At 39.7% G+C, this 72,089-nt stretch overlaps 1 protein-coding gene and 1 pseudogene across 1 annotated transcript; one reads left to right on the top strand and one right to left on the bottom strand.

The window, feature by feature from the left end:
• Positions 1 to 30,719: 30,719 nt before the first annotated feature.
• On the top strand, positions 30,720 to 69,917 carry LOC134384151 (cytochrome P450 2J2). The gene is made up of 10 exons (XM_063105763.1): positions 30,720 to 30,797; positions 31,180 to 31,419; positions 42,697 to 42,859; positions 44,992 to 45,141; positions 45,533 to 45,693; positions 54,089 to 54,265; positions 56,168 to 56,309; positions 58,985 to 59,172; positions 62,079 to 62,217; positions 69,521 to 69,917. Exons 1-10 carry the CDS (start codon positions 30,720 to 30,722, stop codon positions 69,697 to 69,699), a joined length of 1,617 nt encoding a protein of 538 aa, XP_062961833.1. The 3' UTR covers positions 69,700 to 69,917.
• Positions 49,154 to 51,356, bottom strand: LOC134383600 (bromodomain-containing protein 2-like; annotated as a pseudogene).
• Positions 69,918 to 72,089: the final 2,172 nt, after the last annotated feature.

Here is a 72,089-nt window from a genome sequence, read left to right as displayed (position 1 = left end):
TTACTCAGCTTATTGGCTCATGGGAAGCCCTCTGATAAAGCCTGTCCATGTGCTCCTCCCTGGTACAAAGGCAGCCCCACAGCACTTCCTTCTATACTTCTATCATCCACTCTGTCTAAAGCACAGTCTCATTAAGAACCAGGGTGGGCCCAGGTAAGGGCATCAGTTCAGTTCAAGCTATATAATATTTATTGAACTCTGTATTGGGTAGTCAATGGTGAGCAAAACAGAGACTGTCTCTGTTCTCATGGAGATTATAATGGAGTGCTCTAAGCCATGGTTTGGATGACAGAGATGAGAAGTAGGACAGTAGATCCAATCCAAAGTATTTCTCAGAAGGCAATAAGAGTCAAAGCCAACAATGCCAAAACCAACACTTAACAGCTGAACCAAAGCTATGATACCAACCCCAGAGCCAGCAGTTAGCTGGACATGGAATGGGGAAGAACAAGGTCAGGGAGAAGCCAGGAGGGTCCTTGGTGACTAGTAAAAGTACAGCTGAGACTCTCAGAGCTTGCTTTCAGTGACCATGCATTTCCTGGTGTACAGAGAGTTCATAATAGTTTTTAAGTTGGGCTTAAAAGAAAAGATATAACATGTTCTCACTTATTGGTGGGAGCTAAAAATTAATATATTAATTCACACACACACACACACACACACACACACAAACCGGGGGGGGGGGGGGAGAAGATATAACAACCACAACTACTTCAAGTTGATACAACAAGCAAACAGAAAGGACATTGTTGGGGGGGAGGGGGGAGGGAGAAGGGAGGGAGGTTTTGGTGATGGGGAGCAATAATCAGCCACAATGTATATCGACAAAATAAAACTTAAAAAAAAAATAAAATAAAATAAATAAATAAATAAATAAAAAATAAAAATAAAAGATATAAGTTGGGCTCATTTACAAGTCCATTCATTTAGTATTTCTTAACTAATTACTATGCACTAGGTCTTATGCTATATGATCCAAGAGACAGAGAGAGAAATAAAACCCTAGCCCAGTTGCAGGGTTCTTACAGGCTTATATGAAAGATAAGGACCACTAACTAAAAGATTAAGACTCTCAGTGAGAGTCTGTTTTAGTTATCTGATTTTTTGCTTTATTTTTTAATGTAAAGAGCCTTAAGAGAAAAGCTGTGGAAGGTTGAATCGGACTATTTATCTTAAGCTTAGAATGACAGGGAAGGTGGCAGTTTTCCAGGCCTTGAAAACAATATGGGAATTGGACATGCAAACATATAGTCAGGAGAAGCATTAGAGAAAAATAAAAAAGAAATTGTAAAGCAGGATAGTGTAGTGGTAAGGAGCATGAACATGGGAGTTGAAGTGATCAGGTTCAAATCTTGGCCCTGCTACTTAGCAGCTGAGTGACCTTAGGCTAGATACTTAACCTTTCCATGCCTCAGTTTCCTCAGCTGGTGTGGAGATTGTTTTCAAAAGTGGCTGCAACAATCCCTCTCATACTCCTTACAAAGTTACTTTGCCATTCCCCCCTCAGGAGGAGGCATCTAGTCCCCTCCCTTCCATTTGGGCCGGTTACTTACTCTGAGGGTCAAAATGTTGCCGAAGAGACTGTGCCGGTCCAGTATCAGGCCTTAAGAAGACTTGCAGTTTCTGCTTTCACCCTCGTGGAAGCCAAACCACGGAAAGAAATCCAGGCTAGATGACTGAACAGCGGGAGACCACGTGGACAGAGAGGCCACGTGGAGGAGACTTGGGGAGCCCCAGCAGACAGACAGTTTCAAAGCCTCAGACATCGAGGGGGGCCATCTTGCAGCTCCCCAACTCAGCTGAGCCACAGTAGGCAGCACCACGTGGAACTGAGATGAACGTTCTTGCTGAGCTCTGCCCAATGTCCTGGCCAAAGAGCCGGGAGTAATGAAATGGGGATCGTTCTAAGCCACTCAGTTTTGGGGTGTTTTAGATACCTGCAACAGCTGGGAACAACCCAATTATCTAATTCATTCACTCCCACAAGAGGTGGCAGAGTTTGGTTAGCAAAAGAGAAGAAACTCCATGTATTCCAGGTATAAGGGATTTTTACGCATCCGTTGAAAAAACCAGGCGAGCAAATGTCAGGAAAGCCAACACTGAAGACTCAGCCTGAGGAACTGGAATGGGTTCTAAAGAGCTTGCCATAGAGTTGATGAATTATCAAGAGTTCTGGACGCTCTCACCAATTATGTGGCCTGTAGCAGCAAAGCCAATGGTCTCAAGAGCGTGCAGGAAAACTTCTGAGAATTCCTTATCTGCCGTTCCTATGGCTGCCACTGACTGGAGAACAGTGGCTTCTCCTTCCCTCTCACCTTCCAGATCTCCTATTAGTGCTGCTCATTGGCAGGCTCTAACCCAAAACCATGTGGGAAGGGGATTCTGGGACATGGAGTCCATGGCTTCTGAGAGTCCTTAGATGGAGTGCTAGTGATACCAAGTTGACAACAGACCATTCAGCCCAAGGTGCAACTCATTAGTTGTCAGAGAGTCTTGATATTCCATTCAGGTCTTTGAATTGGAAAGTCTACTCAGGTCACATGATACAGAACAACCACAGGGTAAAAAAAAATGAGTATCTGAGACTCTCAGTGGGATATTCCCCTCATCTTCCTTTGAAGTATTCAAAACAGACCACAGCAGCAGTCCCAGGGCGGACTGAGGACATGGAGCACATACCCCCAGGTGACTGGGTTATCGAGAAATGACAATCACTGGCAAGAAGGATCCTGTAAAGGAAGAGCAAAAAAAAAATGCTTCCAGACACAGGCAATCAAGGTCGCCCTCAACAGAGATTAGGACCTGCTCCCACTAGTGCCTAGGGCTGACTGGGGTTGCCTTACGATGGCATCGTTCGGGAGACGTACACAGTCTGCAGACAGTGGCAGGTACTGGCATTCACTTATTCACTCCACAAGCATCTTTTGAACTCCTACCACGAACTGGAAAAGTTGTCAAGCATATACAGTTTCTTCCTTCAAGTCTAGCAGGAACTTGAGACAAATAAACCAAAAATATACAATATACTTTAAAAAATGATAGTTGAGGGGACTGTAAAGATGTTGTCCAAGCACCAGATGAGGAAGAAATTGATTCTAGAGGCCAAGGGTTGGATCTGGGAAAGTGCAAAGACACATGGCTTTTATATCCATACTTTTAAAAGTTAACTAGAAGTCCATAGCAGACAAGGCAAGTCAAGGACGTTACATGCATATGCAAAGTCATAGAAATGTGAAAGTATATGGTGCTTCCATGGGCCCCTAAGTTGGCCAATAGGCCTGAGATCAAGTGTCAGGAATAGAGGACACAATGCTCAGAGATGGGGTAGAAGGGTGAGCTGGGCCAGCCTGTACAGACTGGAATGCCATCCAGAGAGTGTAGAGTCTGCTCTTTAAGTCAGCAGTTTCCAGAGTGGATTTACATTTGTACCAAGGTTTGCACAGGGCTCTCCATCTGGATGCTGAGAACATTTTTGATAATAACAATAATGTTGCTATAACAGCTATTAAAATGAAGTGCTCAAATAAACTGAAAGTAGAAATACAGAGTATTGAACAAAGATTTTCAAAAATAATTGAATACATCCAATCACATTATTCTCACCAAAAAGCTATGATTGTTAGTACAATAAAGGTTTCTTATACCCTTAACAAAATGTTTTAAGTGTTATTTTATTTTCATTTCTTTAATTTTTGTGTATGTTTTATAACATACATAATTTATGACTACAGTAGAACAGGTATATGATTTATAAAGACCTAAATATGTATGCTGTGAGTGCATTTTGAAAAAAGTATTTTACTAAGAGACATGCATAATCAAAACATTCAAAGGCCATTCTGGCAAATGATGGACAGCCACAGAGAGTTTTATGTAAAAAAGTGGCTTATTAATATTGATTTTTGAACACACCACTCTCACAATGCTTGGAGAATGACTGAAGAAGAATGGACACAGGGAAACCGTTTAAGAGGATGTCTCAGTAGTTGAGGGCAGAAATAAGGGTGCCTGAACTAGCTGTTTTCGATTATCTAAAATTCTTGGGATAAAATGCAATTAAAAATATTTGAAATCAAGGGGTACCAGCTTCGAGTGGGGTGCACAGTTTTAGGGTCTGGAAGATACAAGGTCAAAAAAAGCACCACGTTCATCCCAAAATAACTCAGGCTCTTGATGGCAGGGACACAAGGGTCTCACAGAATTTTTTAGCTGGGTTTTCAAAGCTCATAAGGCTTTCTTCTAGTAGAAAAGGATGTAAAGGGCATTTCAGACCACACGACGATACATGCAGAAGCCCAGAGCAATGAGCGTGCCTAGTATGTGCAGGAAACAGAGAGATGACCTTAAATATAGGAAGGTACGGTGGCCCCGGATCAGGAAGGGGTAGGAACGCTGTGCCTTCTAAGGAATTTGCACCTTACTCTGTAGTCAGTTTAGACAATGGATGTTCTCTAGAAATGTACTGCCATGGCCAAAGTCTCGACAATGGCTTAGATCTGGGAGGATAGTGGTTGGAAGGAAACAAGCATACAGCCGAGGTTTCCCAGCAACTAAGGGAGTTGGCTTGTTTCTGTAGTTGTACCTTATGGCCACATGGGGGAGATCGCAGCCCATCGCATACCTGAGGCTCTCTGACTCCAGACCTCCAACCAGATCTCTCCGGAGCTTCCCAAATAAGTCCAGTTTCTGGTGTTGTTCTGTGTTGCCCGTCTTTGGTCGAATGCATTTTTTCAGAACTTACTAGTGCTTTATGCGTTTTCACTAAATAGTACTTGGGATCCCCAGGTCCAATACTAACCTGTTCCTTTAGTTTTCGAACTACACAGATGACATTCCACAGCACTTGGCAGTGTAGCCACCAACAGACCTTGCAAATACCGTTTGCTTTACAAAATTTATCACAGAGTGTAGCCTGACCCCATGCCCTCCATTTTATAGATAAGAAAAATAAATCCCAAGAAAGGACATGGCCATAGAAAGCATACTACACGTGGGAAATAAAAGTAGCTAGAGAGGTAGAATAACATAGTGATCAGGAGATAGACAGCCTGGGTCTATCTTCACCACTTGATGGATGAATAATTTGAAGCAAGGTCTTTCACTTCTGTGCCTTGGTTTTCCCATCTCACCTTCCTATATTAGATTAGTTTCTTTAAAAATGTTTTAAAATAGTTTCAAAAGTTGCCAGTAATAGGTAGGAACTACATGCATTAGATGTAATCATTATAACTTTAAAGAGGATATTTTCATATTTAGAAATTCTATTTGGTGCTATTGTAAATATAAAGGTTATTTCGTTATGTGTAAATTATTCTATTTTTAGCTTATAAAATCTAATCTTCATATTTTCTTTTAAATATTTAACTTATTTACCTTAACCTCTCTTTCAGATTGCTTTATTTTCGGTACCTCTTGGAGTGTAAACTTTTCTTTTTTTTTTTTTCTTTTTTGCAACTGCTGACTCAGTTAAATATTTATTGAGCATTTACTATGTGATAATCATTGGTGATGTAGCAGTAAACAAAACAGACACAAAATTCTGCCCTCATGGAGCTTACATTCTAGTGGGGAGCAGAGGGAGAGAAGAAACTATCAGAAGGCATAGTGTGCTAAATGAGAATTAGTTCTATAGAGGAAAAGTAAAGCAGGAAGGGGAGGAGTTGCAGCTTTACATAGGGTGGTCAGAGAAATCCTCACTGAGAAGATCAGTTCTGAGCAAAGATCAGAGGCGGGTGAAGGAGAGTGCCATACAGATATCTTGGGGAAGAGCTTTGCAGGCAGAGAAAAGAGCAGGTGCAAAGCTCAGAGGCAGGAGTGTGCCTGGCACCGTCAAGGAGGGAGGCATGACTGGAGGAGACTGAAAGAGGGGGAGGGTACTAGATAAGGTCAGATTACAAAAGTCAGATCATAGGGCCTTTCAGGGCATCATAAGGATTGTGGCTGTTACTCTGAGGGAGATGGAAACCATTAGACAGTTATTAGAGCAGTTGAATGACTTGATGTGATGTGATTTTTGCTTTTAAAAAAGTACTCTGGCATGAATGTGCATGAGTGTTCACAGGGAAGCACAGAAGCAGGAAGACCAGGCTTTTGCAATAGTCTAGATGAGAGAGAGGGATGATTGTGAAAGGATGTTAGCAGTGGAGGCAGTGAGAAATGATTGGCTTCTGAACATATTTTGAAGGTAGACTTAACTCAATTTTCTGATTTACATTTGAAGTGCAAGAGGAAATAAGGATGACTCAAAAGTTCTTAGCCTGAGAAACCAGAAGGATGGACTTCTCACTTCTGAGATGCGGAAGACTGTGAGAAAAGCAGGTTTGATATGAAACTAATCTAATGAACAATAGGATTTTTCTTGTAATCGGCTAGACCAGCTGCTTCCTCAGTTTATAATGAAAATCAAAATTAAAAGAAGAGCCAGGAAAATCTGAAACAAACGAAAGTTGGGAGTAGGGGAACTAAGGCTACTAAAGAAAATTATTGAAGAAAATAATTAAGCTCCTGTAGTTTCAAAAAAGGTTTATATTAGCACAAGAGTAGATAGAAACAATGGAGGGCCCAAATATTTGTAATAGATAGATAGATAGATGATAGATAGATGATAGATAGACAGACAGACAGATAGATAGATAGATAGATAGATAGATAGATAGATAGATAGATAGATAGATAGATAGAAAATAGATAATTGGTTGATTGATAGATGACAAAGAGAGAGAAAGAGATTTTATTCTCTGATGAAAGTAGTTTTTCAGGTCACTAGGAAGGAGACAGATTGGTTAGCAAATTGGACAGCCATGTGGGGAAAAAAGAAGTTAGATCTCTGCTTACTTCTTACAGCAAAATAACTGTCAGATGGGTTAAAACCATTAAAGTAAAAATTAAACCACAAAAAAATTCAGAGAAAACATGGGGAAAGCATGTTATTTTGGTAGGCATGGTATATCTAAGCATGACACAAAGCTGTGAAGACTTGAGAAAAGAGATTGATAGTTCTACCACATTTAAAAAGCAAACATTTCTACATGGTAAAAATATTATAATCAAAGCCAAAGGTCAGGAGAAATATGGGGTAAATACTAGCAACATAAATAATAGATAAATGTCTAATTCCCTTAATGAGTTATGGTATATACAAATCAACAGGAAAAGGATCAACTACCCAGAAAAAAAAAAACTAGGTGAAGGTCATGATTTCAGAGAAAAATAAGTGCAAACAAATGGCTTTAAAAAAATAGGTACAATATCCCTTTTGAACTTTATAATAACGCTATTAAAAATAATAAATAATAAAATTGAAATCAAAATGCAATCATTTTTCACTTAATCCAGCTGGCAAATAATCAAAGCCCTGAGTTGGCAAGCCAGGGGAGAAACAGATGTTCTGTACATAGGTGTTAGAGACTCCCTGCAGGGAAATCTGATCATATTTATCAGAATTTAAGTGATATTCCCTTTCACCCAATTGTCCTATATTTGTCCTACAGCCATGCTCACGCAAGAATTTTTTTAAATGTAACTACAAACACCTTCCCTAAAACATTGTTTATAATATAAGACAGTTAGACACAACATCAATATTCATTGTATGAGACAATATATGTAGTCATTTTTTAAAACTGTGTAAATCTACATAAATTAAATTATTGCTGAGACATTTTATTAATTGAAATTTTTAAGGTTTAAGATTATATCTATACACACCAACAATGTGTACATTCAAAGGATGATTAAGAATAAAAATACATATGCATAAGAAGCTACATTCTGAAGTAATTATCCTCAGTTGCTGTCTCCACTTCTCCAGCTCCCATTCCTTCAGCCCACCACAATCAAGCTTTCCTTCCAGCCACCTAACTGGGATACTCTGAGATCACCAGTGACTTCCACACTGACAACTTAAAGTGCTACTTTCCTGTTCTTACCTTGCTTTACCTCCACAAATTCAATACACTGACCAATCCTTCTTTCTTGAAAATCTTTTGTCATATGTCCTTTCTGATGCCCAGACTCTCCTTTTTTCCCTCCTAGTCCTTATAAAGAAAGGCTTTTAAGATCTTCTCTGCAACACCTTTACGAGCTTCTGATCTCCTCTTCCTAAACCCGAAAATCATAGAATGTACTCACGCGAACTTGCTAAAATTGTTTCCTTACTAAGTTTCAACTTCAGAACCTACTCTCCTGGATGTTTTTATTTTAGGCTACCTACTTCTGAGAACTCTTGCTAACCTCTGCTTGCTCCAAATTCTTATTCCTCTCCCTCGATCCCTGTTTAGACATGAGCAATCTGTGTGCCTGTAAAACATCTGCTAATCATCAGGATGAGGACCAGTTGCAGTTTCAGACCCTTCCTCCTGCTAGCAATTAGGAAAGGCTTACTCTTTGTTTCTCCATCTGGCTGGTCTTTATTTCAGGACTCTTGTTGGCTCTTTTTCCTGTCTTCGACTTCTAAGCTTTGGAATATCCAAGACTCTTCTGGTACCTCTTCACTCATTGATACATACTCTTCCTCAGTGATATCATCCAATCCCGTGACTTAAGAATTCTTCTTCCCAATCAACATTGTAAAAATGTTGATTTTTACTATCAAACTACCCAAAATGTCTACAGATTCAATGCAATCCCCATCAAAATATCAATGACATTCTTCACAAAAATAGAAAAAACAATTCTAACATTCATATGGAAAAGAAAAAGACCCTGAATAGCCAAAGAAATCCTAAGAAAAATTAAATAAATAAAGCCAAAGGCATTACACTACCTGACCTCAAATTATATTACAAAGCTATAGTAACCAAAACAGTATGGTACTGGCATAAAAATAGACACTGAGACAAATGAAGCAGAATTGAGAACCCAGAAATCAATCCACCAACTTACAGCCAACTGATATTTGACAAAGGCAACAAGAATACATAGGGGAAAAGACAACTTCTTCAATAAATGGTGCTGGAAAACTGGACATCCATATGTAGGAGAATGAAACTAGACTCATACCTCTTGCCATACATCAAAATCAACTCAAAAGCTATTAAAGACTTAAATATAAAACCTGAAACTATAAAACTGTTAAAAGAAAACTTAAGGGAAACACTTCAGGAAGCAGGACTGGACAAAGACTTTATGAATAAGACCCCCAAAACACTGGCAATACAAGAAAAAACAAACAAATGGGATTGTGTCAAACTAAAAATCATCTGCATAGCAAAAGAAACAATTAACAGAGCAAAAAGACAGCTTACAGAATGGGAGAAAATATTTGCAAACTATGCATCTGACAGGGCATTAATATCCAGACTATACAAGGAACTCAAACAATTTAACAGTAAAAACTCACGTAATCCAATTAAAAAATGGCCAAAGGAGACAAGTAGGCATTTCTCAAAGGAAGATAAACAAATGGCCAACAGACATATTAAAAAATGCTCGACGTCACTAAGCATCAGGGAAGTGCAAACCAAAACCACATTGGGATATTATCTCACCCCGTTTAGACTGGCTATTACCAAAAAGACAAAGAATAACAAATGCTGGTGAGGATGCAGAGAAAGGGGAACACTCCTACACTGTTGGTGGGACTGTACATTAGTGCAGCCATTGTGCAAACAGTATGTAGATTTCTGAAACAGCTACAGATAGAACTGCCATATGATCCAGCTATCCCACTACTGGGTATATACCCAAGGGAATGGAAATCGTCATGTCAAAAGGATACCTGCACTCCGATGTTTATCACAGCTCTGTTTACAATAGCCAAGAGTTGGAACTAACCTAAATGTCCATTGATGGATGACTGGATAAGGAAAATGTGGTATATATACACAATGGAATACTACTCGGCCATAAAAAGGAATGAAATTCTGCCATTTGCAGAAACAGGGATGAACTTAGAGAAAATTATGTTAAGTGAAATAAGCCAGGTGCAGAAAAATACTGCATGCCCTCACTCATAAGTTGGAGCTAAAAAAAAGAAAAAGCAAAGAAACAAAAATGAAAGAAAGATACAACAATCACAATAATTGGTTGAACTTTTAAAAGGAGAGAATGGCACTGAGGCCACCAGAGGTGGGAAAGGGGGAGGATAAGGGAGGGTTAGGAAAAACTTGGTAAAGGGCCACAAAAATGATCGCATGGTGTAATGTTGAATATACTAATTATCCTGATTTGAGCATCACATGTTGCATACAGGTATAGATATTCAACACGGCACCCCACAGATATGTACAAGCCATTAAATTTCAATAAAAGAAAATTTTTTAAAAAGAAACAAAAATTTCTTCCCAAAACACCAGATCTGAATATTCAGCTGTCCACTTGACATGTCCACTTGGATATCTAATAAAAATATCAAATTTAACACAGCCAAAACAGAATTCTTTATTTTCTTACCAAAACCTGTTCTTCCTTCATTTTTCTTCATCTCAACAAATAGCACCACTCCTCAAAATTGAAACATTAACCTATTTTTACTTAGTCTTTAAAAACTGGGCTGGCTGGTTAGTTCGGGTGGTTAAAGCATAGTAGATTCGATAAAACTGAGGTCCAGGATTCGATCCCTGGACAAGCCAGCTGCCAAAAAGAAAAAAAAAAAAGATGCCTTACCTTTCAGTCTGTGCACTGTAAAATGGTGTTCATAATAGTAACTACTTCAGAGTGTGTTAATGCAGATTGAGTTACCACATGCCCAGCACGTCATGAATTCTCAAAAGATTATCATCACCCACACCAGCCAACCACCAAAAAAAAAAAGAAAAAAGAAAGAGATTCAGAGAAAAAAATCTTTGAAGGGCACCTCTTTAATAATGTAAAAAAGACTGCATTGACCTGGTTAAATTCCCAGGACACTCAGTTCTTCAAGGATGAACTAAGTGGCTGGTATCATCATTTACAAAAGTGTCTCGAACTTGATGGAGCTGATGGTGAGAAACGAAGTTTATATTTTTTATTTCATGGTTAATTCCATTTTCCACAAGCTTTCGGAAGTCCCCTCATATGTGTGTGTATGCACGTATAATAATATGTATACATATATAGTACATGTGTGTGTAGAGTAACGTGTGTGTGTTTGTGTGTGTGTATATGTACCTTTTATATATACTACATATATAGTAATGTGTATATATGAGGGGTTCTTCAAAAAGTTCGTAGAAAGATTCATATTGTCTTTTTATTCTATATCTCCATGAACTTTTTGCAGTGCCCTCATATGTATGTGTGTATATACATATACATATCAGTATATATACACTTTTTGACCATTTAGCATTCTTTCTCACTCACATCTTAACAGCACCCCGATTTTCTTTTGGGAAATTACAGCTTCTCCCCTGTATGATATCTTGATGGGATTATAAATCAAAACACCTGAATCTCCTAGTAGAGGAGCAAGCACATGAGATCAACCAGGCCAATGGGATTCTCTCTCCTCAGACTTTGGAGTCCTGAAATATTGGCGGGAAAGTGAGTTAGGATTCGTTCTTTCAAGCTGCAGCACCAGATGAGATAGTGGAATGGTTCTGTAGCCTACATACCTCAAGATGTCCCTAATCCAGTCCTGGATCTTGTCCTGTTTCTAAACCTGCTCCGAGTTTCCAGTTAGTCTTGCATCGTTTTATGTTATCTAGAGTTGGGTTTTTTTTGTTTTTTTTTTTTTTTTGGCTTACATGCTTTGATCTTTATTCTTAAGAATCAAATCTTTCCTCCTATTTATATGTACAATGAACATCATTTTCCCATCACTTTCAAATTTTAGCATCTCAAATGGCCATGATAATAACACCTTTATTTTACTTGTGCTTCCATCACTCTTGCTGCTTCTTGTATTTATCAAATACATTGGAATAATAATATTTGTTGATCATGTCAAAAATAAACTGAACAAAACAAAAGAACTTTAAAATAATAAAACAAAAGTAGGCAAGAATTTAAATTTATAAGCAATCAATAATACTATTTTGTGCATGTGTGTGTGTATGTATTATGCCCTGAGTTGATAACAGTTGTTCTGGAGCATAGCATTATTTGAATTTATAAAAGTTATTAAGTCAAAAGTTTGCAAATAAAATAATTTTAGTGTTATAGAATTCTAAATAAGTAATACAGAGAGTAATGCTAAAAAGAAATTTCTTAAGGAAACAAATCTACTTCAAAAAATTTGTGGAAAGATTCATATTATCTTTTAATTCTATTTTTCCATGAACTTTTTGAAGAACCTTCATAAAAGAGATAATAGAAGCACTTTACAAATCATTCTCACAGTCATTATCTTGTTGGAATACTCTGCAATTTTGAGGAAGACAAATAATTACTGTTGGTCTCCAGTTTAGTGCTAAAGAAAGTGAAGTTCAGAAAGGCTAGATGATTCCATTGTATGGATGTACCACAAGCTGTTTATCCATTCACCCTTTGAAGGACAGCTTGGTTACTTCCAGTTTTTGGCGATTATGAATGGAGCTGCTATAAACATTTGTGTGCAGGAATTTGTGTGGGCATACGTTTTCAACTCATTTGAATAAATACCAAGGAATGTGATTGCTGGATCATGTGGTAGAACTATTTTTAACTTTGTAAGAAACTGCCAAACTGTCTTCCAAAGTGACTGTACTATTTTGCATTTCCACCAGCAATGCATGAGAGTTCCTGTTCCACATCCTTGCCAGGATTTGGTATTGTCAGTATTTTTTATTTTTAGCCTTGTTATTGATTTGTAGTGGTGCCTTGTTTAAATTTGCAATTGCATAATGGCATATGATGCTAAGGATCTTTTCAAATACTTTTTAGCCTTCTGTATAACTTCTTTAGTGAGGTGCTTGTTCAGATCTTTTGCCCATTTTGTAATTGGGTTGTACTGTTAAGTTTTATGAGTTTTTTGTATATCTTGGTTACAAGTAATTTATGAGGTATGTGTTTTCCAAATATTTTCTTTATGCCTGTGGTTTCCCATGTTCTTAAAAATGTCTGTCACAGAGCAGTTTTGATATTCAGCAAAATCCAACTTAATCAATTTTTTTCTTTCATGGATCATGAAAGATAATGTTTTTGGTGTTGTATCTAAAAAGTCATTGTCAAACCCAAAGTCATCTACATTTTTATCGCATTTTCACCTAGGAGCTTTATTGCTTTGACTTTTAGGTCTATGATCCATTTTGAGTTAACTTTTGTGAAAGGAGTAAGATCTGTCTCTAGATTCATGTTTTTGCATGGGCATGCCTAGTTGTTCCAGCAACATTTCTTGAAAAGACTATCCTTTCTCCATTAAATTGCACCTGCTCCTTTGTCAAAGATCACTTGACTGTATTCGTGTGGGTCTATTTCTGGGATCTATATTTTGTCCCATTGCTCTATTTGTCTATTCTTTCACAAACACCTCACTGTCTTGATTACTTTGTAGCAAGTCTTGAAGTTGGGTAGTGTCAGTCTTCTCATCATGTTCTTCTTCAGTATTATGTTTGCTATTCTGAGTCTTTTGCCTTTCCATATAAACTTTGGAATCAGTTTGTAAATATCCATAAAATAACTGTGAGATTTTGATTGAGATTATAAAGATTAAGTTGGAAAGAACTGACAACTTAACAATATTGTCCTCCTATTCATGACCATAGAATACCGTATTAGTCTGTTTCAGTGCTTATAATAGATAATAATACCTGAAACTGGTGACTTGTGAAGAAACAATGTTTATTGCTCACAGTTTTGGAAGCTGGGAAGTCCAAAGACCAGGGAATACATCAGTTAGGGCCTTCTTTGGTGGTGACTTCAGCAACACAGGGTATCACATTGTGAGATGGCAGATGGCTTGAGCTGAGACAGCAAACCTCATTGGCTCTCCTTTTAAAGCCCTCAGAACCACACCCATGACCACCATTAAACCATCAATGGATTCACTAGGGCATGATCCTCACAATCCAATCACCTCTACAAGGCTCCACCTTTAAATTACCATAATAGGATTTGCCACCCTCTTAACACTGTCACAGTGGGGGTTAAGTTTCTATTATATGGACTTTGGGGGCCAAAATTCAATCCATAGCAAATACCTCTCCATGTATTTAGATCTTTGGTTTCTTTCACTAGAGTTTTGTAGTTTTCTTCATACAGATATTGCACATATTTTATTAGAATTATTTCTAAAAATTTCACTTTTATGGAACTGGGATATTGTGTTTTTAATTTCAAGTTTCAATTGTTCATTGCTGGCATATAGGAAATCAATTGACATTTGCTTACTAACCTTGTATACTACAGTTTTTCTGTAACTACTTATTACTTCCAGGAGGTTTTTTTAGGTCAATTCTTTGGAATTTCCTACATATATAATCATGTCACCTGTGAACAAAAACAGTTTTATTTCTTCATTCCCAATCTACATACTTTTATTTCCACTTTTTGTCTTACTGCATTAGCTAAGACTTTTATTATTTATTTTTCCATATTTAATGTTTCTATTATTTATTTATTTATTTTTGATTGAAACATAATAGATTGTACATATCTGTGGGGTACAACATTGAATGTCAATACCTATGTGTAATATATGACCCTCAAATCAGGATAATTACTACATTTATCATTATACAATGTAATCATTTTTGTGGCTCTTTACCAATTTCTCACTCCTGTGGATTGATTGAATTAAGTCCCCAAAGTTCATATATTAGAAGCTTAATTCCCACTGTAACTATGAGGGTGGAAAATCCTATTAAGGTAATTGAAAGGTGGGGCCTTGAAGAGGTGATTAGATTGCAGAACCATGCTGTAGTGAATGGATTAATAATGTTGGTTGGGGGATGGTTCTGAGGGCTTTAAAAGAACAGCACATGAGAGCTTAGTCCCTCTCTGCTCTGCTATTTTCTGCCAGGTGAGACCCCTGAGTCACTGTCACCACCATCAAGAGCTCAACAGATTTGTTCCCTGGACTTTGGACTTCACAACCTCCAAAACTGTAAGCAATAAATTATATATTCTTAGAAATTGCCCAGTTCTGAGTATTTTGTTTTGAGCAACAGAAATGGACTAAAACATTAGCTAATGCTCCACCCCCTCCCCCTTTCCCACCTCTGATGACCTCAGTTCCATTCTCTCCTTTTAAAAGTTCAGTGAATTATTGTGATTGTTGTCTTTCTTTCTTTCTTTCTTTCTTTCTTTCTTTCTTTCTTTCTTTCTTTCTTTCTTTCTTTCTTTCTTTCTTTTTTTTCTTTTTTTTTTTTAAGCTCCCACTTATGAGTGAGGACATGAGGTCTTTCCCTTTCTGTGCCTGGCTTATTTCACTTTACATAATTTTTTCTTAGTTTATCCCTGTTGCTGCAAATCACAGAATTTCATTACTTTTTATAGCAAACTAGTATTCCATTGTATATATATACATTTTCCTTATCCAGTCATCCATTGATGGACATTTGGATTGGTTCCAACTGTTAGCTATTGTAAATAGAGCTGCAATAAACATGGGAGTGCAGGTATCCCTCTGACATAATGATTTCCATTCCTCTGGGTTTACACCCTGCAGTGGGATTGCTGGACAGTTCTGTCTGTAGTTGTTTGAGAAATCTCCATACAGTTTTCCATTGTGGCTGTACTATTTTACAGTCCCACAAACAGTGTAGGAGAGTTCCCTTTCTCTGCACCCTTGCCAGCATTTGTTACTCTCTGTCTTTTTTATAATGGCCAGTCTAACTAGAGTGAGAAAATATCTCAATGTGATTTTGATTTGCATTTCCCTGATGCTTAGTAATGTTGAGTGTTTTTTAATGTGTCTGTTGACCACTTGTATATCTTCCTTTGAGAAATGCCTATTCAGCTCCTTTGCCCATTTTTTAACCAGATTGCTTGATTTTTTTACTGTTAAGTTGTTTGAGTTACTTGAATATTCTGAATATTAATCCCTTGTCAGATGTATAATTTACGAATATTTTCTCCCATACTGTAGGTTGTCTTTTCATTCTGTTAATTGTTTCCTTTGCTGTGTAGAAGATTTTTAGTTTCATATAATCCCATTTGTTTATTTTTTTCTTTTGTTGTCTGTGATTTTGGGGTCTTATTCATACATTTTTTGCCCAGCCCTCCTACCTAAAGTGTTTCCCCTATGTTTTAGTAGTTTTATAGTTTGGGGGTCTTACATATAAGTCTTTAACCTATTTTGAGTTGATTTTGGTATGTGGCAAGAGGTACAGGTTTAGTTTTGTTCTTCTACATATGGATGTCCCAGTTTTCCCAGCACTACTTACTGAAGAGGCAGTCCTTCCCTAATGTATGCTCCTGTTGCCCTTGTCAAATATGAGTTGGCTTTAAGTCTGTGGGTTAATTTCTGGGTTCTCTATTCTGTTCTATTGTTCGAAGCGTCTGTTTTTATTTCAGTACCATGCTCTTTTGTTTACTATAGCCTTGTAGTATAATTGGAAGCTAGGTGGTGTAAATGCCTTCAGCTTTATTTTTATTTTTATTTTTTATTATTTGCTCAGGATTTCTTTAGCTATTCAGGGTCTTTTGCTTTTCCCTATGAATGTTAGTATTGTTTTTTCTATTTTTGTGAAGAATGTCTTTGATATTTTGATGGGGATTGCATTGAATGTGTAGATTGCTTTGGGTAGCATGGACATTTTCACAATGTTAATACTCCCAATCCAAGAGAATGGAATTTCTTTCCATATTTTTGTGTCCTCTTTAATTTCTACCAGCAGTGATTTGCAGTTCTTACTGTAGATATCTTTCACCTTCTTGATTAAATTGATTCATTCCTAGGTATTTTATTTTCTTGGTGACTATTGCAAATGGGCTTGCTTTCTTGATTTCTTTTTCTGCTAGTTCGTTGCTGGAGTATAAGAAAGCTACTGACTTTTGCATATTGATTTTGTTTCCTGCAACTTTAGTGAAATCATTTATCTGCTCTAAGAGTCTTTTCACAGAGTCTTTAGGTTTTTCTATATATAGGATCATGTCATCTGCAAACAGCGACAGTTTAATTCCATCTTTTCCAATCTTGATGCCCTTTATTTCTTTCTCTTGCCTGATTGCTCTGGCTAGCACTTCCAATACTATACTAAATAGGAGTGGTGAGAGTGGGCTTCCTTGTCTTGCTCTCACTCAGGATGATATTGGCAGTGGATTTGTCATAAATGGCTTTTATTGTGTTGAGATAATTTCCTTTTACTAATTTGCTGAGAGTCTTTATCGTGAAATTATCGCATGTTGAATTTTGTCAAATGCTTTTTCTGCATCTATTGAGATAGTGATGTGGTTCTTGTCCTTGATTTTGTTGATGTGGTATATCACATTTATTGACTTACATATGTTGAACCATCCTTGCATCTCTGGGATGAATCCCACTTGATCATGGCTCATAATTTTTTTGATATCTTGCTATATTCTGATTGCTAATATTTTGTTGAGGATTTTTGCATCTTTGTTTATCAGAGCTGTTGGCCTGTAGTTTTCTTTTTTTGTTTTGTCTTTTTCTGTTTTTGGTATCAAGGTAATGCTGGAGTCAGAGGATGAGTTTGGAGAATGGCCTTTGTTCAAATTTTTGTGGGTAGCTTAAAGAGAATTGGTATTAATTCTTCTTTAAAGGTTTAGTAGAATTCAGCAGTAAAGCCATCTGGCTTTTCTTTGTTGGGAGACTATTGATTACTGCTTCAATATTGTTGCTTGTTATTGGTCTGTTCAGGTTTTCTATTTCTTCTTGGTTTAGTCTGGGTGGGTCATGTGTGTCCAAAAATTTATCCATTTTCTCCAGGTTTTCAAAATTGTTGGTAAATAGATGCTTATAATAGTCTCTAAAGATACTTTGAATTTCTGTGGTATTGGTTGTAATTTCTCCTTTTTAATTTCTGATTATTGTTTTTTGGGTCTCCTCTCTTTTTTTTTTAGTTTGCCACGCTAATGGTTTGTCTATTTTATCTTCTCAAAAAACCAACTTTTTGTTTCATTGATCTTTTATTTTTTAATCATTTTTTGGCTTTCTATTTCATTTAATTCTGCTCTGATCTGAATTATTTCTTCTGTCTGCTACTTTGGGGATTGGATTGTTCTTGTTTTTCTAATTCTTTGAGGTGTAGCCTTAGCTCATTTATATGAAATCTTTGTGTTCTTTTATTGTAAGCATTTATTGCAATAAACTTATCTCTTAGTACTTCTTTTGCAGTATCCCACAGGTTTTGGTATGATGTGTCTTTATTTTCGTTATTATCAAGAATTTTTTTGACTTTATGTTTACTTTATTGTTGAACCCATAGGTTGTTCAGGGGCATTTTGTTTAACTCCCATGTATTTGTATAGTTTCCAGAGTTTTACTTGTTACTGATTTCTAGTTTTAATCCATTGTGGTCTGAAAAGATACTTGAAATGATTTTAATTTTTAAAAAAATTTGTTGAGATTTGATTTGTGACCTATCATGTGGTTTATTCTGGAGAATATTCCATGTGCTGATGAGAACAATGTATATCCTGTGGTTGTTGGATGAAATGTTCTATAGATCTGCCAGGTCCAATTGGTCTAAAGTAAGTTTAAATCCTGTGTTTCTATGTTGATTTGTGGCCTAGATGATCTGCCCAATGCTGACATAGGGATGTTCAGGTTCCCCACCATTATCATTTTGAGGTCTTTAGGTAATAGTGTTTGCTTTATCTATTTGGGTGTTCCAGTGTTGAGCGCATATGTATTTATGATTGTTATGTCTTCTTGCAGAAGAGATCCCTTTATCATTATACAGTGGCCTTCTTTGTCTCTTTTCATGGTTTGTGGTTTAAAGTCTATTTTGTCCAATATAAGAATAGCTATTCCTGCTCAGTTTTTATTTTCATTTGCATGGTATATATCTTTTTCCATTCCTTCACTATTAGTCTGTGTGTCTTTTCAGGTGAGGTGAGTCTCTTGAATACAGGATATATTTGGGTCCACCTTTTTAATTCAATCAGCCAGTCTATCTTTTGAGTGGGGGAGTTTAATCCATTTACATTTAAGGTTGTTATTGAAAGGCATTTTCTTACTCCTGGAATTTTGTCAATTTTTGTTTGAATGTTTTACATGTCTTTTTTTCCTTTCTTCCCCTTTTATTGTTGTCTTTGTTGTTTGTTGGTTTTTTGAGGTGGTAAAATTTAGTTTCTTTCTCCTTCTTGTTTGCATTTTTGTTTTACCAGTGGGTTTTTTACTTTCTGGTGTATTTGTGGTAGTGATTATCATTTTTCAGAATCCAGATGCAGGACTCCCTTGAACATTTCTTGCAGGGCTGGTCGTGTGGTTGTGAACTCCCACAGGTTTTGTTTGTCTGGGAAATATACCATTTCTCCCTCATTTCTGAAGGATAACTTTGTTGGGTACAGCATTCATGGCGGGCAGTTTTTCTTTCAATATTTTGAATATATCATCACATTTTCTTCTGGCCTGTTGAGTTTCTGCCAAGAAGTCTGCTGTTAGTCTGATGGAGGCTCCATTATAGGTTACTTGATGCTTTTCTTTTGCTGCTTTTAGGATTCTCACTCTGCCTTGCGATTTGCCAGTAAGACTATAATGTGTCTCAAAGAGGATCTTTTTGGATTGAATCTGTTTGGGGATATCTGAGCCTCCTGAAGGTCCATGTCTCTCCCTGTATCTGGGAAGTTTTCCATTATTATTTCATTGAATATGTTTTCAATGCCTTTACTTTTCTCCTCCCTTTCCAGAATGCTCATGATTTGGTTTTTTGTACACATAAGGTTGTCTGCCAGCCATCTTAGATTTTCTTCATTTTTAAAAATTATTTTTTCATTTTTTGTGTGTGTATGCATGGGTTATTTTGAAAAAACTATCTTTGTGATCAGAAATTCTTTCTTCTCTTTGCTCTAATGTGCTACTTAAGCTCTCAATTGTGTTTTTTATTTCATTGAATAGATCTTTCAGTTCTAAGTGTTCTCCTACATTCTTTTCTAAGGTATTAATCTTAAATTTCCTCCTTCACATCCCAGATATTTTTTCTCATGTCATTATGTTGTCTGTGTCTTTTCATAGCTCGTTGAGTTTCCTTCAGATTGCTGCTTGGAATTCCTTAGTTATTTCATGGGTTTCCTTCTCTATGGGGTTTTGGTGCTGTTGTAGTTTCTTGGTTTTTTGCCTTTCTAGTATCTCTGTGTTGGTGTCTGATCATCTAGCAGAGCAGTTGCTTTTTCTATTTCTCTGGAGTGGGCTTTGAGGAGAAGCACTTCTTCTTTTTCTGGTCTCCACTGGTGACTTTCCTTTCGTCAGTGAAGTCAAATGGGTGTTGGACAGACTGCACAGTGTCTGTGGCCACTACTGTGTTGGCAAGCCACACTTACAGCAGCAATGGCTGTGGTGGACCTCCCGTGTGGAAGTGGTGTTTTCAGTGTGCCTTCTGCCTGGCAGGGGGTGCTGCCTATGGCTCCAGCCTAGGTCCCCAGGCATGTTCCTTCCTTCTACTAGGCAGTGTAGGCTGCCTGCAGCTCCTGGCTATGCCCCCAGGTGCATTAGCTAAGACTTTTAGAATGAAGTTGAATAGGAGTGGTGAGAGTAGACATCTTTCCTTCTTTTTTATCTTATGGGGAAAACATCTAGTTTCTCAGTGCTATAGTTTGAATATGTCCCCCAAAGTTTATGTGTTGGAAACTTGATCCACAGTACAGTGCTGCTGGGAAATGAGGCTTAAGGGGAAGTGTTTAGGTCCATTAATCCTTCATGAACGGATTAATGCCATTATTATAAGAATAGGTTGTTATTGTAGGATTGGGTTCCTTATAATAGGATGAGTTCAGCCCCCTCTTATACTCTCTCTCTCTCTCTCTCTCTCTCTCACACACACACACACACACACACACACACACACACACACACACACACACGCACATACACTCTTATCCTTCTGTTTTTCCACCATGGGATGACACAGCAAGATAGCCCTTGCCAAATGCTAGCATCTTGATATTTGACTTCCCTGCCTCCAAAACTGTGAGCCAATAAATTTTCCATTTATTATAAATTATCCAGTCTGTGGCATTCTGTTACATCAGCACAAAATGAACTAAGACACTCACACTAAGTATGATGTCAGCTGTGGAGTTTTGGTGGGTTTTTTTTTTTAAATCAAATTAAGGATATTCCTCTCTATTCCTCATTTGCTGAGAGTATCTGTCATGAATACATGTTTGTACGATAGTTAATTTTAGGTGTCAACCTTACTGGGTCAAGGGGTGCTCAAATATATTTCAAACAATTTTCTGAGTGTATCTGTGAGGGCATTTTTGGATGAGTTTAACATTTATATCAATAGGCTGAGTAAAGCACGTGGCCTTCCCTAAGGTGGATGGGCCTCACCCATTCAGTTGAAGGCCTGAATAGAACAAAAGACTGACTCTCCCCCTAATAAGAGGGAATTTCCTTCTGACTTCCTTGAGCTGGGACGTTGACTTTTTCCTGCCTTCAGACTAAAACTCAGCTTTTCTTAGATCTCAGACTAGAACTACCACACCATTTCTCCTGAGCCTCAGGCCTTTGGACTTGGGCAGGAACTATACCATTGTCAACCTTACTTGTCGGTTAAATTCCACTTGGTCATGGTGTGTAATTATTTTACATATTGTTACATTTGAGAATTTATCAAGTTGTACACTATAAATGTATCAGTTTATTGTATACCAATTATACTTCAAAAATTTTTTTTTAGAAAGACTGCTGAGTTATGTATAAATTGGAAGAGAAAAAAGCCTTAGGGGTCCTTTTTTAGTTCCTGACTGGCCACCTGACTCTAACAGGATTTAAAACCAAGTAAAATATGTTGGTGATGATTTTCCCACACAGATGTCTGCTTTATGTTGGAAATAAAACCCTTGTCAGAAAATGACAGTATAATGAGCAACCTTATAGCATTATTGGGACTAGTGAGCAAAGTGACCAAGCCAGACTGGACTGCCAGCTGTGAGAATCTTAGAGACAGCAGGGACTCTGAGGTCACATGCTACAGTGATACACACACTACAGTGGGCTTCTAAGAGAGAGGTACCATTTAAAATATATAAGGACTAATCTTGGATCTGGGAACTCACGATTTTTGGGGCACAGCATCTGGACTCAGGCTCTATGAGAACAGGGACTAATCTATTTTTGTTCACCATTGTGCTTCCTTTGCTAGCACAGGATCCACACTGTAGGTACACAGTATCTGTTGATTTAGCAGCCAGCTAACCAAATATTCATGAACTTTAGATACCTTTCTATATCCTGAGTGATATACTCAGGTGCCTCATCATACCTTGCACCTTGTAACAAGAAAGCTACAAAGTGCATCTCTCTCTGTGGCTTCCTGAATAAGTTCGGTTAGGTCCCGTACTCACCAGCTTTCAAAGAGTGAAGGCACAAAGTTCTCAAGAAATAGAGAGTCCAAGGGTGATTCTGTGAGCAAGATCAGAGATCTACTGTCTACACTTACAGACCCTTGACCAGAATGTAAAAAAGTCCAAGAAGGAGCAAACTAAACTAGGTAATGAGCAGGGGACAGTTACTGCCAAAGGAATCCTCCCACCCTACCCTGTGCTAGTATACTTTGAGTTTACTGAAATATTAATCTAAATATTTAAAGGGATCATGGCCCTTAATCCCAACAAAAGAGACATGAAGGTAACCGTTGTTAAATAAATCAAGAAATGTCTCCTGGACATAGGAGGCAGAGGTCAAAGGAAAGGAATCTTGCTGCAAGGTCTGGCCTCAGTGCTGGTGAAACTGGCAGAGACGAAACAGATGCATACCAGTTACACACCATTGACACACACCTGTAGACACAGGCATTGAAATCAATCTTCTTGATTAAGACACAGCAGGTGAGCTAGATGGGGTAAGAGATAAGGATTCCTTGCTGCCACAGATCCCTGAGATTAAGCCACATGGGACACACATAGTCTTGCAACTTTGGCCCAAGGCAACCTACTCAAATTGTGAATCTAGATACCTAATAGTGTTTTCAGGTGGCTCCCAATGAGCCTGGCACACAATCTATGCCTGGCACTAATTGCTCCCTACACTATCTATTTTCCCCTTTTAGTAAGAGAATGCTTCAAGTGTTTAGATAGACACATAGCTGTCATCTAGAAGCTATATTTACCAGCCTCCTTTGCCAACTAGTCATCATCATATTACTAGATTTTAGACAATGAAATATGAGTGGAAGTTATAGGACAATCTCTAGTTCACAACTTTAAAAAATAGCCACTTTCCATCTTCACCTTCTTCCAATAAACAAGAATATGCCTGTAGTGCTGTTGAACCAGGTATGACCTTGGGGACAAAGGCTGTACCAAAAGGATGGTGAAGCAACAAGACAGAAGGAAACTGGGACCCTGTGTCTTCATGGAGAACAGCCATCTACCTGGTGGCTGGACCAGCTGCCTATCTGTGTAATGTTCCATGCGGCAGCGGCAAACTTCAATCTTGTTTGAATCATATATACAAATATTGGAGTCATTGCTACAGCATCTTGTCATATGCCTGGAGATCTAGTGTTTCACATCACTTTTTGAAAATCAGTAAGTAACCCGAGTTACTCTGAGCAGAAATCAATTTGTGGTTATTTACTGTACTGTGACCTTGATAACTGAACATTTACTCCTAAAGTTAATATGTGATCTGCTTGACATCTCACTGGCCAACTGACAATTCCCTTGGGAACTGTTTCTGGACATCACCCTACCAGGGAAGATCTGATCCCATGTCCTGGAACAGCTGGCCTTCAACTGGCCCTTGATATTTGGATAAAATTTCAGTATTTATTCTAAGGAGAGAGATCAGTAAAAGACAATAAATCATCAGGACAGAGCAAGGTACAAAAACATAGAAAGTCATGGAGCAAGTAGGACTTAAATTAGGTCTTGAAGGTTGACAGGATTTGGATGAACAGAAGGACCGTCGAGGGCACCCCGGGCAGAAAGTCCAAGGTAAGCGTGTCTAAAGGTAATAAACATTTATTTATACAGAGGCAGGCGTAGACTCAGGCCTGCCTGCGGCTAAAGTGCATCTTTCAAAATAATTGTATATTCAATCAAATAGGTTAAGCAGGGGAGGGAGAAGGGTGTTATGATTTGGGAGGCTTTGGAGACTTAAGCAGAGGTGTTCACATGTGACATAGGGAAAAGGACTTCACTCCCAATTTTATGATTCACAAAAACAGCACTAATTCTGCTCTCAAGCAGAGGTGGGTTTGATTTTTTGCTTTGCCACTTGCTGGCATTTTGAACTTGAACGAGTGATTTCATATGCATAAACTTCAGTTTCCTAATCTAAAAAAATTAGAACAATAGCACCTATATCTCAAGTCTATTGTAAGAATTAAATCAAATAATAAATGTAAAGTGTCCTAGTACATTGTCTGGTGTGTAGTCAACCAGAGGATTAAAATTCTCATCTCAGGTATGAGATTATATTCTGTTCAGAAGAAGTGGAGTTTCTCCAAGCTGAAGAGTTAAACATGTGAGGGCATGGTGTGTCCTTGCAGTCCAGTCCACAGATGGTAGTCACCATGTTTCTTTTGCAGAGGTGATTAGTATTAGCTCACACCATCCCAGGGAGGAGTGCAGGTGCTGAGCTGAAAAACCAGTCTATGGAGATTATGTGAAAGCTGACACAGGGCAGATGCTGGAGATGCCGAGGTCAGTCACATGGTCAAATATATGAAAAGGACTAGATCTAAAAACAGCTAAATCCTGCCTGGAATTCTGGTTCCTAAGTGAGGCCAGGAGAAATTCAGCTTGATTCAAAGAGCATATATTAGGCAACTCAGGATTTTAAAAACCTGGGTAGAGTTTACCCCTGGATGAGGGATAAGAACTGGAAAGAAGCACAAGACGGGTTGCTGGTAATATTCTATTTCTCTGTTCTGTGTGCTAGTCATACAGGATGTGTTAACTATGCAAATTCATTGAATTGTGCATTCATAATTTGTGCACTTTTTTGTATATATGATATCCTTCAATAGATAGTTTAAAAGCTTTTTATACCATAATCCCAGGAAGAAAGGGCCTATTTGCCATACATTTGCATAGATAAGAGGGATATTTTCACTGCATTTGTTGTCAAAAAAAGATAAGTTTTTCTGGATTTAAAAAACAAAAAACAAAAAACTTCAATCTATTAGAAAGTTTTAGAAAATTAAAGGGCATAATTCGAAATTGGACAACTTCATCCTTAATGAAATAGAACCTACCCATTGCCTGAAAAGAAAAGAAAAGAAGAACAATTTTTAAAAGGATATGTATTATGGATTGTCCTCTATGTACACAACTCTGTGTTTTCTTTGGAGGACACAAAGAATCATAAAATCTCAGGGCTGGAGAATCTGAAAGTGGTTCTCAATCCAGCATTCCTCTTGACATGTAAATTTTCTCTCCAGCAATCCTATTCTATCTCTTTGAATCCCTTCAGTGATAAATAACTTGTAAGTACCCTGTTCCACAGCCAGTATAATGTATTCCCTATAAATTATATTGGAAAAAGAAAGAGCACAGGTCTTTGAATTAAAAGACTAGAGTCTGATTTGACGGTGTCATTTATTCTGCCTTTGTGGGCTTTGGTGAAACACTTCACCTATCTGAACCTGTTGGGCCATCTATAAAACAGGAATAATAATTTCACTTCACACATAGCTTTGTGAAAATTAAATCAGATTCAGGCCAAAAAAAAAAATCATATTCTGAAACAACTGGTACCTACAAGGTTTTCAATAAACATGTGTATTCATCCATCTTGATCGGTCTCCTCTGGACACATTTTCCTTGAAGTTGTTAACTACAATTATCTGAACACCTACTATATGAAAGATGCATTGCATGCATTTTCTCTCACTCTCAAAAGAACCCTTTCAGATAAGTATGAAGTTTTTAATTACAATGAAGTCCAATTATTCTTTCAAGGAATGTGCTTTTGGTGTTGTATATTAAAAGTCATTGCCAAATCCAAGGTCATCTATATTTTTTCTATGTTATCTTCTAGGAGCCTCTTTGTTTTGAGTTTTACATTTAGGTCTATGATACATTTAACTTTTGTTAAAGGTGTAAGATCTGTGGCTAGATTCCTCCCCCCCCACCCGCCTCAGGAATGTCTAGCACCAGCATTTCATTGAAAAGACTATTCTTTCTTAATTAAATTGCATTTGCACTTTTGTCAAAGATCAATTGACTATATTTATGTGGGTCTACTTCTTGGCTCTCTATTCTGTTCCACTGATCTATTTGTCTGTTCTTTTGCCAATACCGCAATGTACTAATTACTCTAGCTTTATAGTAAGTCTCGAAGTTGGATAGAGTCAGTACAACTTTGTTCTTTGTTTGCTATTCTGGATATTTTGCTTTTCCCTATAAACTTTAGAATCAGTTTGTGGATTTGTTTGCAGGTTTACAGAAAAATCTAGTGGAAAGAACAGAGAGTTCCCATATACCCCTTCACTACTCTCTCCCCCAGCACACACACAGTTTCTCCTATTATTAATACCTTGCATTAGTATGACAGTTTCGTTACAATTGATGACCAATATTGACATACTATTATTTAATTGAAGTCCATTGTTTATATTAGGGTTGACTCTGTGTTGTACATTCTGTGGGTCTTTTGCTGTTCTGTGTCTTTTGCCTTTTCATATAATATTTAGAATCACTTTGGCAATATCTATAAAATAACTTCCTGGAATTTTTATTGGGATTTCACATGTACTTAAAACGAACTGACATCTTGATGATATTGAGTCTTTCTGTCCATATACGTGGAATATCTCTCCATTTATTAACACTTTCTTTAATTTCTTTCATCAGAGTTATGTAGTTTTCCTTATACACATTTTTACATGTTTTGCTAGATATATACCTAAGTATTTCTTTTTTTTTCTTTTTGGTGTTTTTTGGGGTTTTTTTTCCAGCTTTATTGGAGTATAATTGGCAAATAAAATTTGTATAAATTTAAGGTATACAATGTGATGTTTTGATATATTAATACATTGTTAAATGATTACTACCATGAAGTTTATTAACATATCCATCATCTCACATAGTTACGTGTGTGTGTGTGTGTGTGCGCGCCCATGTGCATGTGTGTGGTGAGATCTACTCTCTTAGCAAGTGTACAATACATTATTATTAACTATAGTCACAATGCTATACATTAGGTCTCCAAATTTATTCATCTTATAACTGTGAGTTTTTACCCTTTGTTCAACATCTCCCAATTTCCCCCACCCACAACCCCTGGTAAACCATCCTTCTATGCTCTGTTTCTGTGAGTTTGACCAATATTGCCTTTCTGTGTCTGGCTTATTTTGCTTAGGATAATGTCCTTCAAGTTCATCCACATTGTCACAAATGGCAGGATTTCCTTCTTTTTTCTTTTCTTTTTCTTTTTTTAATTATTTGTATGTGAGAATTCTTTTTTTTAAGGCTAAATAATGTTCCATTGTATATATACAAGGGTACTTCAAAAAGTTCATGGAAAGATTTATATTATTTTTTAATTCTATTTTTCCATGAATTTTTTGAAGTACCCTCATATCACATTTTCTGTATCCATTCATCTGTCAATGGGCACTTAGATTGTTTCCATATGTTCGCTATTGTAAATAATGGGGCAATGAACACAGTAGTGCAGATATCTTTTTGAGACAGTGATTTTATTTCCTTTGGATATAGATATCCTCTAAGTGGGATTGCTGGATCATATGGCAGTTCTATTTTTAATTTTTTGAGGAACCTCCATGCTGTTTTCCCTAATGGGTGTACCAATTTACATTCTCACAGTATATAAGGGTGTATAACAGTGTATAAGGGTTCCCTTTTTTTCACATACTAGCCAACACTTAACTTTTGACTTTTTTATAATAACCGTCCTAACATGTATGATGTAATATCTCAATATGGTTATGATTTAGATTTTCTTGGTGATTAGCGATGTTGAGCATTATTTCTTACACCTTTGACCATTTATATATCTTCTTTTGGAAAATGTCTATTCAAGTCATTTTCCCCTTTTTTAATCAGATGATGATGTTGATGCTGCTGATGATGATGATTTGCAGTTGAGTTGTAGGAATTTCTTATATATTTTGTGTATTAACCCCCTATCAGATATATGGTTTGCAAATATTCTCTCACATTCCATAGGTTGCCTTTTCATTCTACCCATTGCTTCCTTTGCTGTGAAGATTTTCAGTTTATTGAGACCCACTTGTCTTTTTTTGCTTTTGTTGCCTGTGCTTTTGGTATCATATCCAAGAAAGCATTGCCAAGACCAATGTTATGAAGCTTTCCCCCTTCATTTAGGATTATTTTTTCTATTTTTGCAAAAAAAAGTGCCATGGGATTTTCTTAAGGATTGCTTTGAATCTGCAGGCAGATTTTTTTTTTTTTTTTTTTAATTTCCAGTTATTGTACTTTTCAATTCTAGAATTCCATCTGGTTATTTTTATAATTTCTATCTCTTTATTAATATTCTCTTTTTGATGAGACATTCTCATCATACCTTCCTTGACCTTCTTCACCATGGTTTTCTTCAGTTCTTTAGACATATCCATAATTAAGTTGCTTTACAGTCTTTGTCTGCTAAGTCTGACATCTAGGCTCTCTTCCAGGCAGTTTCAGTTGCCTGCTTTCTTTCCTCTCTTTGGGTCACACTTTCACGTTTCTTTGCATGTCTCACAATTTTTTGTTGAAAACTGTATATTTTAGATAATGTAGTAATTCTGATCTACACTCTCTCACCAGGATATTCTTGTTTGCATTTTCATTTGTTTAGTGAATTGGCTGGACTGACTGATCCAGTGAAGCCTATTTCCCCCACAGCATAGAACCTCTGATGTCACTCCTCTGAGGGCATAGATGTCAGCGAGCACTCAGTCATATTAGGATGACATTGTTTTTAGCAGGGCTTTTACTGTCTTTTTCCCTGTTCCCTATGAAGCTGTTCTGCCTTGTTGGTATTACACTGAATTGTTAGTCTCCACTAACTTCCATCTGATTGCTTTACTGTTTTCAACAATGCCATGGGGCATAAATTGCTTCACAATATGATCCAATTAAATGTGGGCCTCTTCTCAAGAATAGTCTTTGAGGCCAATCTTTGAGATTTGTTGTGGCCCCAGGAAGGCTCTTAGCTGTCTCTTTCTCTGATTGACCCTGGTTAACTTCTAGCTGACCTATGGTTTAGCTTCTTTTGATGGAGCTACTACCTTCCTCTTAATTGTTTGCCACCAGAATCTCCATTATTTGGGGCATTAGTCTCTGGTCTTTGTGGCTAACCTCTTCCAGCATGGAACCTCTGTCCTATGAGCAAACTGGGGTGAGGGCGAAGGGGCCCAGTTTTCTCAGTCTGCTAGCCTGGGGTAATGTTTCTGCCCTAAAAGTAGGAGCTCAGGGGGAAGGATATCCATGGACCTCTCAGCCAGTCTTGCCTAAAACAGAACTTCTGCAGCATGGCGTTTTGCGGGGAGGGTATGAGAAATGCTAGCAGCCTTTCCCTCTCAGGGAGATACTGTAGGCTTCAACTGAGAGGTAGGGGAAGTGCTTTTGGCTACAATGTGCCTAGAATGGAGCTTCTGTCACACTGGGCCTGGGACTGGTGGAGGGAGTGGGGTATGGCTTAAATGCCACAGACTCTTGCTGTTTTTGTCAAGGTTTAGTATATTTTTCTTGAATAAAGTTTCTTAATTTGCTATATGCCTTTAGAACAATTTTTAGAGACTTTAAATGGTTAGGGTTTTATAAATAATTTTTACCAATTATAGCTGTTTCACTAGGAAGAAAGAAGGTCTGCAGAGCTCATCATCTTACCATTATGGAAGTCACTCCCCTGCAGCATTGTTTTTAATGCAAAAAAAATTAAAAAGGGAAGAAGGGAGATAAACCTAAATATCCATTGCTATAGGAATGAGTGAATAAATTGTGGTGTAGTGATGGAATACTACTAAGCTGTTAAAGTGAATGAATTACAGCCACACATACCCATCAGGATAGATCTCAAACACATAATACTTAGTAAAAAAAAAAAAAAAAAAAGTTGTAGAATAATTGTTTAAAAATAACATATATAAATATTAGAAACACTGTATGGATGCATAACAACTATAGTAAAACAGGAAACTGTGGACTGGAAGGATACAAGCTAAGCTCTGACTAGTGTCTCTTTTTGTACTTTGGAAAAATAGACTTCAATTCTTTTTTATTTTATTTCTTTTTAATAAAAGATTTTAAGCAGAGTGCGTACCTCTACATTGAGTACGTGAGTGTGTGCTATACTATTCCAGAACTATGCTTCATGTCTTGAGTATCTCACAATGGTGAAACACAAGTAGGCCCTACAGAATGGTAAGGAAGGTTGGAACAGGGAGACCTTACACTCCTGGGCTTTAGAGGGGAGCCTCACCAGGCAGACCAAAAAGGACCAGGGCTAAGATATTCCTTCAACAAATGTGAATTAAGTACCTATTATGGACCATGCTCAGTGCTAGGAGCTTTGATGTAATGCTTTTTAATCTTCAAAACACTTTCAAATACAGGGCGTCGTTTAGATGTGTTTCAGATCAGCGGACGCCCTGATTCATCACAATTTTAGTACTTAACCTCTGTTTCCTCAACTGCGAAATGGGACTAACAGAGCATCTCCAGCGTAATTTTGTCAAACTGAAATAATTTATGTAAAGAGGTGAGTGCGCTGCCTAGCATATGGTAAGAACCCAAGAAATGTTAGGTTCCGCTGTCATTACTGTTTACCAGGCATGGTTCCGGTCACTGAGACGGACATGGGAAAACACGAGCTCAAATGTCTGCGGCGCTCTCTGAGATGCTCTGAAACCGTAAACCCAAGAGCCCCAATGGTGGCCGGAAAAGACCGGCTTTCTAAATAGAAAAGAAACCACTCCCAGCCTGGCCTTTCCACGACCGGTGTGGGTCTGCCGGGAATCCAAAGCCTTGCACCTTCGCGGGGCGCGACGCTGCTAAAGGGCGGGGCTGGAGGCGGGGCGCTGCGAAGGGGGCGGGGCGCTGCGAAGGGGTGGGGCTGGAGGCGGGGCGCTGCTAGGAGGGGTCGGGAGGCGGGGCGCTGCTAGAAGAGGGATGCGGCGGGGGGCGTGGAGAGGGGCGTGGCGAAGGGGGGCGGGAAGGAAGGGATGGAGGGGAAGGGGCGGGCGGTGCTGGACTCTCCCCGGTGGGGACAAGCGGAGCCTGTCTCCTGCTCAGATCGCAGAAGAGCGAGTGGACGTCCGATCCTTTCTCGCGGCGATGGGCTCCCTGGCGGCCGCCCTCTGGGCAGGGCTCCATCTCCGGACTCTCCTGCTGGGTGCCGTCGCCTTCCTGTTATTTGCTACCTTTTTCAGAATGCGGCGCCCAAAGAACTACCCGCCGGGGCCCTGGCGCCTGCCTTTGGTCGGCAACCTCTTCCAGCTGGACTTTGAGCGGTCGCACCTGGCGCTGCAGCGGGTAGGAGCGGGCAGAGATGCCCGGCCGCGTCCTGCTCGTCACCCTGATCTGCAGGAAGCTGGGGCGGGAGTTGGGTGGCTCTGCTAATGCTGGTAATCTGGGAAACGTCGCTTTGGGTTTAATTTTCCGTACCCATCAACTGGCATGACTGTACCTGCCCTTTCTAGGGATGAAATATAATTATTAAGTGTTTACTATTCAAGTGTGCTAGGCCTGTTACATTCCTTAACTCATTTAATTGTATGTCACCTTGTTAGATATTGTTGGAACCTCTTTTTTATAACATGATTACTTTGTTCTCTTTTATATTATTATCCTTAAAAATGCTACACTTTCCTTCTCCGAGGCTCCGTTTTCCATAGGTAAAATGGTGATGATAATACCGGAATCCTCATCATTTCTCCCCTGGATTACTCCCACCACCACAGTGAGCCCCTCGGCTTGCTCCTCCTCCTCCTCCTGCAATGGACTCTCACTACAATAATAATTTTAAAATATCATTTCTCTGCTTGAATTTTCTCAATGACTCCTACTGCCTCCCAAACTGTTCAGACTCCCTAGAGAGCCACTTGGAACCCTTCTTGGCCCAGCCTCTTTCCACTTCCTTATAATCATCTCCCGCCAGGGCTCCCCTACTCCTGCAACTCTGAATTCTTTGAAGTTCTCTCAGCATCAAACACTTTCTCAAGAATTCTCTGCGAGTTTCCCTGCCACTGAACACAAGGACCTTGCTGAGAGACAACACTGTGACAAGTGGTTATGAAGATGAAATAAAACAGTGTTAAAAAAGCCATAAACATTAACATGGTGTAAAGTTGGTGTGTGGCAAGTATTAGTTCCCCTTTCCCTACAAATGCTGAAAGTACTTTAAATAAATGCGTGTATACCCAAGTATAGTTACACAGGTTTTATCACTCTATGGGAGAAACACCCAATTGGTAACACTAAGTGGCAGGATTAGTCACAGAATTTTAAAACTAGGCCCCTAAACCTGTGCCCTTGTTTAAGAACTGTTTTGTTTAATTTCCAAGTATTTGTAGATTTTCTAGTTATCCTTCTGTTAATGATTTCCAGTTTGCTTCCATTTATAGTGTAGTATAGTACATACCTTGTATGATTTCAATTCTTTTAAATATATTAAGGTCAATTTAATGACACAAGATAGAGTTTATCTTGATAACTGTGACATACATGCTTGAAAAAACTTATATTCTACTGTTGTTGAGTGGAGTGTTCTTTAAATATCAATTAGATCTTATTGGGTAATAGTCCTGTTTAGTTCTTCTGTATCCTTGCTGACTTCTTATCCACTGATTCTGTCAATTACTGAAAGAGGCATGTTGAAGTCTTCAACTACAGTTGTGAGTTTGTCTGTTTCTCCATTTGGTTCTGATAGTTTTATATTCATATATTTGGAAGCTCTGTTGTTTTATGTATAAACATTTAAGATTGTCATGTCTTCTTGGTGAATTAACCCTTTTATCATGTAACATTCCTCTTTATCCCTGGTAAATTTTTTGCCTGAACTTTATCTGATATAATATAGCTATACCATCTCTCTTTTGATTAGTATGTGCTTAGCATATCCTTCTCTATTCTTTTACTTTTAACCTATTTAAATCATTATTATTTGAAATGAATTTCTTGCAGACAGCATATAGTTGAGTCATATTTTTTTAATTCTACCAATCTGTTTTTTAATTGATGAATGTAGACTGTTTATGTTTAATGTAATTTTGATATATTAGGATTTAAGTTTGCCATTTTATTACTTGTTTTCTGGGGTTTTTCCCTTCTGTTTTTCATTCCTCTGTTTTTCCTTTCCTGTTTTCCTGTGGGTTACTTAATAATTTTATTTTTAATAATTTTATTTTTAATAATTCCATTTTTACTTATCTGTAATATTCTTGAGCATATCTCTATGTATTGTTTTTCAAGTGGTTGCTCTGAAGATTACAGTATGCATATATGACTTATTGCAGTCTACTAGTGTCAACATTTTACCACTTCTAGCAAAATATAGATACCTTACAACCATTTAGTTTCCTTTTCCCTCCCCACTTTATAATTGTCTTAAATATTATCTCTACATACACTGAGAACCACCTCAGACAATATTATAATTTTGCTTTTAAATGTCAAATGTAATTTTGAAAATTCAAGAAGAATAGTGTATTGTATTTACTCATTTATTTACCCTTTCCAATGCTCTTTCTTCATTCCTGATGTTCCAAGTTTATAATTTCCTTTCTGATCTGAAGAACTTTCTTTACCCATTCTTTTAGAGCAGGTCTGCTGGCAAAAAAAAACTCTCTAAGTTTTCCTTCATCTAGGGATGTCTTTTTATTTCACCTTCATTTCTAAAGTATATTATCACCAGATATAGGATTCTAGGTTGAAAGTTTCTTTCACTTAACCTCTTAAAATGTACTACTTCTTTTTGGTCCCTGTGATTTCTGATGAGAAATCTACTGTTATTTGGATTGTTATTCCCCGTATGTAATAGTCTTTTCTCTCTGGCTGATTTCAAGAATTTTATTTGTTTTTAGTTTTCAGAGATTTCATTCTGATAAATCTTGGGCTGTTTTTTTCTGTTTGGATTCATGAATCTGAAGTTTTGTCTTTTGCCAAATTTGGGGAATTTCAGCCATTCTTTCTTCAAAAATTTTTTAACCTTACATACTTTCCCTCTCTTTCTGGGATTTGTGGACACTAATGGCACAAATGTTAGATATCTTATTGTTGTATCATAGGCCCCTAAGGCTCAGTTTTTGTGGTTTATAATCTATTTTGTCTGTGTTGTTCAGACTGGATACTTTCTACTGATTGTCTTCAATTTAACTGATTCTTCTGTCAATACCACTCTGCTATTGAGCTGTTCTATTTAGTTTTTTATTTAGGTTATTGTATTTTTTAGTTCTAAAACTTCCATTTGGTTTTTCTTTATATCGTCTGTTTCTTTGCTAAGATTTTCTGTTTTTTGCTTGTTTCAAGTGCATTCGTGATAGTTTATTGGAATGTTTTTATAACGACTGTTTAAAAATCTTTAACTATCCTATAATTCATCTGTGTCATCTTAGTGTTGGTGTAAACTCATTCAAATTAAGATTCTACCTGTTTTTGATAAGGTGAGTAATTTTGGACTGGAACCTGGACATTTTGTATATTATGTTGTGTGATTTACTCTGGATATTATGTATATCTTTTATTTTAGCAGATAGCTTGCATAGGTTCTGAATGCTTGCTTTTGTGAGCTGTGGTTCAAATGTCAGTTTAGGTATAAAGCCTCTGCAGTGCTATTCTGGTCTACCCCACTTTGTTTTACCCCCACAGGAGTCCACCCCACATTCTCATCAGTGCAAGATGGGGAGAAGGAAGATGGAGTTAGAAGACAGGGCTTCCCCCCCCCCCGCCCCGGGTAGGATAGCCTCTTTCTTACTACAGGGGGATGGAAGTCAGTGATCTTCCCACATCTGCTCCATGGGGAAGAGCACCTCCTTATTATTGTATGAGAAGAGTCTAAATCAGAATTCTGTCCTGATTCCTCCAAGGAGACTCTTTACTGCAATTAAGTGATGGAAGTCACAATTCAGCTCACAAGCTCATTAGGGCAGGGACACTACCTTGTTCCTTTTTAGGTAGGGTGAAAGACAAGGTTCCACCCATGTACTCTACTGCTTCAGCAACCTTTGGGGTTGGGATGTGTCATATCTTTTCCATGGTATTTTCCTCCAGAACAGAGAGGTAAAAAGGCTAAAAGGTTTCTTCCCTGTTGGGCTGCCCTTTTCCTTGTCTTTTGGCTAGAGAGAGTAGGCTTTTCTTAAAGTTATTTTTGTCTCTGTCAATTGGTGTCATGATTGGTAGGAGTAGTAAAATGGAATGCTTTTATTCAGTCTTGTCTGAAACAAGAACTTTGATCCGTGCCCTTGTTTTGCTACTAAGAGATATGTGGCTAGAGAGGTTAGATGACTTGCCTAATGTCACAAAACTGGCTAGTGATGAAACTGATACTAGGATCTTATCCTTGCCCAGTGGTTTTTTATCACATCTTTTATTTTTATTTTATACAAGTTTGCATTTTTATATTTCTAGGTATAAAACAAAGTTAGGTAGTTTAATTTACTTATAATTAAATTATATTCTTTCATTTAGGAAACATTAAGTACTATCTGATAGGTCTTGCATGAGGATTTCTATGTTCATTTTCATTTAGTCTTCACAATAGGCACACAAGTTAGATATTATCTGGTGGTGTTTTCATTTTATCGCTGAGTAAACTCACTAAGAAGAAACGGTAAAGTGATTTGCCTGGGTTATTTAGCTGGATAATGGCAAAACAGGAACTTGAACCCAAGACTGACTTGTACACCAACTTTCTACTTATGCTACCTGGCTTTTTTATAATATAGTTAGAAGATAACTGATTTTTTCATGGGTCCGTTTATTCAACAGTCATTTCTGAAGTGCTCACCATATGCCAGGCACAGTACAAGACAGTGTATGATGAAACGTGTTGTGTAAACTCTTAGTAACTAAAGAGGATATCAGGAGATGGGATCACTGTAAATGGGAAAACCTGAGGATAATCTTTTGTAGAATATTGGAATAAATTGGGCTGAACTTTAAAGGGATGTTTGGCAAGTGGCTAAGTGGAGTACAGGGACAGGAGATTTTAAATGGGGGGAAATGGCATAAGCTAAAACATGGTGATAGGACAGTGAAGAAACTGGCCTGTTTGTATGGCATGATGGTAGCTTTCTTCTGCACCTCCCCCCTTTTCTAAACTTTCCCCACCATAGCTATATGGCTTATTATAGGAGCTGTTATTTAAGTGAGAGAAACTCTTACCAGACCAGAGCAAGAGAATGGTAGGTAAGATCAATAAGTGTATTAGGATACATATTAAGCTGCTTGCAGCAAAGTTACCCCAAAATACAGTGGTGTAAACAAGAGTGAAATCTATTTCCCTCTCCCAAAGGAGTTCATGTGTAGGCAGGAAGTCCAGGATAGGGTGGCTGCTTTGCAATGTCATCCTAAAACTCCAGTTCCTTCTCTCCTGTTGCTCTCGCCCTCCACCCACACCAACAGAACCTTGGGTTCTGGCCCAAGAGAAGGGGAACGGGGAAGTGGTGAGCAAGCAGCTTTTATTTAAGGATGTGACCCAGACGATGCTCAGTAACTACTATTCATATCCCACTGGCCGCACCTAGAGAGGCTGGGAAGTGCGAATTTTGGTTCGGAAGTCAAGTGGCTAGTTAATACTTAGGGAGCTCCGTCAGTCAGAAGAAGAGAAGGAAAATATTATTATTCTTTCATTTAAGGGTGAGACTTACGGAGCATGTTGGAAAGAGCCCAAAGTTTATGCCCCTTAACTAGGTACTCAATCTCTGTGCCTCTTTTTCTGGAAATGGGGAATACTGTATCGGATTAGTATAAGAATAAAATAAATTAATGAATATCAAGTTATGCCTGGATGCCTAGCACAGATTTGAAGCTTATTTTATACTCTTCCCCCTTCTTTAAAAATTTATAGCAACGAATTCAAGAAAAGCCAGTTGTTGGTTGTATGCCAAGCATCATTCGTCTGACCTGGTGCTGAGTGGGTCCCAGCAGCCCACTCTCTGGTCTCTGCCCCTCCCTTCCTTTGTTGATGTCATGATCAGAATCCTCTCTCTAAAATACACTCCCTAAAATAACAGTAACAGTAATAATTTTATTATTAATTTAGTATTATATTTACTTATGACAATGATACTAGAGATGAGAACTAGTCATATCCTCCATATTATAGAGTTGGAAACTAAGATACAGAAAAGCTTAATAATTTTCCCCCAAATCACACAGAAAGTAAGAAGCAGAACCTGGATTCAAACAGGTTTATACGACTCCAAACCTAAAGTCTTACGCGTTCACTTACATCATCTCTCCTACTCAGAGATCTTCAGATTGCTAATTGCAAACCATGCAAGATCCAAAATTCTTCACCTGGCATGAAAACTCCCCTCAATCTTACCTTCCCAGCCTTGTCTCCCATCTCCCCTGTGAACTGAGGAGATACTTTTTCCAGGAGCCTACCCTGGCTTAGTACTATCTGATGTGCTTCCTAACTTTCCCCCATCAAATAATTTATTATACAGAATGGTAATAATAAGAACTGGTTATTTATTTATCTATACATTTATCTATATGCTCCATTAGATGGTGAACTTCATGAAGTTAAGGATTTGTTGAACCCCTCAGCACCTGGCCTTGACCTACCACATGGTCGGTGCTCTTTAGCTAATATACCTTACACTCCAGTCAGACTCGAGGTCTTCCTTGTTCCCCAGCACCCATATTTTCCTGCCTTTGCATATGCATATGCTGTTCTCACAACCTAAAATGTCTTCGCCTTCACACTGCATGTCCTTTTGCTGGCACCCTGAGCTTCACTTAAGATCTGATTCAAATATCATCTCCTCTTAGAAGTTTTCTCCGATACCTGTGATAGAAATTCATATTCTCGCAACAGCTTTATGTACCTGTGTACTAGCATTATAGCACGTCATCTTCTGCTATGCAATATAATTTTTTTCCACACAGTCAGCCACTCCCAAGAGACTTTAACACTGTAAGAAAACACCGTATCATATTGATCTTTGTATTGTCTCCATGTATAACATAGCAATGCCAGACGGTGCCTGGCAACTCTTTAAGCATCTCATAAAAGCCTGTTGAATTGAACTTGAATTTGATTTCCACATACTGTTCTGAGAAACCAGCATAACCCCCAAGAACCGCTTGTGAGACCATTATTCTTAGCAGAAGTTCACGGTCCCCAGGGGACTGGTGAACTCCTGTAACTGCATACAGAACTATATTCATGTGTGCAGGATTTTACTGGCGAGCAGATCCATGCCATACACTAGATTTTCAAAGGATTCTATGACACAGAAAAGGGTAAGAACCACTGTTATAGAGCTTTATTCCTTATTTCCTTAGGTTCCTTTTTTTTCTTTTTTGTTTTATTGAATAGAAATGGTTTTAACTATAAAAGCAACACAAACACATTGAGACAACATTTTAAAATACAGTTTAGTGAGTGAGAGAGAGAGAGAGAGAGAGAGAATCTTACCCCTCCTTATGCCTCCTTTTTTAGGTGCCTTAAAATAATGAATACATTTCCATTAATGATCCCTAGCAATTCTTTAAATTACCATTTTTTTCTTCTACCCCACCCCCCGCATAAAACTATGTTGTTTTCTCCAAACTATTAACCATTTCTACATTTTTCCCAACTGTGTTTCTTGATACATGTAACTCTACCAAGGGCTTCTTATTAATATTTTAAACAATTGAAGTCTGTCTTCAGATTATTAAAGGCTAACTTTAACGTGGAACTGAGGATAAAGTTTTGAATAGAGTTAATCAAAATCAATTAAGACAGTATTTTTAAAAGGAAAGAAAGCCTGTTTAAGGGAAGGAAGTGGAGGGGAAGAGACAGGAATTCTGGAGTAATGGAAGTCTGTATATGTGCCAGGGAGACCAGGTAGACAAAAATGGATTACTTGATTGATGATTAGGTGAGCGTAGAGAAGCAAGCTAAATTGAAGAGCAAGTTTCCATATCTATGAAAAGCTATACAGGATAAGGACTCCCCTTTTTTTCTCAATGCATTGTAAAGAGAATGAAGACTCCTTGGAAAAAAAAATTATATCTAAATTTCCCCAACAAGATTGCTTAACAAATTGTTTTCTCCAAATATGCAATTACTTTAACTATTGTAGAAGAGAAAATGTTCACAGTGTATTTAGTTGAAAACCAGGTGGTAAAACTACATATTGTATAGCTCATTTTAAAAATATGTTGTGTACAAGTATATGTATGCACAGTAAAAATGGGAAATACATCGAGAGAGAGAGAGAGAATCTTACCCCTCCTTTTGCTCACCTGCCACCACCACACACACTTGCACACACACAGAAACACACACACTCACACACTCAGCAGCACCTCTATAGGACTTTGGTATATATCTTTCCAGATTTGCATGTAATGAAAATAAAATTATATTTGTAACTTGTTATTAGAGGTTCTACGTATCAATGAGAAGAAAGTTGAACACCCTAGTACAAAAATATTTGAAAGATGTAAACACGTGATTTAAAAAATACAATATACAGATTGAAGGAAAGATATTAAACCTTAGAGAAATATAGAAATGGCATGCATTTTTGTGACTATTAGGGTCACGCACGCACACAGACACACACACAGCTCAGTGCTGATGAGGGTTCAGGGGAGCAGACCCTCTCACCTACTTCTGGTGGGAGTGTGAATTGGTACACTGCTTACCTTTTTTTCTTTTTCTTTCTTTGTGTCTTTGTTCTGTTGGTTCTTAAATTTAAGAACTTAGATTAAATAGAATCTCTCAACTTTTTATCTTTTGATGGTCATGGTTCAATCTCTTGTCTCACTAATCCTTCACTTCTAATTTTTCCTTATTCTAAACACTTATTTTGCTCTACCTTGTTTTTTTTAAATGCTTGATGCTACATTTGGAATTTTTATTAAAATTTTATTTTAATAAAATTCTTATTTTATTAAATTTTCTGTCTCCTACTGCTTCTGCTTGCCTTTTCTAGCTCCCATTTCAATCCTTTCCTCTTTCTTTTTCTATTTTCATTTGTGATTTTAAGCCTATGTTAGCCTTCTGAGCTATCTTATTTTTAACCCCTCTTTTTCCCTTGCTCTCTGGTTTTTTAATGACTTGTTTAATGTTGTACATTGAAAAGTACATGCTCTGCCTTACCAAGTTTTTTCAGGTGCCCTCTGGGTATCATTTAATCCTTGTAAAGCAATTGGCACAATGACTGGCACAGTGCACTTGAGAAATGCTAGATATCACCATAATTAATTTCAGCGCTTCAGGCGGTCATTTGACCTATGTATATTCACACAGTTGATCATACATAAAAGTGTGTGATTTAGTTCTGTTGAACTAGAAATATACATGGGCAGAGAGCTGGTAGAGATGGAACTCTGAAGAAATCTTTTTCAGTAAATAGTAACGGAGCGCTGAATCCCTCCAAGTGCAAGCTGAAATTCTAGGTTATATACATTGCCAGTTAGTCATTTAACTTAACCTAAGATTTTCAGCTCTTCCAAAAACATCCTTCTTGTAAGGCCTAAAATGTTTATCTAGGCATTCAGCAAGATGAAATTAAAAATTTGCTTGATTTCTATGAATGCTTTACTGTCATTTCTTAGAAGCAAACCCATGTACTTTAGAGGCAGACTGACTTGAGAATGAATCTTGGCTTGGCCCTTACTAGCAGACAGGACATACTGTGCTGGAGATGAAGGGCGATTGATGGGAGACTCTGGTTCAAAAGAACAGTAGTGGGACTAAGTTCGGGCTCAGTCTTTGTGTGGAAGCAGAGTGGTGGGATGAGACTGAATCCATTGTATTTGCTCTGTTGGGGTGCAGAGATCCAGGGCTCCGAGAGTGACATGGTGGAGCATAAATGCAGGGGGGTCAGGAAGGGGAGGAGGGGTCCCAGGCACCTGGAGGAAATGGAGCCCTTCTGTCTGATACCACTGTGTGTAGCTAGACACAGCTCAGGGAGACAAAAGGCAGGGGTGGGGAAGACTTTGTGACAATGCACCGACATTCAAACCACACTTGCACATCCTGCAAACTCATGCATATTCACACGCACATGATCTTCTATTCTCTGCACCCCCACCCCCACCCCGACACTGCTCTCTCGCTCCCACTCTCAATCTCACTTTCACTCTTTCACTACCACTAAACTCTAAGGTCCCAGAGCCATCTCAGGTTCATGTCTTTGTCCTCAAATCTTACACAATCCCTGGCAAAATTCCCTGCACCACTCAATAGCTTTGCCACCTTTGTATGTTATTTCAGTTATGGCTCCTTTTCCTTTTCTGAAAGGCGAGTGGGTAATTTGTAAGTAAATGAAATTTATTGCTTATAGTTCTGGAGGCTGGGAAGTCTGAAGTTCAGGGAACACATCTGGTGAGGGTCTTCCTTGACGGCAAAGCAGGGGTCTCCCATGGCACAATGGCAGAGCAGAGAGAGAACCTCTCATGTACTCTTCTTTTAAAGCCCTCAGAGCCACACCCATGACCACCATTATTAGTTCATTCACAAGGGTACAGTCCTCACAATCTAATCACCTCTTTGAGGCCCTGCCTTTCAATGACCATCATAGAATTCTCACCCTCAACAGTTACAATGGGGATTAAGCTTCAGTGACTGGTGGACCATTCAATCCACTGCAGGGAGGAAAATCATGACCACCCCAGGGTGATTGTGAGATTCAGTGAGATAAGACATGCAAGGTGCTTAGCAGGGCGCCCAGTGAATGTGGCTGTCTGTGACCACAAGCACCTCCCTCCCCTACATCAGTGTGTGCACGTCCTCTGGGGCTCCATGAACGCATCCACATCACTTTGCACACAGAGCTCCTTTGTTCCTTGAAGACTCACTGGGTGGCTGTGTGCCCAGAACCAGAAAACAGAGTGCCTTTCACATTGGTGCTCTCATTCTTCTGCACAGAATTCTTTGAGGGAGAAATAATTTCTCTCTTCCATAGCTGGGGAGCTGAGGCTCAGAAAGTGAAGCAGCTTCCCCAAGAGTCCACAGCTAATGAACTATAGAGCTGAGATTCTCATACAACTCCAGAGCTGGAAGGCTTTTCTCCAAACCTGGCCACCACCCCGTAATGCACTTTCTAATATCTAGTATGAGTTTCTCTTATTTATGTCCTCTCTAGGAAGGGGTCATCCTCTTTTGGTTGAGCAGATATTATAATTTACTAAGAAGTCCATGCTTGCTATGCCAGATTTACGCTAAACGTATCTCAGCCTGTTTTGCAATGTCAGATGTACAAAATTCTCTCCCTAGACTTTCACTAGACTCTAGGATGCTTGAGGTTAGAGACCTTGTTTATTTTATTACAGTTATGTCCTATGCCTCTCTGTAGTGATACTTGGCGGATGCTCTCTCAATTCATGTTGGTTGAATACATGAATGGTTGTTTTATGAGGAAACTTCCACATCCAGAAGTGAATTGAATCTTAGCCTAGTTCAGAGGAGGAGAAAGGAGACAGAAACATACGCATCAGACCAAGGTGTACACACACACACACACACACACGCACACGCACAGAGTCCACTATGTGAGCCCCTCCAGCTACATAAACACACCCTCCATTCCTGGACACACATATATTTGCATGTTCAACTGTAACTATTTTACTATTTTTCAGTTTGTGAAGAAATATGGGAACCTTGTTAGCCTAGAGTTCGGTGACTTGTCTTCAGTTATTATAACTGGATTGCCCCTAATCAAAGAAGCTCTTCTCCATATGGACCAAAACTTTGTGAATCGTCCCATGACCCCTATCAGAAAACACGTCTTTCAGAAAAATGGTAAGTTTCTTGACCAATGTAAGGTGTGAGTTTGATATTCTTATGACCTGTTAAAGGTGCCTCCATGACCATAATTTTCTAACACTCCCAGAAACCAGCCTCATTATAAAATGCCTGCCATTAAAGGAAGCTGGGTGGCCACATTTCCCGATTGAAGGCACCCCCATAGAGGATTTGGCAGGGTCAGCCCTAATAGAGATCTTAGAGAAGACACATGTCTTGAACAAACTTGCTCTGGATGCTTTGATAATGAAGCAGCCACACTGACCAATTATAGCAGAGGAAGAGGCATTGTGTTCTCTCTCCCTTCTTTCCCATTCTAGACCTCTTCCCTTAGGAAGATTGATGTGGGTCTGCTTCCTTCTGCTGCTGCTGCTTCTTGCCTCTAGTTCTTTCTGCTCTGTCACTAAGGCCATGCCACATAGGGTATCTCAAGCCTTCCTGTCTATGTTAGGACAGGTTGGCATAAATACTTAAAATTGTCATTAAATAAACTTCAACTTTTAAAAATTAAAATAAAAATCTCAGAGCTGTTATTTTATCGAAGCTATTGAAGTTGGCCAGGAATAGTTCATGCAAGATCTTAAAGGATTTTGGTTTTTATACTAATAACAATGAAAACTCTTGAATGGTTTTACATAGAAAAATGAATCACATTTACACTGCACATTTTTAAGACTCATTTAGGCTGCTGTGCAGAGAATGGGATGAATGGAGCAAGACAATTTTGTGGCATTTTACATTAGAGTAGGTGGTAGCTTGGACTAGGCAGGTGGCAAGAAATGACAGTAGATTAGACCAGGATAGTGACAGTGAAGATACATGGATTCAAGATATTCAGGAGGTAAACCTAATAAGACAGGATGGCCTAGAGGTAGGGAGAATGAAGTGTTGAGGTGACACCTGAGTAGGTAGAGGATGGAAAGAAGGAACACTGAGAGGAGGACAAGATGTTTGGTTTGGTTTGGCTTGGGAGGGGAGCTGAGTGCAGAAAATCGTGAATTCAATCATGGATATGCTGAGTTTGAAATGCCTTTAAGTCAGCGAAGTCAAGTGAACAGGTAGGTCTGGGGCTCAGGGACAGAAATAGATGGTCATTATCAATAGATGTTATTTAAAATTTGGAGAGTTAATGAGATTTTCCAGAAATGGAGTATAAGGTGAGAAGAGAAGAGGTTTTTAGACCTCATCTTGAAGAACTCCACCACTTCAAGATTTGATAGAAGATGAACCAACAAAAGATATGGGAAGTTGCTAGCAGAGAATTAGGAAGAAAATCTGGAGAGTGTACTATCCTTGTCACCACTGGGAGTGTTTTAAGAAAGGAGTGTTTAATGCTGCTGAAAGATCAAGTAAGATGAGGTTGAATGGTGTCCCTGAATCTGACCACAAGGAGGGCCATTTCACTAGATGATGGAGACCAAAGCCAGATATTCAAAGGAGTGGAGCGTGATCTGGAAGTGAAGAAATGGAAAAGAGCATGGCATTATCTGTGGTATGAGACAAATGATGGTCTGTTGAACACAGCAAGACGTTTCTTTCCTTTCCCTGTGCTGTTCTCTCTGTAGGGCACATTCACTTCTCCTTGCTTTCTTGAGTCATTCTTTCATCTTTTAGGGTCCAGCTGAAATAGGACCTCTCCTAAAAAGCTTTTGTTCGCCTCTGTAAGAGTACGGACTTTGTCTTATCCATGAGTGCACTCCTGGTACTCAGCATAACATAAATACTTAACTACACTTGTGTGACTAATAATCAAGGCAAGGGCTTTGGAATCAGGCAGACCTGAATTTGAATGCCTACTAATTGTGTGACCTTGAGTTTACCCTTTTTCTTCTATTCCTCTATTTTCTCACCAGTAAAATGGGGGAAAGGGTATTAATTGTACCTAGTGCAGCGAGTTTCTGTGACTACTAAATTACATAATGTATAAAAAATACTTACATAAGTGCCTGACATCGTAAGCAATCAGTGTTAACCGTTATGTCCATTGCTTTGGGATCATTTCTCTGGACAGTTTTTAAGTGCCTTAATGCCCTTCTCATTCCCTCCATCTGATACACATCCCCATATCATTTGCCAGATATACACATCATAGAATTGGAATACCATAATGTTGGCTTTCTTTTTCCCAGGATTGATCATGTCCAATGGCCAGGTATGGAAAGAGCAAAGAAGGTTCGCCCTGACAACACTAAAGAACTTTGGTTTAGGAAAGAAGAGCTTAGAAGAACGCATTCAGGAAGAGGCCCACCACCTCACTGAGGAAATAGAAGAGGAGAACGGTGAGCATTTCATAGGACAGGTGCAGGAGATTGTGGCCCATTCATTCATTGAACAGATACTTAAGTGCCTACGTGCTTGTCCTGTGCCAAGCACTGAGCTAGGCACTGGGGATAGGACAGTGAACAAATAACCACGACCCTGCTCTCAAGAAGTTCTAGAATTAAGCACATGAAGATGGGCATTAAACATATTACTGAATTTAAACCCTGGTCAGTGGTTTGACTTCCCTGGCACTGACTGTGTGTGTCAGACTGAGTGTAGGGTGCTGTGGCCAGAGCCTCACATATGGTTCTGTACTAGGTATGCCTTAAGTCACATAGAGTAGACCCTCAGTAGGAAATAGAAGCAAACCAACTGGAAGAATTCATGTTTTTCTTCCTCCACCTCCAGGACAGCCTTTTGACCCTCACTTCAAGATCAACAATGCAGTTTCCAATATCATTTGCTCTATCACCTTTGGGGAGCGCTTTGAGTACCAGGATGGTCAGTTTCAGGAGCTGCTGAGGTTACTGGATGAGGTCACATATTTGGAGGCTTCACTGCGGTGCCAGGTAAGGCAGTTCTCTTTTCATATCTTGGTTAATGATGTTGGGGCTGATGTCAGACACAGACGGTTTCTTCCTTTTTATTTTTTGGGGGGTTTTGAAGCTACATTATAAGCTTTTAAAATGGATTTCAATATGAACTTATTTGAAATCAGTCTGTAGACTTCAGTGTTTTAATAATGTTAAATATTCACTATATGCAAAAAACATTTCTAACATTCATGTAAAGGACAAAATTTAACATGGCATACACCTATTTAAAACAGAACAACAGTATTGCCACTGCCTTTGAATCCTTCCTCTCCATGTCCCTTTCCGGCCCATCCATTGCCCTCTTCCCTTGAGGTACACTTCTGTGTCTGGCTTCCCACTCAGCAGGTTGTTTTAAGATTCATCTCTGTTAGTTGCTCTTCTTTGAATGGCCAACTACTGTTCCACTGTATGAATGTGTCACTGTTTCTTCATCTATTCTCTATTGATGGATATTTGGGTTGTTTCCAGGTTTTGGATGTTATGAATAAAGAATGAACATTCTCCTACCAGTATTCATGTGGACACATCCACTCATTTCTCCTGCATATATAAATGAATACAAAAAAGATATGCATAAAAGATGCCTAAAGATATCTGTATTAGTCTGTTTCTGTTGCTTATAACATAAATACCTGAAACTGGGTGATTTATACAGATAACAAAATTTATTGCTTACAGTTGCAGAGGCTGGGAAGTCCAAAGTCCATGAAAAACATCTGGAGAGGGTCTTGGTGGTGGCGACAGTGACCCAGGGATCTCACAAGGCAGAAATGGCAGAGCAGAAAGAGAGACTCTCATGTGCTCTCCTTTTAAAGCCCTCAGAACCATGCCCATGGCCACCATTATTAATCTTTTCACTATGGCATGGTCCTGCAACCTAATCACCTCTTCAAGGCCCCACCTTTCAATGACCATAAGAGGATTTCCCACCCTCAACAATTATGGTGGGAATTAAGCTTCTAATATATGGACTTTACTGGACACAATTCAATCAATCCACAGCAATATCCAAACTGGCTGTATTATATACATGCCTACCAACACTTGATATTATCAATCTTTTAATTTCATAGGATATAGCCCTTTGGGGTTCAAACCTCACCCTTTCCTTGGTGGGCCCTGTACCCACACCCAATTTTTTTTTCCTCTAGGCCTTTGAGTTTGCCCAAAACTGCTCAGCTTCTTCACCTCTCAGCCACTTCCCTGAATTTGGAAGACACATCTAGGGGAAAATCAACCCCAAGAGTGGAGTTCACCTCCCTGGGCTTCCTTCTTCCCTGAGGTCTTGTCCCTGAAATTACCTCATTACCTTGAAGTGTATGTGTGTGTGTTTATGTGCGTACACACGTGTATTTTTCTAATCTTTACTTGGTGTTCTCAGTAGAAGTGTTGGCCTTGAAATATCCAACCTGCCATTACCAAAAAATGTTAAGAATGCCTCGGTTTTTAAAAAAAGCATTTTATTTTTGAAAATTACAAACATATATAAAAGTAGAGAGAATACAATCATGAATCACTGTGTACCTATCAATCAGATCCAACAGTTATCAACACATGGCCAATCTCATTTCAACTATATCCATGTCACATTACCACCCCCACCCCTGAATTACTTTGGAGCAAATTATAGAAATCAAATTTGATTTATACATGTTTCAGTATATTATAAAATAACCTGTTTTTATGAAAATAAATATTTTTGCACCTGAAAAATATGAACAATAATTATTTAATGCCTTCAAACGCCCAGCCAATGCTCAGATGTCTCCAGATGTCTCCTAAGTATTTTTTGGTGGTTTTCTTTAAATCAGAATCCAAACTAGGCCCATATATTGTGTTTGGTTGCTGTGTCTCTTGAGTCTCATTTAATTTATGGCTTTCTGCCCATCTTCCTTTTTTTCCTTACAATTTATTTAATGACAAAATTGAGTCATTTGTTCTGTAGGGTATACTCCACACTCTTGATTTTGCTGATTGCATTCCTTTGGTATTTAACACATTCTTCTATTCCTGTGTTTTATATTCATTGGTAATTAAATCTAGAGGATTGATCAGAATCAGGTTTTCTTTTTTGGAAGGACTACTTTTTAGCAGGTACTTCATGTTTGGTTGTCTCTTATATTAAGATTGATCACTTATCAGCCTGATCCATCTATTATATCATAACCCATCTGCTTTTTACCTAATGATCAGAAAAATTATTGATGATGATTATCTAGATCCATTATTTCTTTGGAGGATTTAAACTGGTGATATTCTAATTCTTTTATTCCCTCTTTGCAATTGACTTTTTGTTATTGATTTTGTATTGATCGACTTTGGTAAACTCTTATCAATATTATAATTAATCTGTGGATGACTTCATAGGCAATCATATCATACACAAATAATGATAGCTTTGTTTCTTCCTTTTCAATCCCTATCCATTAATTACTTTTTCTTGCTTCATTGTGCTGGCTAGAGTAACCAGTGTGCTAAAATGTCCTACTGAGATGGTGGATTTATCTATTTCTTGTATTTCTATCAGTTTTTACTTTACATACTTTACAGCTATACTGTTAGATACATACAAGTTTAAATTGGTACTTCTTCCTAGTGAGTTAAAACTTTTATAAGTACTTAGTAATGTTCTTTATGTCTATTAATATATTTTTCCCTAAAGACTATTTTGTGTCATATGAATATAGCTAATTATTCTTCCTTTGCTCAGCACCTGGTTAGCACTCTTCTTTCCTTTTCCTTTCTGCCTTTCTATACCCTTGTATTTTAGCTGCTTCCTTTTTAAACAACATAAAGCCAGATAAATTTTGTATTCAATTTGGCAATCTTTGTCTTTTTTTTTTTTTTTTTTTTTTTTGGAGCATTCAGTTTCTTGCCTTTCATCAAAATTATTGACAAATTTGAACTAATTTCTGATCATTTTGTGGTTTGTATTTATTTTATTTTATTTTATTTGAATAATATTTTCTTTATTTACAGGTTAGAATCAACAGACAAAGAAAGCCAGTCTGGGGACCAAATAGGGAGATGACTGAAATCTCTAAAGCTCCAAATGGAGTAGAAGGAAAATGGAAAACAGAGTAGAAAAAAAAGTCCACATAAAAAAAGAGCTCCCCTTTCTTCTCTCTCCATGGCCCCACCCCCCAGCCTGACCTAGCTTAAAATAAACTAGAACAACCAACCTCAAAACAGGGCCCTTAGAAGTGAACAGGGCAGCTGTGGCCTCAGGTAACGCGGTTATCAGGGCCCTTGCACAACCCCCACCCTGGGTCCCTGCCCCACCGTAGTCATTTTGAATAGGGGGCTCTGTGCCCTAGAGTCACTGCCAATGGGGTGGAATTCAATCTTATTTTGTCCATGTCCCTCCTTCAGTAAAAGGGTGATCTATGGGCTTGGTCCTGCACAGCCTTCCTGCCCCATCTGGCCTGGCCTCTTAGCCTGAGTCTGAATCACTGGTATGTGAGGAGGAGCTGGAACTGGAAGCACTGAGGCCTGACCCTGCTACTTGCTGAGCAGGGGATGATTCTGTTTTCTCATTCGCTTTTGGGGGGGCTTTTTGATGGAATTAAGGTGCCCGCTGACACCTTGTAACTGCTTTTCTCATTCCCACTTCTTCTCCAAAGCCAGTTCCTCCTTTGTCTTTCCCACAGGTTTCTTAATGGTGTAGGGCTTCCGGGCCTTCTTTTGTAGGCAAGAAAGGACGTAGCGCTGAAGCTATCTAAGCATGGATGGCTTGAGCATTCAAAATCAATCTCAGTCTCTTCTGGGTTTGAGTCACGTAATAAGAGCTCCTTGGCTTGGATCACATACACGAGTCAACCCAGCTTCTCCCCAGGTAATTTGTTCATGTCCAGGCTCAGCTGCCACTTCTCATCAGAGCTCATGGGCCGGCTCTCTGAATCATAACCTGCAGGCTGGGCAGGGGGAGCTGACTTTGTGGCCTTTTTGGAGAGCTTGGTGCCACTTCCTCCAGAAGGTCCAAAGCCTTGAGGGCCTAGTGTAGCTGCACTTCCACCCCCACTGCCACTTGCTTTCTTGGGCCTCTTGGGCTGAGGGGGGCATGGTGCCTGAGGCCTCTTGTCATTTTCATCAACCCCAGCTCGGCCTCGACGCTGCTCTGCCTTCCATTTCTGCTTCTCCTTTTCTCTCTCTCTTCTGCTTGGACTAGCATACTGGACCTGGGGCAGGGCAGCCAGTTATTCATGTACTGCCCTAAGCTGTTCCTGTAATTCTGCCAAGCGATGGGCCCTTTCCTCCTCTGAGTTTGAGCTTTCACTGTCTTCCTCCTCATCCTCCTCCTCCTCCTTTTCCTTAGAGAAGCTCTCACTGCTACTTTCCTCACTGGAGGTCTCTAAAGATGATTTGGCCAGACCAGGATGCAAGGCAGTAGAGACTGGTAAAGGCCTTGGTTCTAATGGCTCATCTGGCACCTTGGCATAGCAGAACTCAAATACAACCTGTAGCTTTCAGGCCATGGCCACGACATCGTGGTCTGGGGGATCATACTTACAGCAGTTGGAAAACATAAGCTGCACATCAGCAGCAAAATCCTGTGCATTCTGGTAGTCACAATTCTCCATCTTCTGCTTGACAGTGCTGAGGTCCATGGGGTGTTTAATGATGTCATGGTGGTCATGCAGGCCAAGAGCAGAAGCATCCACTGGTTTATAGAAAAGCCAGGCATAGGCAGCATGCTTCTTAGGAAGTAACTCCTCCAAAATGCCATTGCAATGCTTTAACTGTCCTGATAGCTTTCCTTTCTTAGAGCTCTGGTGGTGTTGCTGAGAGTCAGGCAAGTCTTGATGGGGCGGCCATTCTCTGTACACATAGGGGGAAGCCATGCTGCCTTAGGCTCAAGACCCCCCTGGAGAGCTAGCTGGGGAACCAGGAGCCAGGATGGCTGCAGATATAGGGGTGGTAGTATCTGCTTTATGCTTTACCCCTTTTTTCTTGGCAAGGGGCTGGGATGGGGGACCTGCAAAAATAGCAAGGAGCTGGGATCCAGCAGAATGCAGAGACTTGAGAAGGGGAGAAGAGATGACCAACAGATAGGGAATGTTGAGGACAGTGGTAGGTATCTCAGGTATACAGGGTGTGTGGGACACAGAAGAAACAGCAGGCACATGATGGGCACTGGTAATACTGCCCTGGGGCACTGTTAACTTGGCCCCTTCTGTGGCTGTTCTTAGGGATGGTCACCACAGGCTCTTGTTCCTCTTGTGGCATTGATGCTACTTTCTGTAGAAAGATCTTTTTCAGTGTTTGTGCCATCAAGACAATATCATCAGTGGGTCTGTTTCAAATTTAACAGTTGGTGAACATGATGTTAAAATCCTACATACACTCTAAGGCAGCCCAGTGGTAATTGTTCTCAAGTCTCCTCTTAATAGTCCCCACGTCCACAGGCTGTTTTATACTTTTGTGGTAATCTGGTAGGTCCAGTTTGACAGCATCCACAGGCTGCCACAATGGCCATGCACACTGACATTTTCACAGAGCCTTCATCACCACCTTGCGCGTGGATTACAGCTGGTGGTAACCCGTGCTGGCTTTTGGGGATTGTACACCTCAGGGGCCAGTGGGTTGGCAGGGCTCAGCTATAAAGTTGGCACTGAAGCCATTGTGGGGCTCTCAAATTCCTCTGCAACATGGAGGGATTTTGAATCCTTCTCCCTGGTGCTGCCACCTCTGGGCCCAGACCCAGTAACCCTGCATTCCCTTCCCCAGGGAGCCTGGATCCTGAATCCTTCCAGGGGCGATCAAATTAAGCCCTTGGCTTGGTGCTGGGGGAGGATGTAATCTGGGGTGTCAATGCCCCCAGAACTGAAGCTGTGTTAGGGGAGGGGGCGTAGCCCCCAGCCCCTCCCTTCCCAACCAGGCTGGTGGGTGGAGAGAGCATCTGAGCCACCTGGCCATGTCAGCAGCACCGAGACTGGCTGACCTGGGTCACATGCCCACCATCACCCACAACCCTCTGCACGAGGACCAGTTTTCCATTCCTGGGGGATCGAGCAAGGGGCCAAGGGAGCCACATGGCCCAGACCTACCTCTAGAGACCCAGAGTTCTCTAATGCTGCTGCTTCTTTGTATCCCTGGCTCGTGGTCTCTTTATTTGTTCTTTTCTGCTTTTTTGACTCATTATGATTAAATGTTCTTTTCATTTTATTTTTCTCTGTACTAGTTTAGAAGATGAACAGGCTTATTTTATTACTTTAGTCTTTCTTTACTGTAAACTTTTAATATGTGTAATTAAACTGTGAACATATAAAATTAATATCTTTATCCTCCTCCATAATAATTCAAGAACTTTAGAACACTACCTCTGATCAATCATCTAGGCTACTAGATAATTTAATAATATACTTTCATTTGTTCCATTTTTAAAATTTGTAAGTACATGATTATTATTGTTTTATGCAGCCAGTGTTTGCCTATATTTACCCACATATTTACAGTTTCTTTTGTTATCATTCCATCTTGTACTTCGTAGCCTCCTCCTGAATTTCCTTTAGTGGGGGTCAGTTCCTGGCAAATTCTTTCAATTTTGGTTCTTCAAAAATATCTTTATTTTGCTCTAATTAAATGTTTTTATTTTGACCATTTTTTTCTCTTTGCACATTGAAAATAGTATTTCACCATCCTCCAGGTTCCCATTGATGCCGTGGAGAGTCAACTCCATGTAATTGCTGTTCAGAAATGTAATTGCTGTTACTTCAAAAATATTTTTTCCTCTCTCTCTGACTACACTTGTCTCCATTGTTTTCAGTTGTTATTAGTTTCCCTATGATGTATCTGGAAGTGGATTTATTTTTATTTATTCCTGACGAGGATTTATTTATTTATTTATTTTTTGAGCTTTATGAGCCCATCATACCAAAACTGATAAAGCGGTTAGCATGATTCCTGGCACGTGAAAAGGGCATAATGAGTGTGAGCTGTTAGTACTACTGTCAGCGTTGTTTTGAATTCCTTGTTTTCACCCTCAGTCACAGTCATCCCCAGTTCAGCAATTCCATTTCTTTCCCTCCTGGTAAGACAGTCTAGGAAGTCATGAGAGTGCAGTGGGTTCCTGGGTGACTTCTGAGTACATGTCTCAGGAAAAAGAAGTTCCTGGGAGGGAATTAAAAGACTGTGGGGTAGGAGTAATAAGCATTTTTTGGAGTCCCAGAATATACCACGTACTTTTCCTATGTTAATTTTTACAACCCCATAAAGATGAAATGAAGCAACATGACATGTGCACACTGGTGTGGGAGTGCGCAGGAAAGTGCAGACCAGTGTGCACCGGCTCTGTGTGAAGGGCTCCATCTTATGTCATCTGTCCTTAGAATCATCCCGGAGCCCACGGGCAGCTAGTTAAACTAAGGCTCAACAAAGTACATTATTATTATTATTATTATTATTATTATTACTATTACCAAATTACATAGCTAGAAAGTAGCAGAGCTGATAGTCACACCCATGTCTGTCTCATTCTACATCTAGGCAATTTTCTATTATGATATGCTGTCTATTTTCCATCAGATACCAGAGAAAGTTTATTCACCAACCACTTTACTTCAGAAAAAAACGTGAAGTCTTACCCATATGGGGATTACATTATAGTGGGGGAGACAAATAAATTCAAATACACACACACTTAGCAATAATTGCCATGAAGGAAAAATCAAAGAGGACAGGGGAATGGACAGAGGATGCCAGGGGTGCTGTCCCTTGTAGGATCACCAGGTAAGACAGCTCCAAGCAGTGCCCTAAAATGAGGGGCTGGGGTAATATGGATTTCAGAGGAAAAGCTTTCTAGACAGAGGGAATAGGGGCTGCAGAGGCCTAAAACAAGAGGTCCTTGATGTGGTCACAGAGGCCGCTGTGGCTGGACTGCAGAGAGCAAGGCTAGGATGGCAGGGAGCAGTAGGCAGGAGGAGACAGGTGTGCAGGGCCCAGCTCTGTGGACTTGTAGGCTTGGCGAATGACACAGGACTTTGTCTGGGTGTATTGGAAAGCCACTGGAGGATCGAGAACCAAGGAGAGAAACGATATGGTTAAACTGTTGAGTGATCCTTCTGAGCATGGGGTTAAGAATGGAATCAGGAAAACTATTGAAAGCTGTTACAGCATCAGGTAAGAAATGGTTTGAACTAGGGTGGCAAGTTGGAGTGGTGAGAAGTGGTCTGAGGCTGGATGTGTTTTGGATGGAAAGCTGAAATGCTTTGCTGCAGGAGTGAGAAGAGAGAGGGGAGAGAAAAGAGGAATTGCGGATGACTCCAAGCCTTACGTGTAAGCAGATAAAAGAGACAGAAAGAGAAGACTGTTCCTGTTGTCTTAAAAAGTGGGACAGTGGCATTGTGACTGTTTTGTGTTTCTCAATTAGCTCTACAATGTCTTTCCATGGATAATGAAATTCCTTCCTGGACCTCACCAGACTCTCTTCAGCAACTGGGAAAAACTGAAATTGTTTGTTTCCCATATGATCGAAAAACACAAGAGAGATTGGAACCCTGCTGAAACAAGAGACTTTATTGATGCTTACCTCAAAGAAATGACAAAGGTGAGGAGGCCAGAGGTGTTTGCTGTATTCTGTTCTGAAAGATCCAATAGGGATATGTTTGATATATTTTCAGTGGCTGCTGTAACAAATTACCACAAACTTTGTGGGTTAAAAGAGCAGAAATGTACTCTCTTACAGTTCTGGGTGTCAGAAGTCTGAAATCAGTTTCAATGGGCTAAAGTCAAGGTGTTGGCCAGGTTGGCTTCTTTCGGAGACTCTGGGGGAGAATCTGTTTCTGTGACTTTTCCAGCTTCTAGAGGCTGCCTAGGTTCCTTGGCTTGTAGCCCCTTCCCACATCTTCAAATTCAGCAGTGCAGCATCTTCTCTCCTCTCTGATTTCTACTTCAGTCCTTATATCTTCTTTCTCTGACTTTGACCCTCTTGCCTCTCTCTTCTTATAAAGACTATTTTCTGATTACCTTGAGCCTATTGGGTTAATCCAAGATAATATTGCCATCTCAAAATTCTTAACTTAATCCCATCTGTGAAATCCATCTGCTGTACAAGGTAACATCCACAGGTTCCAGGGATTAGGGCATGGACATCTTTTGGGTTATTACTCAGCCTACCACAGGGGAGTAAAAGTAGGGGCAATATTTCAGAAAGTGTAGGGCAGCATTAACTCAGACTGATGAGACAATTAGAAATAAAGCTGTGGGCTTAATGGAATTTGATTTGAGGCTCTGCAAATGCCCAAGTACTGCCTTTTTCATCCCCCATCTTCTACTCTCTACCCATATCTGAAGGAGCTATGCAAAAAGGGAAAAACAGCAATTGAGCCTTGAGCAGTTTTACTATTAGTTGGGTCTGGGACCAATTACCTCCACCTTCCATCAGCCTCTGCTGCAGAACATAAGCAACACTGGGTTGGATTCCGGAGTGCAATCTTAATGACTTTGTGGGGCTTTTGCCTTCCCTCTTCCTCTCCGTATCATCCACTTTTCAACATTATAAACCAGAAGTGGGGAAAAAAGTCATAATGGATACATGGCCTTTAACACGGTGACCTCTCTGGTTAATATACATCACTGAATCAGTATCATAATTTTTAACCCATCAGTTACTTGTTATCCTCCTAGAGTGGGCAGAATGGTGGATTTCTTTCTGTCTCCCCTCTTATTTCACCTTTCTGGCATAACATTAAGAAAAGCATTGTTTTCTGCTCAGAGGAGGAGACTTTGCTTGCTCTATGGTTTGCAGGTATGGAACCATTAACATTAAGAGCAACGTTGACTAATTGAAGCTTCAGAAGAGCTTGGTAAAGATAATGGAGAATCATGAGGAGCAGTTGAAAAGATTACTGGGGGTTATGAGAATTCTTGTACATAGGACGAATTCAATTTTTCCTTTATGTTACCAGTACAAACATTTGTTGAGTATTTGCTGCGAGCTCTTGCATCTCACATAATTCATAATGTCATCTTAAAGGATGTATAGTATTTCCTTTTTATAAAACAGGAAACTGAAGCACAGAGAGGTTAAGTAACTTGCCCTAAATCACACAGCTACTAACTGATGTGGTTATATTAGAAGCCAAGTCTGTCTTACTCACATCTCCTACCACTGTACTAGTATGAGGGTACTTCAAAAAGTTCCTGGAAAGGTTCATATTACCTTTTAATTCTATTTTTCCATGAATTTTTTGAAGTACCCTTGGCTTCTCCCAAATTACAAGCATAAGAAAATAGTTGTCTTGATCTTCATCCACCCAAGTGCTGAAAGCTTGGAAGGCAGGAAGATGCTAATGGCATTGCTGTAATAAGCCTCTGCTTCCTGAGGAAGCCAAAGGGAAAGTTCTTTCTCCTAGGGACCTTTCCTTCCAAATTTGCTCATAGGATGAAGTACTGTGTGTTATGGCAACCAGAATCTTCTGAGTAAACCAATAAACATTGTCCTTTCTAGTACACGGGTAATGCTACTTCAAGTTTCAATGAAGTAAACCTCGTCTGCTCCACCCTGGACCTCTTCTTTGCTGGCACCGAGACTACTTCTACGACGCTGCGCTGGGGTCTGCTTTACCTGGCCCTCTACCCAGAAATCCAAGGTGAGCATGGGGGTGAGTGCACCTGGACCAGACAGAAGAATGCCTTCTGGAACATACAGCCCAAACGTGGGGCCAGATGATAGCATAGTAGAATGGAAAGATAGTTAGAACAGTCACAGGGTGATGTGTCAGGACTGTGATGAATCCAGATAAAATAAATATAAGAGTCTGTCTCCTCAAGAATCTAGGGGGGAAACAGTGAAGTCAATCAAAGTTGTGTTAAGTTCCAGGAAAGAGTTGCATCCTCATAGGAAAATCTAGCCATGCCCTTCCCTTCTTTTAAGTAATGCCTTTCCATTTCCCCTTGGGTAATCTCCAAACTCCTTGGTCTAGCACATATTATCCCCTCTGGTGTGCCCCCTTTTTGTCTGTCCCACCCACCCGACATGGTGGCTTCACTAAATTGCATGCCATTTTCTTTGCACTGTCTTCATTTATACCTCTGTTATGACATCTGCTTTTTCCTCTACCAAGAATGCATGTCCCCAATTTCTGTACGTGGTAAATCCCTAGCCCTTCTTGAAGAATCTGCTCAAGTACTAGCTCCCTAAGATGTTTCTGCACTCTTCCAGGGAGTTACTAGCTAGGAAATTATTAGCATTATCTTCCTGCAGAGATGACTTAATGAGTCTCCTTTACTGTGCTTATTGCACATTATTTATATAGCTTCCCCACAGATTGTAGTTCATTCAAGGTCAGTTCTCATTATTTTTCTTCCTTCAGGTTCCAGAACAATTTGAGCACAGGGGGATGAGAACTGTTATGATACAGTTTTTCAGATTGTGGGTAACAGTTTATTAATGAGGCATAAAGTCAATGTAGTGGATCAAGACCCAACTTTTTTCCCTAAGATAAAAGTAGAACAGAAAAGACCAGAGTGCCTCCCGTGTACTAAGTATAAGTTTGCTCATGAAAATTTATTACTTTCATATATAGATGCATAAATGTATGCTTTATATGTGGGTATAATTATATATATGTGTTATGGGTTACAATGTAAAATGTGTTTCTTACTATGGATTACATTAAAAAAAAACAACAAACATTTAAAAGCTACTGAGTTAGAATACAGATTTGACTTCTGGAACAGAGGCTCCCAAATAGCAATGGTTTAAAATGATAGAAGTTACAGGCATGTTCATAGCAGCATTATTCACAATAGCCAAGATGTGGAAACAACCCAGTGTTCATTGACAATGAATGGATAGACAAAATGTTGAATATATGTACAAAAGGCTGAGCATTATTCAGTCTTTTAAAGAAGGGAAATTCTGACACATGCTGCAATATGAATGAACCTTGAAGACATTATATTAAGTTAAATAAGCTAGTCACAAAAACAGAAACACTGTGTGATTCTGCTTATATGAGTAATCTAGAGTAGCCAAATTCATAGAAACAGGAAGTAGAATGGCGGTGGTCAGAGGCTAGAGAAGGGGGAAAGGAGGAGCTGTTTAATGATTGTGGAGTTTAAATATTGCAAGATGAAAAGGTTCTGGAAGTTGGTTGCACAACAGTGTGAATATATTTAACACTAGTGAACTGTACACTTAAAAATGGCTAAGATGGTAAACTTTATGCTATGTGTATTTTATCACAATTAAAATTTTTTGTTAAATGGACAGTTAAAAATGATAGTTTATTTCTTTCTCAGGTAAAAAAATGTTAGTCTTTGCTGGACTCTGCAAAGTCCTTAGGATACCAGACTCCTTCTAACTTGTCTGTCGTATCTAGAATGATGTTCTTGTTGGCACTTCCTAAGATGGCTCACCCCTAGGGATGCCTTTCCACCAACAGCAAGGGAAAAGGGAGAAGAAGCACATATCCTTCCTCTAAGGGCTTGTTCCAAGGATTAAACATCACTTCTGCTTATATTCTATTGGCCAGAATTTAGTCACATGGTCACATTTAGTTGCAAGTTAATCTGGGAAATGTAGTCTTTAGCTGGACAACTAGGTATCCAGCTGGAATCTCTATAACTCCATAAAAAAACTAAAACAGATATTGGGGGGCAACTATAAGTTTCTATCATTTGTTGGGTGCTCACCTAAATCAGTTCATGTAAATCTCAAAATATACTAAGATGAAAGTTGATTTATCCTCACCAATCAGGTGAGGAAACTGAGGCTCAAAGAATTTAAGTAACTTGCAGCAGCAATGTTACAGAGCAAGAGTTTGCAACCAGACTGATCTTACATCATGAGAAATTAGTGTCTCTAAGAGCCCCAGAGAGCTGCCTTGCTCCTTCCATCATGTGAGGACACAGTGAGAAAGTGCCATCTGTGGATCAGAAAGTGGATCCTCACCAAACCACATCAGCTGGTGCCTTGATCTTGGACTTCCCAGGCTCCAGATCTGTGAGCAATAAATTTCTATTGTTTATAAACTACTCAGTTTATGGTATTTTATTATAGCAGCCTGAATAGACTAACACAAGGTCCTTCTATGAGCTTAACCATGTTGAACCTGGTTATTCCATTCCTTAGCCTAACCAGGCTCAAGGAAAGTTAGGGAGTTGGCAGTTTTCTAAGTAAGCCCTTTGAAGGGTTAAGTATCATTTTACTTCTTTGCAACCTAATTGAAATACAACAGGTGAGATCTTGAAGACCACTCCTACATCTTTGGAAGAAAGCTTAAGAGTTTAAAAAATAATAGGAACTCCTCTTCTATTCCAGAAAAAGTACATGCTGAGATTGACAGAGTGATTGGCCAGTGGCAGCGGCCAAGCACGGCCGCCCGAGAGTCCATGCCCTACACCAATGCCGTCATCCATGAGGTGCAGAGGATGGGCAACATCATCCCCCTGAACGTCCCCAGGGAAGCGATAGCTGATACCACTCTGGCTGGCTACCACCTGCCCAAGGTAATAAGGCACTCCCAGCCGCAGATCTTCAAGCCCATCTTTTACATGGAAAGAACCTGAATTTGAAAAGTCACATGTATTCTTGTCCTAAGGGATCACTTAATGGGGAGAGAGATAAATTATACCTGATACAATATTAGATTTTTCTCATGTGTGGTCTCTAGGACATCAGTTTAAATAGATATTAATAGATATGGTGGAGGGTAGAGAAGGGAGATCCTAGGTCAGATACTTAGGCAAAGACTGGCTTTTCTGTACTGTGGGACTTCTCAGTGTTTTTATTGTACATTGTGAATGTGGGCACACAGCAGGCAGTAGTTCTCAGTCAGACTTTGCCACAGAACTCTTTTCTTTGCCTTGGTAGAGCATCTTGCAGGACTAGGGACCTACCAGACTTTGGAAAATTCTGCTTCAGAATCCTGGGTTTATAGAATGTAAAATGTGAAAGGACATTTGAGACCAACTGAGCCAACATTGCATTGATGCTGGTGTTTCTAACGTAATATCCCCACAAGTATTTTTCCAGCTTTTACATACAGCCCTGTGATGGGGAACTGGCACAAGGGGATTTTACTTATAACCCTGTGATGGGGAACTGGCGTGGGGAAATGGCACATGGAAGCCAATCCAAGTATGTGCAATATTAATTATTAGAAAGGGAGGGAAAGGAGCAAACACTTATTAAGCAACGATTATGTGTCATGGACCATCTAGCTTCTTTCAAAATGTCTTTCTCAGTTCTTAGAAGAACTCTGTTATTCCCATTTTATAGATTGGGAAGCCGGGGCTCTAAGAAATTAAGTTTGCATGAGATCTCTCAACTACAACGTGACAGAATTGGGATCCAGAACAAGATCGCTTTAGATTTTTTGTACTATGCCATGCTCCCTCCACAGGAATTGCTTTACTTTGATTTTAAAAGAGTCCCCTCTCAATGTTTGTCAACTGGTCTCTGTTAAGTTCCCTGTCCTCACAAACGTAATCCTGATCTCACACCACCCCCGTTCTTGTGGTCTCTGCGGATAGCTCTCTTTTGTCCCCTAGCGTCCTCCCTCCACACTGCACATTTACAGTCCCTTCCCATTCTTTCTCCCCTCCTTGGTCAGCCTCTGTGGATCTATTCTTGTTTCTATAAATGTGTCCTCCGAATGTGTCCTTCCCAGGGACGATCTCCAGAGGTAAGGCCAGCTTACTCATTGGCCACTGCTTGGTTACCATCCCCGCAGAGCCAGGAATGCAGCTGGTGCATTTACTGTTTTCTTACTGATGGACCATCTTGTGGGTGGAAGCTAAGGTCTAAATTCTCCAGCGCTGTTTGCATTTTTCTAGCAATTCATTTAACTCTGTGGAACCAGCCCAGCTTGGTAGACTTCTTCTGCCACCGATTTTTAACATCACCTTGAATAACCATCCTGGAAACTGAGAAATCTAATACAGAGACTAGGAGCCATGGCTTTGACATCAAATAGACCTCATTCAAATCATGGCTTTACCTCCTCCCACTATGTGACTCTGTGCACGTTATTTAACCTCTCAGAGCTTCAATCTCTTGATCTGTAAAATGCACTTAAACGTACCTCACACAATCCATGTGGAGGTAAAATGAGAACATGCGTGTAGAGCATTTAACCTAGTACTTGCATAGAAAGTGTTCAGAATAGCGGTTATTATTCTTTATTAATTCAACAAATATTCATTAAGTACCAGAAATGCTCAAGTCTGGAAAAACAACCCTGAGCTAAATAATCATACAAGTACATAGTACAAAACTGCCCAAAGGAAAATACTCACTAGTTCTATAAAGATGCAGATGGGCTGGGGGCAGTAGGAGCACGAGTGATCAGGGAAGGCTTCCAAAAGGAAGTGATGTTTGTGCTGAGGATTTGGGGGTGATTAAGAATTAGCTCGGTGACAAAGTGGGGAGGAAGAACATTCCTGGCAAGGACAGCAGCATTTTAAAAGGCATTGAGATGAGTGGGAATGTGGCATGTTTGAGAAATTGGAAGGCGGCCACTGCAGTGGGAGCACAGGCAGAGGTGACAGTGCCCAGACATGGGTGGGGCCATGGATCTTTACCTAAGAGTGATGGGAAGCCACTGAAGGGCATCAAGTTCGAGGTGTTGCTGGTAGAGGGTGTGACATGATTAAGTCATGTTCAAAGCTCACTTTGTCTGTGGAGCCGACTGAAAGGGGCAAGAGAGGAGTGGGGCATAATGGGGAGGCTGCCACAGGAGTCTAGGCAGGCAAGGTGGCAGCCTGGACTAAGGTGGCAGTGGCAGACATGGAATGAAGGTGATCAAAGTTAAACTGACCAGTCTTGTTGATGGGTTGGATGAAGGCTCACTCTGGGGACACCTGAGTTTCCTGTTGTGTACCTGGATGGATAGGGGTCCTTTCACTGGGCTCCCTGATTCTATTATTAAACCTACTGTGGGAAGTGCGGTGCAGTGTACTAGACATTGAAGGGAAGGGAATGGGAGAAACAGAGATGAATGAGAACTGGGTACCTTTGTAGAGCTGCTGTAGTTACCACGTCACTGAGCATCTGGGTTGATTGTGGTACAGAGCGGACTGACCAGCTGTTGCATTTTCTTTCATCAATGCACACGTATCCCCTGCCAAGTCCTACCCTGACCTGTCCCTGTAGAGAAGATCCATTCTGCAGTCAAGAGTAGCCAAACTTCCCTGGTAAAATTCCCAGCAGGCAATTCCAATCCAATTTGTAAGCTGTCTCACAGCAAAGCAGAGGGTCCTGGGGGGTTGGGCACAGGAGTGGGTGGGTTGAGGAGGGTGGAGGAGATCAGGGTGTGGTCAGGCCCTGGCATGCAAGCCCGAGGACCACTGGCCCCCTGTGTAGGCGTGTTGAGTGGGTCAAGCCTTGCCTCAGTCTTTGCTGCCTTCTCTAGGGGACCACGATCCTCACCAACTTGACTGCGCTGCACAGGGACCCCACAGAGTGGGCCACCCCTGACACATTCAACCCCGAGCATTTTCTGGAAAATGGACAGTTTAAGAGAAGAGAAGCCTTTCTGCCTTTCTCAATAGGTGAGTTGTAATAAATAGGACCGTGAGATGTCACATCTCCCTCGGGGTGACGGAGATGGAGACACAAAGGATTACTCAAAGTCCGTTTTTCCTGAGCAGTGAGAGGCCTGAAGGGTTTAAATCCCAGGAGACAACTTCTTCAAGAGAGAAGGAATTCCTGGGAAATGACCCCGAATCAGGGCTTTTCTCGGTTTTTTATTGTGCAGGCAAAAAGTTATAGAAAAGAACCCAGGTGATTAATCAGTCATAGTGAAAACATAAACTGGCTACATAACAATTTTCCTTAAAGCAGGTGCAACTTAAAAATAGTTTAAGCAATTTGCTATCAAAGGAGTCATAAAACTAAGCTATGTGACATACAAAAGAACCAATGAGATAATTGTTATGGCAACACTTAGTTCTCTAGGAAACTTAGAGAAGCAGTTTAAGGTAAAATGTGGAACCAGCCGCTAATTGGCAGAGTAGCCTTGAAGCTTTTAGTACACATATTTTCCCATAATTTGGTTTAGTTGCACCAAGGGCGTCTGCCCTTAGAGCAAGCACTTATGCTGTGTTACAGTTCTCATATTCACACCAGAGACTTTTTAGTCCTGTGAAAGTTTTCTGTTTTTTCCCAAACTTAGCATTTCTATGTGCAATTCTAAAAGGTTAGGTTCTTCCTCAAACTACAAGGCTCTGGCCTTGCTAAAACTAGGGACTGTGGCCCCACTGTGCTACAGCCTAAACTAAAGGGCTCTGGCCCTTCTAATAGCTAAGGACTGTGGTCCTACTAAGATAAAGATCCTACTAAGTTACAGCCTGATCTAAGGACTGTGGTCCTTCTAACAGCTAAGGGCTATGGCCCTACTAAGCTAAAGGTTAAGGCCCTGTGAAATGCATGTGCTTTATTAGTGTAGCACCCTCTACAGTGAGAGTCCAGAGTTCCTCCCTCAGCCTCTCCTGCTCTTCTCCCTGCAGTCCCTTGCTCTAGCTGGAATGTCTCCAGACAGCCCTGCCCAGTGTGACTCCATCTTGCTGTTGGTCGTAGCCCAGGGTTCCCTGGGCTGGGTGTGCCTTACTTCCTAAACCCTCCCTTGCCTTGGATACAGATTCCAGCTTCCCTTTGTTCTGTCCTCCAGCACTCTGGGGACAGAGACCCAGCCCCCACATCTTGGTAGCTGCCATCTTTATAGAGTTTTTAAATGTCCCAAGTTTTTAAGGGCTGCCCACGCGCACAGAAATGGAGCTGATTTATAATAAGGGGATGGGAGGCAGCAGGGGAAAGGGGCTACTTACTTAACCATTACGGGGGCATCAGGCAGTGACTGCAAATGCCACCAGCTTAACTAGGTTGGGTTCTACTCTATAAATACTCCCTAAAGAGAACCTTTTGCCTTTTTAAGTTTTAATTTCCTTCTTAAAATCTAATTAACACATTTATGTGGTATATGACTTGAAAGGTAGGAAAGAAGACACAGTGAAAACTCTCTCTCTTGTGTTTTCGAGCTAGTGAGTTCCAAAAGGTTATTTTAAAATTCATAACAATGTAAAATCAATAACAAAAATTCTTAGTATATTCCAGGTATTGAGTTAGGTATGTTGCATACATTACTTCAAATCATTTCCCAATTCCTTAATTTCATAAATATTTACTGAGCATCTATTATGTGTCAAGCATTCAGCCCTGAGGATATGACAATGAATGAAACAGGAAACAAAAACAAAACTGCCCTCATGGTGCATATGTTCTAGTGTAACCTTACAAGGATCCAATTACTATCACCATTTTAGAGATGAGGAAACCGAGGCTTAACCAAGTATGGAAAGTCGAGTCATAAAACTCATGTGGCAGAGCTAGGACTCAATGTCAACCAGATTCATCAAAAACTAAAGCTGTGTTCATCCTAACGCTATTTCCTGAAAAGAACTAAGTGCTACCCAGAACCAAACCTGTGGAGTGTGTGATAGCTTACTTACGTGGAACCAGTGTGACTCCAAAGCCTAGGCTTTGCCACTGTGCTGGGCTGCCAACGTGTATCTGGGCTGATTCTGAAGATATCCTTTGTTCTTTATCTGGTTCTATGTCACTTTTGCTCACATTGGACAAGTCATTCCAATATGAAAGCAGATATAAAATGCTGGAATACCTTCCAGTCTTCCTGTCTATAGTAGTCTCAAGTTTTGTATTGTAGCACAAAGTTTCAACAGTATACTTCAACTTTCATAATTATTCTTATTCCTTGGCTCTTGTACCAGATCCATGAAATGCTGAAATGCTGGAAATATGACCCTTGATGCATTCCACAGAAATGCTTCACCTAATGCTTACTTCAACTGTGATGAAAGGAATCTTAATAGATGTCTGTGGCTTTAAAAGAAGAAGGCTCCTCTAGGCTAAGTGATGCCTGGATACCTTTCTCTCATATTGCAGAAGCCTCTTCTGCATAGTTGTTCCATGTCTCCCCCAGTTTAAAAAATTCTTTCTTCCGCATTAGCTGTAGTATAAAAAGTACCACACACAGTGACTCACGGGTGCTTTGCTATTGAGAATTGTATTTCACCGTCTTAATTACAGACTTCACTTGCAAGCAAATTATCCTATTTAATCCTTACAGCAACCCAGTGATTAATAGTTAGACAGGAAATGGATTGCTATCTCTTTTCTTAATATTAGGAAACTAAAAATAAGAGAGAGTTGTTTCTTATCCAAGATCATATGCCCAAGGAATTGGCAGAACAGGAACAAAGACTCAAATTTTTGTGCTTCTAGTCTAGTGCTCTCTTCAGTACAACTAGAATGTAACTTACTTCCCCATTTAAAGGCCCCTCCACTTTAAGATTCACTGAGTCCCTCCCATGTGTATCAGTTAGGATATTGCTGCATAACGAATAGTCCAAAACTCTGTGGCTTAAAAGAATAAGCATGTATCATTGCTCACAAGTCTGCAAGTCAGACAGGTGGCTCTGCTGATCTTGGCAGGGCTTTCTTACACATGTGGGAGGTCAGCTGGCTGGAGGCTGATCTAGGATGACCTCAGCTGGGGCAATGGGGCTCTTTTCATGTTATCTTTTATCCTACAGCAAGCTAGCCTGGCTTCTTCATATCATGGTGATAATGTACTGGGAGAGAAGAAAAGTACACAGATCTCTTTAGCACTAGACTGGGAACCAGCACACCATTGCTTCCACTGCATTCTGTTGGCCAATGAAAGTCACAAGGCTAGTCCCAATTCAAGGGGAGGGGAAATTACTACAATGTTTAAAGGGAAGAGCTATGAAGTCACATTGCAAATGATGTGGATCCAAGGAAAGGGGGAAATTGGAACTGTTTTGTTCTCACCATCTCTCTTTCTGACTGAGAAGAATAAAATTCAGAGAAGGTAAGCAATTTGCCTGGGAATTCCCACAGAAGATGTGACAGAATGAAGACCAGTTAAATGGAACAGGAGATAGAAACCTGAAAAATCCAATGGGTTAACAAAATGTTAACACATCTGTCTGGTTTTTCACCACACCCCCATCTTTGGCACACAACTGCTTTTCTTTACTTTCGGTCTAGCACTTTCTAAAGACAGCCTTTCTGGAAGAGTGAGGTGCAGACAGAGGCTTCCCTTCTCTTGGAAAAGATGACCAGGTGTGGAATTACTACATGTGCATAATCAGGGCAGATTGCAAAGCTATTACTGTATGCTCATGTTTTCTTTTCCTCACGTAAGTCCTTCCCCTTTGATCCATCAAAGCAACAGGCAGCTTCATGAAAGGCAAGAGCCCAGTTCCTCATTTTCCAAATAAAATCATGGGATCATAGGAGATAGCACTGGGAAGAACTTTGCCAAAAACCTAGGTCAATTCTCTCATTTTACTAATGAGGTAACTGACTCGGTTGCTTATAGATGTCCAGTTAGTGGATGGTTGGAAGAGGGTCCAGCTATCTTTTAACCCAGGCCAAAGCTTTGAAATCAAACAGTCTTTGCTTTCATGTTTTTAAAAGCAAATTCATACCTGCTGTCTCACTGGGATCCTTGCCCAGGCATTTAACATAGTTAGGAGGGAGATTATTTCACCTATTTGACAAGTGAGAAAAGTTTAGCTGTGTGAGCATGAATCCTCACATTCACACAGCTGGTTACTCATAGAGTAACCCTGGTTTCTGATTTTCTAGGTCCAGTTTTGTTAAGATATAAGGATTCTTCTAGGAGACTCTTGGGTATTTACAATACAGCTGATTTGTTACCATTTTAACAAGTTGCTGTACATTTGTGACAGGGAAAAAGATAAAGATGAAGGGAACAGAGATGAATTAGACACACGCTGGTGAGAAATACAGGCACAAATTAATGCAATAATAACGTACTGTGGGTGTCAAGCATTTTTACATTTACTGAGCACTTTGCATATATGATCTAATTTTACTTCCTCAACAACCTGCTATAGGCAGAGGACAAAGTGGAGGCATGCATACATTAATGATTTCCCCAAATATTTAATTATATGGGAAAATACAAAGTGGCAAAAGCAGCACTAATACAGAATTAACTACAGAAAATAACACCTGTCATGGTGTCCAAGGGAATCCCCACAAGGATAGTGAGGAAATATGTCAAAATGTTAACAATGGTTTTGTCTGGGTTATGGGATTACAAACATCTTTGATTGTATTTTTTTTTCATGCTTTTTCCCCCCCTTTTGCAGTGAACATGTTTTACTTAGGGAGAAAGTAAGCTACAAAAAATGCACACAAGAGAGATGGTGGTAGTGACTGGTGAGGGGTGAGAAGGACTCACTCAGGGAAGGGGCAATGGACACCTCCAGTGTGTATCAGAGCATGAGTGAGATGAGGAGGGCTCTGCACACGTGGCAGTGATGGGAGATAAGTATATACAAGGATACTGATCCGTTAAGAAAATGTATTAAGGATAATGGGAGGAAGTTACAAATAGGGAAAGGGAGAAATTACAAATAGGGAAAGGGAGAAAATTAAATGAACTCTGTGGTGTTGGTTATCCATATGAACTGAGATTTTCAACAGATTGATAAATAGATATAGAAATAAATATAGACATAAATGTGGGTGTATAAGCACACATTAGGATATATACTCACATTATGTACATACACATATCTCCCAGCTATGTCCACTGAGATGACCCAGGAGCACAACATCTAGAGAGCCATGAGCATGGTTAGCACCTGGATCTTGATTTCTATGTATTGTTACCCAGTAAAAGGAGACATGACTTCTGGGAAAATGGCTGGTTCCAGGGCTGGGGAAGGGAAAGTGTAAGATAAGCCTGGAACATATTGTTGTGCCCAAAGGTCAGGAAATGCCAGCTTGAATGGGCATCTAATGCCAAATCTGGAATATTTTGAGCATCAAACCAAGTAATGATAGTAACAGATTATAATCCTTTGAATAAGAATAGGAATCCCATGAATCCATACTGATACAATTAAATGAGTGACTATGTAAACGGGAAGGAGAGCAAGCACTTTCTTTAGTAGACTGCAAACTAATAAATGTGCAAGGACTGATGGAATTTTAAAAATCATGATTTGGCAATCATAAGTAATAAATAATTTGGTAAAGAAATAGGAATGGAAACTAGAGGGTGAAAGTTTAATGAAGAATGGTTTATTAACATAGTCTCAAAGTATTTATTAGTTATAAAGAGAAAAAGAATAATTTTACAAGGGAGAACTTGGTGGTATCTACAAGTTCTTGATGGATCTTCGTCCATCACTAACAATGGACAAAGCAAAATTTTGTACCACTGTATAGAATAAAATGAAACGAACACAGCATCATCAGTGATAGTCGTACCAAGAACTCAGAACTCACAACCTGAATCTAATCATTGGGAAACATCTGCAAAATAACTGGTCTGTAATCTTTAAAAATACCAAAACCATCAAAGTTACATATAGAGTGAAGAATTATTCCAAACTGAAGCAAACTAGAGACATGACAGCTAAATGCAATACATGATACTGCACAGGGACTCTTTATAATAAAGGACAATATTGGGACAACTGACAAAACCTAAAAGGGATCTGAGAATGAGACGGTGGTAGTGCACCAGTGTACATTTCCTGACTGGTGGTTATATTGTGGTTCTATGTTGAAGAATGTCCTTGTCTGTAGGAAATACATACTAAAGATTTTATAGGTAAGATGGGCAATTTACTCTCGAATAACTCAAGAGAACCAAGTTATTTGTATTATATTTGCAAATTTTCTGGAATTATTATTTGAAATTATTTCAGAAATAAAAAGCACATAATGGCAAGTATCACAGTAAAAAAAAAATTAATGTATAGAAAGCTATTTTAATAATTGTACCACCCAAAAAGTTTTCCTTAAAGGTCATTTCTTAAATTCTATTCTTCTGTTTTTTGAGAATTAACCAGATCAAATTAATGATAAGCTATTGTACAGCTAGAATGTTTATTATGTTTATTATTATCCTGGTGGCATTTTTAAATACTTTGTTTTGCTGTGTACATTATTAAATTATCTGGCCTATTCAGATTTAGTGTGTAGCCCACACAATATAAGTTCTCATCTTTAACACGTATACATTTTCACTAATACACACACATACATTTTCACTAATGCCTAGAGAGGTTCATTTGCCCCAGTCATGTGGCTAGGAAGTGGGAGGACTGGGATGTGGTCAGGGCAGTGCCGACGTGAGCGGTGGAGAGCAGGAGCCAACCTCTGGCCCTTGTGGGGAAAGCAAAGCCCTTGTGGGGGAAGGACCACTGTGTAAAAGAAGGACTGCTCAAGGGAAGGAGGCTGACGCAGTTCCTTGATAGAGGGCCATCCGTGTCAGGGAGATCTTCCACGATTAAGGAGGAAATCATGACATGGGGGAAGATGACATACTTTAGAAACCCTGCTCCGACATTTACTTGCTTATATTTTGGATAGTTTGCTTTTAAGGACTGAAAAAAGTTAGCACAGAGTTTTATTGTTATTTTTTCTGCTTTTGTTGTTGTTGTTAAAAGATTTTTGAAAACCTTTAGGCTAGACACCCACTTTCTAGGTCAGCCCAGGCCCCCCACTAATATTGTCCTACACCCTGCACCTTCTCACCCTGAACCTCACCTGCTGACCCCTGAAGGCATTTGACTTTGTGATCCTGGACTTCTGTGCTTTGGTGAACCCAGGTGGTTATAGACTTAAATAAACTGCTGGGTATAAAGCCCCAGGGCCTAGCAGGCCCTTCCTCGACTCAGGTTTTGTAGGGTGTGGTGGAGGACACCAATGCCTACTAGGCACCAATGCCACCTGGGAAAATAACTCACCTTCTTTGTCTTTCAGGAAAGCGGGCGTGCCTTGGAGAACAGTTGGCCAAGTCTGAGCTGTTTATTTTCTTTACTTCTCTTCTGCAAAAATTTACCTTCAAGCCGGCAAACAATGAGAAGCTGAGCCTGAAGTTCAGAATGGGCCTCACCATTTCTCCCATCAGCTACCGCATCTGTGCTGTTCCCCGGGTGTGATGTTGGTAGGGAAGGGAAGGAGAAAGGAAAGCGAGAAGAAATGGCATGTGCTCTGAAGCCACTGGTGCCTGCTCAGATATGAGGGGACAAAAGGAAAGTGACTCTGAGGGAAGATCAGAGTACCTGGACTCAGAGGAAACTGGATCAAATCCCAGCTCTGCCATCTCCTTGGATTAGCCTTGGGCAAATCATTTATGTGCTAAATGATTTACCTTCTCATCAGGGAGATGAAAAGAGGATAATGATTCCTTCCCTAAAGAATGTTCTTGTGAGAATCAAACGAAATAGTGGACTTTAAGTGGTTTGTAAACCATAAGCACATCATAAAAGACATAGCTATAAAGTGCCTCTTTCCTGCCTCCTTTCTGAAACAGGTATTTGCTTCAGGCCTGTTGAGATGGCTCATGTCAATGTGGTATAAAATAGTCGATAGGAGTTAGAAGGTGGACCCTGGAGGCAGCCATAGAGGTGAGCCAAAAAGCCTCTCCCATCTGGCAGCACTGCACATGCCTTATCTTGTTTCTGCCTCAGAGTGGTCCCCTGAGAAGCCAGCAGGGCAGGTGTCATTCCCATTGACTCCCAGGGAAAGCGAGTGTTGTTGAAGCAGTCTCTAGGGATTACATAAGGAAGCACCACCTTGGCATTGGACCCACGGCCAAGTAGGGTGTGGCCATAGTCTCCTGAGAAGCAGGTTTAGGGAACAAATCTGAAAATATTTTCTGTCTTTAGTCTTCAAGAGTACTTCCTTGCCTTAAATCCTCAGGCCTTTATTCCCATGTCATTTCACATTGGATTTAACCGAGTCGGAGGTGTGATCTTTCTTTGCAACTAGATTGTAAGCTTTTGCTGGCTAGTAATACCAGCCTAAACTCACTGGGCCCTGGTAGAGTATTTTGTAGTAGGGAATCAGAAATACCAGAATCCTGCTTAATCCTTCTGGGTGTAGTCTCTGAGACAATGGCTATAAAATGAAGGGCCAGGTTAACACTGATAGTCCATGGAGTTTTGACTCAGCTATGGTTCTAATGTATCCTCCAAAGTTTAATTGTTGGAAATTTAACCGCCGTGCAATAGTGTTGGGAGGTGGGACCTAATAAGAGGTGATTGGGTCATGAGGGTGGAGCTCTCACAAATGGATTAATGTCCTTATAGCAGAAGTGGGTTAGTTATCATGACAGTGGGTTGTTTCAAAGTGAGTTTGTCCACGGTCCCTTTCTCTCTGTCTCACGTACTCACTTCTGACTTCTGCTCTTCCACATGGGATGACCCTCACCAGATGCTGGCACCATACCCTTGGACTTCCCAGCCCAAGAACTGTAAGCCAAATAGATTTCTTTCCTTTATAGATTATCTAGCCTCTGATATTCTGCTATAGCAGCAGAAAACGGGCTAAGACAGACCCCAACCCCAATGCAATCAAGCAAACAAAACAACCATGGTAAGCTGGACCAAAGCATATATATTTTTTCCTGTGGTGGTTAGACCTAAGTAATTTAAATAGCTCAGAACAAACCAGGCCACGAGGCCACAGGGCTTCTCTTTCCCATTGCTTGGGATTCAGAGAAAAGCTAATAAACTGACACTGTGAGAAAGAGAAACAGAAAAGGATAGAAAGGGAGGGTGTTTGGCTACAGTTAACCTAAGCTAGCTGGGAGAGCCAAGAAAAGAGTATGCCTGGAAGAAATGGTTGGGTTTTTAATGTGTGGGAAGAGGCTTTGGTCCTTCTCGCCTGATAAAAGAAAGAAAGGAAGGGAGAGCCCCACCTGTGTGCACCTCTTTTGTAACCCACTGGCAAGTTGTGTCTCTAGAAAACAGGTCAAGTCATATTCCAAGAATAAAACCAGTCAAATCAGGCCTTGAACTTGAACTTCCTGAACATCCAGGAACTTGTCTTCCATTTCTTTCTTTCTTTTTTGTCTTTAACCTCAATCAGATCACCCAGGTAGACACTCAAAGGGAAATTGGCCAAAATACTTTACATTATGCATCTCAGTTTCCTCATCTGTAACATGAAGGACTTTGTGGAGGTCATCTCTGAGCTCCATTCCTGCTCTACAGTGCATTTTCCATGATTGTAGATGGGCAGGCACACAACCACCACTTGTAGAATAAATATAAATCTCTGGGACTCATTCTGACCTGACAGATGCAGTGGGACCCAGGGTGTGACCATAATTAACCAGAAACCTTGGGAAATCAATGACTATGAGTAATTTTCTGGCCATATACAATGTATCTTTTTTTCTCAAAGCTTGTTGGAGAGATTCTAAAATAAAAGCCCTCTTTCTGTCTAAGCATTACACGAAGGTTTTGTCAGACACACTTTTGTAACTCTCTTATTTCTCCATCTAATTTGGAAGCTCAGGGCCCCTCACCCCCTTCCTGTGTAT

Source organism: Cynocephalus volans, chromosome 8 (genome assembly GCF_027409185.1).
Source record: "Cynocephalus volans isolate mCynVol1 chromosome 8, mCynVol1.pri, whole genome shotgun sequence".
NCBI lineage: Eukaryota > Metazoa > Chordata > Mammalia > Dermoptera > Cynocephalidae > Cynocephalus > Cynocephalus volans.
Note: the sequence above shows the minus strand (reverse complement) of the source record. Positions and strands in the feature narration are given on the sequence as shown.

Coding starts and splice junctions, on each gene's coding strand:
- LOC134384151 (XM_063105763.1), top strand. CDS start 30,720: ATGGTTCCGGTCACTGAGACGGACATGGGAAAACACGAGCTCAAATGT. Junction 31,420..42,696: donor CGCACCTGGCGCTGCAGCGG/GTAGGAGCGGGC, acceptor ACTATTTTTCAG/TTTGTGAAGAAATATGGGAA. Junction 54,266..56,167: donor ACCTCAAAGAAATGACAAAG/GTGAGGAGGCCA, acceptor TGTCCTTTCTAG/TACACGGGTAATGCTACTTC.